This window comes from Colossoma macropomum, unplaced genomic scaffold, assembly GCF_904425465.1.
Source record: "Colossoma macropomum unplaced genomic scaffold, Colossoma_macropomum, whole genome shotgun sequence".
Taxonomy (NCBI): Eukaryota; Metazoa; Chordata; class Actinopteri; order Characiformes; family Serrasalmidae; genus Colossoma; species Colossoma macropomum.
This window is the reverse complement of record NW_023494805.1, coordinates 25425628-25497716: the sequence shown is the minus strand read 5'-3', so window position 1 is coordinate 25497716 and position 72089 is coordinate 25425628. Positions and strand designations below refer to the sequence as shown.

The 72089-nt window shown below is 38.9% G+C and overlaps 3 protein-coding genes across 3 annotated transcripts in view; 2 read left to right on the top strand and 1 right to left on the bottom strand.

The window, feature by feature from the left end:
* Positions 1-6467, bottom strand: part of plcb3 (phospholipase C, beta 3 (phosphatidylinositol-specific)) — a 67705-nt gene extending 61238 nt beyond the window's left edge. Inside the window, exon 1 of the mRNA XM_036596548.1 lies at positions 5729-6467. Coding sequence (XP_036452441.1) covers positions 5729-5827 — 99 coding nt within the window. The 5' untranslated portion in view covers positions 5828-6467. The remainder of the gene's footprint in view (positions 1-5728) is intronic.
* A 9731-nt stretch (positions 6468-16198) lies between these two features.
* On the top strand, positions 16199-44021 carry ppp1r14bb (protein phosphatase 1, regulatory (inhibitor) subunit 14Bb). Its single transcript, XM_036596549.1, has 4 exons — positions 16199-17188; positions 39892-39975; positions 40076-40108; positions 40986-44021. Exons 1-4 carry the CDS (start codon positions 16991-16993, stop codon positions 41052-41054), a joined length of 384 nt encoding a protein of 127 aa, XP_036452442.1. The 5' UTR covers positions 16199-16990; the 3' UTR covers positions 41055-44021.
* A 4245-nt stretch (positions 44022-48266) lies between these two features.
* On the top strand, positions 48267-61528 carry brms1 (BRMS1 transcriptional repressor and anoikis regulator). Its single transcript, XM_036597478.1, is given in 11 exon segments — positions 48267-48397; positions 48399-48502; positions 51121-51211; positions 51770-51897; positions 53064-53143; positions 53511-53607; positions 53982-54074; positions 54278-54342; positions 56420-56459; positions 58355-58463; positions 60389-61528. Coding segments are annotated over 11 exon segments (1035 nt in total). The 5' UTR covers positions 48267-48287; the 3' UTR covers positions 60507-61528.
* The last annotated feature ends 10561 nt before the right edge of the window (positions 61529-72089 follow it).

The window sequence follows — 72089 nt, the reverse complement described above, 5'->3', positions numbered from 1 at the left end:
GCTGAAGAGGATTTGTTTATGGTATTTTTCATGCTTTCTAAATGTTCACTACCGAAGCCAATGCTTCAGCAATAAATACTCCCTGGAAGTAAGTGTTCCTCATAGAGTTTCACTTTCCACCATTTTTAAGGTCAAATCTATATATTTGACTTCTGCAGAGAAAACACATCAATCTTTATTGACATAATGCATTCTTCTTTCAAAAAGCTTTTGTTTTGCCAATTTCTATCATGAACATAATGCTGATTTTTGATAGCGTCTCAATGGCAATCACTGTAATACGTTAGCACCAAGCTAACTGAGGTTTACATTCACCTCTTCAAACTGGATTTAATGCTTCTTATAGCAGTGCTACATAAATGAGAACATTTGAATATTGTAGGACATACATTTAACACATTCCTTATTCTGTTTGTAGCTTTTCAGTGAATTCTTCAGTAAATATTTTATCTTGAAGCTTTACCCTGAATATTGCTGAAGAGCCCTCAATCTGCCAAGATAGTCAGTTGAGAGCTAGTTTACTTTTCAGATGGCTATATGAATGTTCGGATACACATATTTGCATAGCTATATAAATTTCTATGAATAATGGACCAAATAGCCTAGGTTATTTTAGTCACAAAAAATAAATGAAAACCTACCCATGAATGTATATATGCCTTTTTGAGAATATGCTGACACTGCATCCAAAGACAAGCGTTCAATTTAAAGTGTAAGGAGAGAGTATTAATACAGCAGCCTAGTAGTTTCACTTTGCTGTGTAGGCTATGTAGCGATGTCGTCAACAAGCTACTTCTCTGTACATATACGTGGTGCTTCTGTGGGTGTTTTGATGAATCAAGCTGTTCATTTAATCTGACAAAAGTAAAACATTTTGGTCAAGGTAACCCAGGCCAATCTTTAACTATGTCACATGACTGCCTGACCATTGTATTTTTAACATATTAAAAGGCACATAACAATTACAGTAAGTAGCCATATAATTGCAATACCTGTATTTTGTCCATATAGTGCAGCCCTAATTTCTGCCCTACTCTTGATTTTTCTAACAATTTCTTTAATCTCTGCTCCTGAAACTGACTTAACTCCTCCAATCTTTCCTCAAATATCTCTCCTTATTTGCCCTCTGTGTGAAACCCCTCACACACACACTCCTTTTGCTCTGCTCACTTTCTTTTCCCTTCACATGCTACACACTTCCTCTGAGTGGTGGTCATCTCTCCATTCTCCATGGAGAAAAAGCCTCATGTTGTTTCTTGCAATTCACACAGTTAATCACAACCGTAAAACTTCCTGGGAATTCCCTTCAAGAGAGAGAGACAGATTATGGATTATGAAGTCATCATATCTCTCTCTCTCTCTCTCTCTCTCTCTCATCACAGCTCCTCAGATTGTTTGGACAGTGAAGTTCTCCAAGCTCTGAGACAACAGTGGACTTTACTATACACTGGAGACAACTCACAAAAACATTTACATTTACATGCCAACATGCACCAGAAAAAGTTATATAAGAGCAGGTCTGTGCTTTGACATGCTCAAACACACCACACACACACACAAACACCCAAAACTGAATCCATCAACTTGTATTATTCCATTCCATTAAATGTTCCAGCAGGATGAGGTGTCTGCGTGAGTTTGTGTGCATGTGTTTTAGGATCTTGCCACTTTCCCACTTCAGCAAACACCAGTGCTTACACTAATTCCAGTCATTTACTCGTCCGTAAAAAGCAGAATACGTTGGCGAGCTGATAGTGTTGACTGGGCCATGGCTACTGTACTGAGCTGCACTAGAACAGTGGGCTTAAACTATTAAGCTGACACCAATTAAATTGTGCTGTACCCAATTAACATGTGTTTAAAGGACATGTTCACAACTTAGATTTCTCTGTCCTGTGTGGACATGACCAGGGCTCAATCTGAGCGAGGAATGCAAAAGATGGCATAAACTGTCCACATATTTTTATCCTCTATTGATAAAAGATGCACACCAGCCAAAATGTAAAAATTAACGATCACTACATCTGTTGTAAACATGCCTACTCTCCTCTTGGTGCCACAGGAATCTCTAGAGTGGGATTTGTTATTTAAAGCCTAGGAAAACCCCCTTCTGACGATACATCTTGAACGTGGGAATAACTTTTGAAAAACTACACTGGCTTTGGAGCAGATCCTTGAGGGGAGGCTACTAGAATTTTTTTTCTCCACTAGCTGGCTAATGCAAAAGGAAGTCTGATAGCAAACGTTACTGCTAGGAAGTCAAAGTCAAACATCACTTCTGTTTTTATTTGTCACTACATCAGTGGTTATACTAGAAGTCTGGATTTCTTCATTGCCATGGCGGAGGGGGGTTCCAATGGTCCCAATGGTTGTTTGATGTATTTGCATAATGCATGCTAGGTACTGTATTGAGTGAACAATGATGAAAACACAAAACCAATATAAACTGAGTGAGGCAATACTGAGCTACACAATACTGCACAACAAGACAAATAACATTAACTACTAGTTTTAGGCCAAAATGCCCCCTTAGTATAATTTTGGGAAATTTTATGATGCAGAATTGAGAATTGCTTATATTTCACTATATAAACACATGGGTATTCTATTCCCAGTAAAAGATGAGAGACAGCTGAAAATTATATTTGTCCTATGCTAAAAAAGTACAAAATAAGTATAACAACTCTAGCCTCTTCACATTTATTTGGACCCCCCATCCCCTGATTTTTCTTTTTAACAATTTGACCACCGAACATGACCACAATATTTAGATCACTTGATCATCTCAGCCCAGTGCGTGAGCAGTGAGTGAGTGGGTGTGTAAGCTAAATGATAAAGGAGGAAGAAAGAGTGTGTTAATATTAGAAATGAAACAACAAGATGTCTAGGTCACAAGGAATCCAGTAGGACCTGAATTTATATGGCCAGCTATTCTGTCAGCGAGCTATCCTGCAGCTGCAGTGCACTTATGTGCATGCTGTGTGTAACAGAGGAACAGATGCACATATATCCAGTCATACCTAACACAGCGCCTGTGTGAGTAGTGATATTGTTAAAAATCAATATCGTGATATTTTCCTATATGAATTTATGTTGACGTCAAATAATATTTAAGTTTGCAAAGATACAGTTACAGAGAGCATGCTTCCTGAGTGTTGCTAAAAGTATAATATATAATCTTATAAACCAGACATAGCTTGATTTGATTGGACTATTTTGTTGTAAAGAAGTCCAACCAAAGGGAGAAATTTCCAAATCACAAGAGTTACAATTTTAAGTATAGCCTACACTATCAACAATGGAGTTGATATTGTCAATAAGTGGGGAAATTCAACCTAATAACACAGAGCTTGTGAACTGTCTGTCAGTGAATTAGACTAATCAGAAACAACCAAACAGCCATGTGCTGTAAGATCACAATCGCAACCAATTGCGTTCAAGCTTCAAGTCAGACAAAATAAATATGCTGGTCTTCATGGTTAAAAAAAAAACAGACCTGCACCTTAATTTATAAAAAATAGTTGCAACATAGACCACAGCTGCCATACTGTTCAGAAAAATGGCAATTAGATACTGCCCAAACGGCTCAGCCCTAATTTGAACTCTTCATTCACAAAACAAATTACATAGCTTCTATTATCTATCAAAACCATTGAAATTAAATAAGTATTGTTATGTGACACCAGTAACAATATCAGTATAGATGACAATAACGACAGAGAACATATCTTCAAGTGCTACAATATTTCACCCAGTACTATCTGAGTGTATGCCTTCAGGTGTAGTTGCTGCTGTTGAGGAAGGGAGAAGAAACAAACTTTCACCACAGATAACCGATATCTGATCTGTTATCAAACCAGAGATGGTGTACCTAGCAGTCATCCTGATTTATGAAGCCTTCTGATAACTCTGTATTATTTTCAATAGGTAAATGTTACACTACGTTACAGCCTGTTCTTATGGTCTCCCCCTGCCCCACACACTTACTGGAGCATGTCTCCTAAGAAGACCTGACACCATCTTTACAGGCCATGCAAGTACATTAACACGAGCCACTCAGCACTCGTGGGTTGCAAAGTTAATTATTAATGACACACTGCTCTTGTAAGACGCACAGCCTTTGCTAGCCAACCTCCTTGTGCTTACACAACAATGTGGTTGACAGTAGATGGGCTTACTTCACATGAACTGCCACAGCTGCAATGGCAGCAATTACTGCATTAGTCCATCACTCGGACAGCAGACGGTTAAAAGGTGAATACAAGCTCGACAGTGGCTAATTCTTAAGGCTTGGATACCTCCTTAACAATAAACCGTCTCTCAACATGACTGACACACACACACGCACAGACACTCCACTGCTGCCAGGAGAGCAGAGACTAGACGGAAGAATCCTGTGGAGATGGAAGGGGTGGGCAGTGTGAATATATTTCATCAAGACTGTGATTTAAATAAATTTATAGTGGAGTAAGCTTTTCTGAGCATACTCTGGATATGATCAGAGCTTAAAGAACGCTGACCAACTCCATGTCTCATTACAAAGAGAGCATAATTAGTCGTGTTTAAGTGGATTCAGTTCAGCATGGTATGTGAAGTGCTAAATATAAACTACTGCAGGCTATTCCTTTATTACAGTAAGTTTTTAAATGTGACACTGTTAGTAAGCTTTATCTGTTCCTTATCAAACTTCAGAAAAACTAAATATTGTGATGCACTTTGCAAATCATGAAAATGTCAAGTATTGTGATACTATACTGTGAATTTCTCCATTGTGGGACTAACAGAAGATCATCTTGTCTTATCTTATCTTATTATACTTCTGCTGTATTACCCAGCCCTCCACTCTTAGCATAAAGGGTTCTATACAGTGCTGAAAAAATGGTCTTTAACAATACCAAAAGCCTTTGTGGTGCTATATAAAACAATTTTAAGAGGCTTCCTACAATAAATCATAAACAACTGGTTTCTCATCATAGAAAAAACATCTGACCACACAAGGAACCATGTATGCATTCAAATGGTTTCTTTGAGTGTTCAAGGTTCTATACAGACCCATTACATTTACTAAAGAGCCCTTGAAGAACCATTTTTAAGAGTTGTAGGTGATGGTGTTTTCACGACAATAACCGATGGACTAACGTTGAGAAAGTCACAACAGATTTGTTTTCAGATATAACCCCGTGTGCTAAACCAGCTGACCTTCTGGACGGTTTAAAGTACCACAGTGTTGTGTTGACAGGACAGTAAAAGCACCAACTCTCCGTATCTGCTGCCAACTCTAACCTTCTCCTCGATTTTCTAACTTATCAAATGCACAACAAGTAAACAAACAGCTAGCGAGAGAGAGAGAGAGAGAGAGACAGAGAGAGAGAGAGAGACTGACTTGTCCAACGAAAACTTTTCTGAAAGCGGCCGTTAAAACCTGACAGTGAGAAAAACTTGTTTGACAAGAATGCAGTTGGCTCGGAGACACTAGAAACTAGAACGGCATTTAAGTTAACTTAGCTCGTTAGCAGTCGGCTCGGCTTTCTGCCTGTCAGCCGTGTTTTCACCAAAGCTTTTCCATTTTCCAAACCACTTCAGTGTTCAGCTACGGCTAGTTACACAGCTTCAGTCGGCTACGGTCGTGCCAAACCAGACGACAGAGCCCAACATGGTACTGCACTATCGGGAAACGAGCACCTTTTAGCGCTGCTCGGCTTAACTTACTCGAAGCAGTTCGGCTTACCTCGTCCCATTTGATAAACTTGCTTCCCCGTTTGAGAATTTCATGGACGGCCACAGGTTTGAGCTGGAGCGTGTGTACTCCCGGCTTGGCCCCGGCCATGGCTGCTCCAGCAGCGGGGTGGCTAAGGCGACCTGACCGGAGCCCTCAGTTCAACAGCGAGAGAGAGAGAGAGAGAGAGAGAGAGAGAGAGAGAGAGAGAGACAGGGAGAAAGGAGAGAACCTGACTGACGCGAAGGCTGCAACGCTGAGGGCTTAACTGGCTGCTCACAAACTTTGGAAACTGAGAGAGAGAGAGACAGAGAGAGAGAGAGAGAGAGAGAGAGAGAGAGAGAGAGACTATAACTTTGCCGACGTCGCTCGTCCCAGGTCACACATTAACCGTTGCTGGTCGATGGTGCTGTTTAGTATGACTTCTTCTTCTTCGCTACGCTGTTATTCATTTAGTCTGTTATCGTCTCTCCGAGCGGCTGAATGGGTCTTTTCCTTCCCGCCCTCCATCTCTCCGCCTGTTTAATGATGATGTCCTCCTCTCTTTCTTTCCTGTGCTTCGAGAGAAAAAGCTCCGGATAAACTTTCACTTCACTCAACTCGTCGTCGTCCCCGGTGGAAATAGCTCGTCCTTTTCCTTCATGTTCTCTCGAAATAAACAAGACGGAGAGAGAGAGGGAGAGGAGGGCAGGGAGCGAGAAAGACAGGGGGAGGTAAGGAAGTGAGGGGAAAAAAACGAACAGACGGGGGAGTGCTTGTCGTTTTTTTCCTCCTTTTCTTTCTTCCCTGTCTCAGACGAGCTGAGCGTTGTCATTCCTCTCTGCCATAGAGGCGTGTTTAGCTTTACATGGCGGAGCGGAGGAAGGTGAACAGATTGAAAACGTTCTGGTGGCCACACAGAAGTGAAGTCTTTCACTAACTTTTATTATTTCACTGCGCTATAAAACTGAAACAGCCTTCCGAGAAGTATGGCCAGCATGAATCATGTCTGACTGAGCCACATGTAGTCCAAGTTATTTCTGCAGATATAAAAAAAAGACAACAGAATTACTACAGGATTACTGTAAAAACCTTAGATTCACTCAGTTTGTATTCCCAGCAGGATGCTATAAAAGTATTATATGTGGCTGTGAGACAGCTACTTCAGAAATGTTATACAGAGGAGAAACATATTATAGGTTATTATGGAAGAAATACGCAGCACTCCAAAAATGTCATAGTATTACTACATCTTTTTGTAAGAAATGTGAGAACTCTTCTTTTAATCCACAGGTTAGAACATCCTCACATTGTCTTGGGTTCTGTATTGCTGTGAACATGCACATCAGCGTCTGTACCTCGAAACCAGATAGTGATCAGATGACTGTACTGTGGTGTAAGGACAGTCGAATTCTGAGAAAATGTAACCACCTATCAGCCATCATCTCTTGACCGTGGTCTCACCTGCCTGTTCCTTCCTCCTCTTTTTCTCAAGGTAGCTTCTCACTGACTGATAAAACATCACAGAGCCGTTTTCAAGAATTCAGCCGTTCTCAACACTGATAAGATGAAGCGACATGTTATCCGGAAGGTTTACATATAAGGTTGATGTTGCTTAGATAAGACCTTACAACTCATTCCTGTACAACAACTAATTGTATTATGATAAGCGAAAATGTCTCAGAATGCCTTGGTCTGAAGCAGGCATGTCAAACAGGGGACCTTCTGGGCCAAAGTCTTGCAGAGATTTACCCTCATCTAACTCTCTGAATTCAGTTGATGAAGGCCTTGCTAATTAGCTGATGAGCTGAATCAGGTGTGTTAAATGAGGCAGTGTACTGAAGTCTGCAGTGTTTTGGCCTGCGAGGACTGGAGCCTTACACAGAGTCTAAAGTAAGGAAAGTTTATGTAGTTTTGTTATAACTGAAGTTTGCGGGGAGGAACATGCCTGAAACCCCTCCTTCATCCAGTCTAATGCCCTATTAATTCACATCCTCACTTTCCATTCCTGTGACAAAGTGTTCGCAGTCCCCACCACCATCCCATCTCCTCCCTGTTCCTCAGTCCTACATCAGTCCTACTACAGCTATGAGGGGGGTCTGGCCTTCTAGTTACAGGCAGAAGCTGCCCAGAACTCCAGTCTAAGTTCTCAGAAGTCCCCCCCTTCCTCAATCAGTCTCCCCTCATACTAGCACATGTTGAAGGCATGGTCTGAACTCATAAAGTATAGTTATAACTGGGTAGAACATCTGTTTGAATTTTTGATTAACCTATGTGTCATTTTGATACTTTTATTCACAGTAAAACTTTCTATTTCATACTGTTCTGTTAAAAATCAGTAGCCCCCTGTGACCAAAATATCTAATTTAATAATATATCAATTGATAAAACACATGTTTTTAACCATGTGCTTTGATTGATTTGTGCTCATGCAGGCTCAGAGAACATATAGACCAAAGGAAATGGTCATTAGTGGGTTATTGTGGAATGAAAGTCTGTTAAATGTGTATGTCACCCAGTCCTTTCAGAATCAGTGCTTGAAATCCTTCATAGTATCTTTAATTACTAAAATCTTAGCATCTTTGCAAGCACTGTTGTAACTGGTTCACAGGCCTGAAAAACAGGTGACACCACAGTGTTTGTGCATGTGTGCTTCAGTTGTCAGGTTAGGTAAGTTCAAGTGTATGCTGTCAACAGGACTCTTGCTTGTCAGCAGCTGTGAATACTGGTCCCTTTTCTCCATATTTCCACAACAGGTGTTCTCTTCCCAGCTGAAAGTCTGCATTTATTCACCCAGGGGCTGAGCGACAAGTTAATCTGCAATGCTTTATTAGAGATTCACACGCTGATCCAAACTTTTCTTTCTGATTATGATCTTATAATCAGGGTATCAGCCAATACCGAGGACCAATCTGATACCAGTGCTCTGCGAACTCATTAATGTGCATATTAGAAATGTCAAATTTTCTTTCATTCATATGTTCTCTGAGCTTGCCTGAGCACAAATCTGAAGAAACAAATTGATCATGTGGCTACAAGGTAAGTTTTTAATCACTTAATTTATTGTACTAAATCAATTATTTTGGTCTAAATTACCTGGTGTGAAATGTAATGAAAATAATTCAGTTGGGTACTGTTAGATGTTTATCAAGAGTAAAACTATACAAAATGTCAGCACTTTAAACCAATCAGAACAAGGTTTGTGGCAGAAGGTTTCTAAAACTGCACTGTTACAGTTTCATGTTCATAAAATTATGCTGTTTTGACTAGGGGCCTTTTTACTATGTACAATACAGTATTGAATGTGGATCTGTTACATTTGACTGATCTCTCTTCGGTTTAATCATGTTTGCGCCACACTGATACCAAACCAATATATCGGATCAATGTAGCACTGTTCTTTTGTGTCCTTTGTGCTGTTGTCTGCTGTGTCATATTTCAGAGAGATACACACATATGCACACACAACTTGACAGGCACAGCTGTGCTTGTGTTCCTTGCTGCTCCCATTGTGTCTTCTTGCCCTTGTTTTAAAGAATGAAAGTTATGGACTGAAGAGGACACTGAACTTTGGGCAGCCAGGAATAGATACAAAGAGAGAAAAAAGTGGAAACGTTGGAGTGACAAAGAGTAATCAGCACCGCAGTGAGCTACACCCTTAAAAAGGGCTTCTTCATAAGTTCTTTTGTGAAGGACAACATTGTTACATATGCAACAATGACAACTCCGAGAACCTTGTAAATGCTTACGTTTGATATGCACTGAATGATTCTTCTCTATGATGTGCAGTTGTATGCAAAAGTATAAAAATATTTTAAAAAATACCCTGGCCCTGATTTTCTAAGTAAAAATAAATATCACTTCCGCTGCAGGGAGCACACTTTAACAACACACTTTTCTGCTCATTTCAGTGCACCTTTACATTTTATTTGCTTTTTTTGAGTTTAACATATTGGGGAAAATAAAATATAAAACATGCTGTAATTTTTGTACAAGCTAGATTTTAGGTTTTATTTTATTCTAATACATTAAATTCAGTAAATAAACAGTAATTGTCCAGTACAATGTACAGAAGGATGTGTTAACTTATTTCCACTTAGAAAATTAAATTTGGTGGGAACTTTTTTAGCTAAGAATGTACCAGCCACTGCACACATATACAGTATATCAGCTATACATGTTGCATATTGTCACTGTTGCAACAAAACCTTGTGTCTCTATTTTTATAAATATTTTTTCCTAATTTGAAAGTGTTGCTCTTCATATTGTGTGAAAATCACATGATGAATGGGCTAATAGCATCCATCCATCCATCCATCATCTAAACTGCTTAACCTTCTGGGTCGCGGTGGGGTGCTGGAGCCTATCCCAGCTGTCATTGGGCGGAAGGCAGGATACACCCTGGACAGGTGGACTAATAGCAGTAGTCAAAAATTACTTTGGATAAAATTTTGTTATATTAAGTGGAGTTATGGAAGTTACTGAAGTTTGGGAGGAGGAACATGTCTGAGACCCCTCCTCCTGCAATCTAGCACTATAAATTCACATCACCTTCTGTATCCTGTGACAAAGTTCTCGCAATCCCCACCACAAACCCCGTCTCCTTCCTGTGCATCAGTCCTATGACAGTCCTGCCTTACTTACAAGAGGGTCCGGCCTTCTAGCAACAGGCAGAAGCCGTCCAGAACTCCAGCCCTCGTTCTCTCCCGTCATTCAATCAGTCTTCCTTCACTGCCACCATTAATTTTCCCATTAAAAGTTAAGAACATTTTTGCTTCTCTTGAAAAGTAACAAATTAGGAGATAGAATCATTTGACCTGACAGCAGGGGCATTTACTTTGCTTTATAACTGTTTAAAACATTATTAGTAAATGTACTGTATACTTTATATGTGTGCATATATTTTATTCTAGTTATTATCAGAATTTTTGGACACCTGCAGGAGAAATTCATTAAACATCTTGAATATGGCAAATAAAAACAATTCTGATTTGGAATGGTAGAAAGAGAAACTGAGGAAGAGCATGAAGGAATACTTAGAGGTCATAAAAGGAGAGATGAGTGCAGTACAGATAATTAAGGGGGTTCACTCTCTCTCTCTCTCTCCACCATGTTACTCTAATCAGAGACTATTTCTGACTGCATGCCAAGGACTCACAAAGACACATTGTATCTGAGCACAGAGGCACATTAAGGGACTCCAGAAGACACACATACACGCAGTGAGTTAACCAGCTCCCACTGAAAAAATCAGCTAATAAGAAGAAGCATGCGCCGTTCAAAATCTGAACAAGCTCTTTCTCTCTGACTTTCTCCCTCAGTCGCTCTTTCTCTGCATTTCTTCCCTCACCATTTTCATTCCTTAATAAGAAAGCCCTGACTTACTCACAGTAGCCGTGAGAGGTTGATCACATTACTTTGTAGAAAGCAGAAATGCTGGCCAATCGTTCTGAACATGCTTCAAAAGAGTCATTGTTAAAGCCTCAGCATCAGCAAGGATTTGGCCGTAGGCCTTCCTAGCAGACAGAGAATGTGCTGTCGCCATCTAGTGAGCCAGTGTGGCATTTTGACTGTGTATCACTGCTGACTGATAATTATTCCTCCACTGTCTCTGAAAGCATGAGCGAATGAAAGGGTTATTTCTGGAAGAGTGTTCACTGGATGAATGGTGAAACATCTTTGAGATTATACCAACTGAGGCTTACTGTCTTACTGCTGCTAGATAACACACATAGCCTATATTAGGGTCAGTTTCCCAGACAGAGATTATAGCTAGTCCTGGACTCCACAGCATTCTGAAAGAAGGTTTTCCTGTCCAGGAAATTGATCATTAAGTTTATATTTTATATTGGTGTGAGTACAAAACCTTGCATCTACAAATCAGACTTTTACAGAAGGCAAAACATTCTTAACTTTTATTGTAAGTCAATGTAACAATTTTATTACGAAGTAAATTTGAATTTATTTTGGTCCATTCATCATGACATATATGGTTTATTATTCTAAGTTTGTTTTTATGTGATTATTAGTAGTAGTAATATTCCAGAACTATAACATGCATGTCCCATATGCTGCCCCATAAGTCCTGATGACATACACCACCTGAATTCATTCTACCAAACTACAGTGGGGCCTTTTGTGATGTAACCTACATGTGTTTCTAATGGTAGAAAGTCGAGTTAACTGTAGTGGTGTTGTTTTAAAGCTGTTTTGCCAGTCATCCAAGGCCTTTTTTTCAGTACTGCTTATCCTCATATCTCTTTCTGAGTCTTTTAAACCCCAGTTGCTTTGATTTACTTCTAGTAGACAGTTCAATAACCCAAATAACCAAAAACCATCACAAATATGCAGGCTACATGTGCTCTCTGCCCATTTAAGTGACATTCTTTTTGGTAAAGAGCCAATTAACTGTAATTACAATGTAATGAATGTGTATGGACAATGTAACAACTCATGAGACAGAGTAACCTGTCTCAAATTACTGTTACATTTGCTTGTAACATTGTTCACCAGGAGGAGTAATTATCAGGAAGCATCTGCAATTCACAGCTTACATGGTAAAACACCCCATAGTGTAATTACAATGTAATTAATGTATTTGAGTACAATTTAAACACATAAAGCAGAGTAACCTCTCTACATACTGTTCCAGCCTAGGAAAAACTGAAAACCTTCACGAACATCCTATTATGTACTTTTTAACTGCAGGTGACACTTTTTAAATAAATTGTAAGTATAATGTAATAAATGTTTCAGGAGAACTATTTATAATATTGTGATATTCTGAATATAATATATAATGTTTCTTTATATCTGTATTAAATGTATCTTTGTATCTGTATTAAATGTATCTAACCACTTAAACGAGAGTAACCTGTCTGTAATCACTGTTATTTACCCTCTCATTTCCAGACACTCTAAGACATAATTTAACTCAAAACAGAGTAACTTGCCTTTAATTATTGTTACACTCTCTTATTCACTTATACTTTCAGTTTGCCTCTGAATTCACAGTAATCCTCTCACTCAGAGAGCAACGAGGCTTATGGGGGTCCCGTAGTCTCCCGGCCACAGATGGCTGTGGCATCGGCGATAGCACCACTTGGGAGCATCCATAATTGAAGTTAACGACAGACAATCTGATGTGAAATATTCATAAATGCACACACACACAAAGATTTTGCATGGAGCTGTATGTTTCTGATGACACTCATGGATTCCTGCTCACTACTTGAGCCTCGCTCATTCTCCCCAGCTGTGGCCTAATCATGCTAATCTCATACTCATCAAAATAACAAACACTTCCTCTCCTCTGTCTGCTCAAACATCTTTATCTCTCTATCTAAATGATATTCTTATAAAAAGATCAGCTGTAATGATTCTGTTTGGTGAATATAGGCCATTTTCTTCACTGGAATCACTGTAAGTCAGCAGCTCTGAATTATTGTGTAGATCTCTACAACAATTACAATAACTAGATAGGGTTAATTACCTACAGCACAGATGCAACAGATGACCGTCATGTTAAATTCACTGAAAGAAAATGGTGAAAAATATTGTAAACCTTGTCTGTTTTAGCCCAAATGTGAAAAATGGTGTAATAATTATACATAATTGCATAATTAAGGATTTATTTTTAGTTTAAATGTTTATCATTTTATATAAAGTGTCCTGTGTTAGCATCAGTATCTGTCGTGTGACCATTTTCCTGACTTCATGTATGTAACTATTGACACAATTCTTAAAAATGAAAAGAAAAACAAAGCAGCCAGGAATCATAAGTGGCCCTCCAGTAAAACAGTTGTCTAATTAAACCTGTACTGTGTGAATCCAGCTACTTTAAGATGCACTCATTACTGACACTGGCATTCAACTGCACTCACACACAGCTTGTGTAATCTCCATAGAAAAACACTGGCAATTGAATGAGACGCTCTAGAGCAGCTGCACATGAGCCTAAGGCCAACATTCCCAATACCAAACACTGGCTAGAAGGGCCACCCCCACTCAGTATTGGGCTGTAGAGCAGTGGAACTGCGTTCTCTGGAGTGATGGAGCTCCATCCAATAGGTTTGGGATAAGCTAGAGTGACGTTTGTGATCCAGATCCAGAATCCAACATTAGTACCTGACCTCACTAATGCTGTTGTGACTGAATGCAATCAAATCCTCACAGCAGTGTTCCAACATCTAGAGCATTCAGCATCATCTGGATGAGCAGGTGTGTACAAATGTTTGGACATGTATTATCCATTCATAGGATTTTACTTACCTTTGGGTTTATATTTATGTTTTTGTTTGTATACTGATATTTTTCAGTGAATGAACTGAGCACCACCAACATTGACACCTACCACTATTTCAGCCAGGTGGCAGCATTAGCTCTAGATCCTCTGTGAAACATGCCCCTGTGGTTGACAACGTCACATCACACACCATTAGAGAAAGTGATAGTGCCAAGTTAAGTCTGGATTTCTTGTAAAATGGGTCAACATTTGCTCTTACTTGAAAGGAACTGATTCCATGTCAGTTGTTAGTGGTCTGGGGTCAAGCTGAAGTTTGCTTTGCTGGGTTTACTCTGCAGCCAGTTCAGAAGTTAGATTCCTCACAGATCACAGGCTGTTTGACACACAGATCGCCTTTATTTCTGTAATGCAACTGGTATAGAGTGCAGCTGAACTGTGACCTTTAGCAGAGGAACGAGTGACTGGCTACTGGCAGGATGAAGCAGAGGATCGTGGGTGGACAGATTAAAGAACAGATTTGTGTGTTTAACTCATCAGAAGGCAAGAGAGTGTATCTGAATGCCTACTCTCCTCTCTTACATGTGTGTGTTTGTTTGTGTATATATATATATATATATATATATATATATATATATATATATATATATATAGGCAGCTTTAAAGGGGAAGGCAAAAATGTGCTACATGTTCATTGTAAGTTAATGTGAAAACATTTTATTCCAAGCAATTTTGGAGCATTTTTATTAGTCAATTCACCATTTTCACTCATTGTAAAGGGCAGCAGTTGTGCTCAAATGAGATTAAAATATGAATTGAAAAAATGTAGATACTTCTTTTTTTTGGACACCCGTGATACACAAACAGTACATCCATGTATGTGTGTGTGTGTGTGTGTGTTTCCTCGATGATGGCCATGTCCCTTGACACAATTTATACTGCTTCGCTACCAGTGCTTAAGTTTTAACTACTTAATATTTCACCAGTTTACATTCTCTTTTAAAGCAGCTTAAAACAAGCTCACATATGTAGGCTAATGAAATACCCACAGACAATAAACAGTGCTGTGTGGACAAAACACACACACACACATTCCTAACACATGCTGTTAAAGACCTTATAATGCCACTCATGACTCCAGGAGACCAGAGAGTCACAAAGAGAATGTGCCCTTACCCACACAAACTCTTAGAGTTAATATTATATTAGTAGCCTTTGGCAGACCTAAAGGAAGCTGTCCATCAGCAACACACAATCAGAACAAACAGACTCCGCTGAATATATTAAATACTGGTGAAATGTGACATCTCTAAAGATGGTGATGGCTGCTTCATTGTCTCTGTGGTATGCTATCCATGTGTGTGTATGAGAGAGAGAAAGAGACAGGGCATGTACCATGAAAACTGTGTTAAAGCATGTATGTCTGGGTTCACTGGACTGTAAAATCCAGACACTGTATTAAATAATTCACATTCAGATCTTGCTGGCTGGTGGAAAATAGTTAGAAGGGTCGTCCTGGATTGCAGCTTTCAGAAATGGTCCCATTCACACAAATCTGAAACTAATTTAAGTTACCTCTGTGCTGAATCTTGAAGGCAGTTTAGGCCTAATAAAGCGCTTAAGGTCTGTGCAGCAGCCACAGCTCTTTAACTCGCCTCAGACAGTAATTAAAAGTAGTGCATGACACAGTAAAGTTACTGCTTCATTTAAACTTCAGTCCACTTTAAACTGCTCTTTCCTGTAGGTGCCTCACACCCTCACACAAACCTGTATAGCGAGTCGGGTCTAGGGTGCTGGAGCTGAAAAGGCTTCTTAACTCGTCTGCAGTTGAAGAAGCAGTAAAAAGACTAAATGGATTATAAAAGTAAAAGGAATGATTCTTTTGTTTTAGAATGAAACAGCCAAAATGTAACTTGACACACCTACAAATTCTAAGTTTAAGTCTGTTCACTTGTTTGAACAAGCCTGCGAGCACTGTCTGCTGTGAGATTTGTTGGCTGGGGAGAGGGAGAGAGAGAGAGAGAGAGAGAGAGTATAAGGATAAGGGAGTGAGAGCAGAGGTGATACAGAGAGAGGAGAGAGAAGGAGAGGCAGAAAGAGATAGAAAGACAGAGAAGGTAAAAGAGTGAGAGAGGCAGTAAGAGTGTGTGGATGTTGGGGGGTGAAACAGCCAGAGTGGTTGTTAGAGAGAGAGAGAGAGAGAGAGAGAGAGAGAGAGAGAGAGAGCTAAGTTGGAGTTATTTTGTGCTATAGATGAAGGGTGAGAGTGCGAGACAGGATGAGAGAGAGGAAGTGTTAAAGAAAAAGAGTTAAAGAAAGTGTTAAGAGTTTGGGTGCTGTAGAGAGAAGTGTGTGTGTGTGTGTGAGAGAGAGAGAGAGAGAGAGAGAGAGAGAGAGGCTGTTAGAGTGTGTATTGGGCTGTTGGGGGGGGGTGAAAGAGTGAGTGAGAGAGGCTGTTGGAAAGAGAGTCAGTCTGAGTGAGTGCGATAGAGAGGGGAGGGGGAAGTTTTACAGTGAGAGCTTGCATAGGAAGAGAGGAGGGGAAAAGGAAGGACAAAAACGACTGGGGAGAAGAAAAGAGGGAGCATAGTGGCCTGTTTGTTTTCTCTTTATGTCGCTTTGAATAGCGGTTACAAGAGGACTTTCTACCATAGAGCACTTTGATTTGAATATTTCACGGAGCGGTTCTGCGAGCGCTTTGCATGCTGTTTCAGTTTGAGCAGAGACAGACAGACGGAGCTCAGAGCTGAGCTTTACAGAGAGCAGCACACACTACTCACTCACACGGACACGTGTTGAGCGCTTTGTGCCTACTTCACTCTATTCTACCAGCAGCGGCGGTGATACCCAACTAAACGGCCTCCGTAAGTTACTTATACAGTGTTTCTGAATCCAGGGTGCCGCTAGATGCAGAGCTGTTTGGTCAGACGGAGACATTAGACACTAGCTAACAGATCTTCAGGTGGTGTTTTTAAATCACGTAGCACTGAGGAGCTCATCAAACACGGCGAGGAAAACCCAGCAGACGAGTTCAAACCTTTTCTCTGTGGACTATGGCGGCGGTAACTAGTCCAGAATCGAGCACCCAGCCTCGGGTTTACTTCCAAACACCTCCCGGTACCGAAGAAACCGAGACGCCGGTTAGAAAACAAGGACGAGTGACGGTTAAATACGACCGAAAGGAGCTGAGAAAGAGACTCAATCTGGAGGAGTGGATCATAGACCAGCTAACGGAGCTGTACGACTGCGAGGTAAGATCAGCCTAACCTGACTTTAGTGATCCATAACCGTCGTAAAGGTGGGCATAATGACGATGTTATGTCGTCATTGCGATAAGTTACGTCACGATATGTTTGTTGTTTATATCGTCATTTACTTCTAGAGCACAGAACAAATGCATATATTATTTGTTATTCATCCTTCATAGGCCAGTGCAGTAGGGAAACACTTTAGATAAAATTGGGCTCATAATGATTGATAGTCCTTGTTTTAAAACCTAAGAAAATAAAAAAAATCGTGTATCGGGAAAATGTTTTTAAGTATCTGGATATGTGTGTCTCTACTGGTGATTTTCATTGATAGTGGACAGGCAATGTGTGCTTTAGGTTGGTTGTCTAAATATTGAATTTTAAAGTGCAGGTAACATCTGCGCGTTCAGAATTGTTAGCCTGGTCATCGGATTTGCACATAACGCCATTACCTTACACAAGCTACTGTGTGGACATGTGTGAGTGTGTTTAAGCGAGCAATCTGGCGTTGACCCACATTCAATGAGGGACTTAAAGCCTTCTAGGACTACAGGCGAAAGAGAAAAAAGAGAAGCTGCTCTGGTTGCTCTTTAACTATTTACCTGATTAACCTTTCACCTCAGTCAATGTAGACCTGACATATCTGACTTTCAGTGTAGGAGTAACTTGTAGGTTGGGGGAAAAACTGCCCGAGCTACTACACTGACTTGTGGTTCACATGGTTTTTGGTCAGTATTAGATAGTGTTAGATTGTGGACCTGTTGTGCTTATCAGACACCCTCAAGCACTCAGGGAAGTGGGAAAAATTGCCTATTCATGTGGCTTCCTCAGCTAGCAGGCACTTCACTGATAGTGTAGCAGAGGTGAACGGGATCAGAGACAAACTTAACCAGTCTGGCTGCTCTTTGGAAAGATCTGAACATGTGGCCTGGCGTTAGTTCTCTTCCCTTCCTCCCGCTTTCCATCTCTCCTAATTTAACTGCTGCCCTTCCCCCCAGTCCCCCATTGCTACCAGCACGGAAATGACTCTTCTTCCTAACGTTTTCCACTAAGGATTCACTCTTCAGAATACTATAGACTCATCGTGTTCAGCACTAGGAATGGGTGGAATGATATTAATGTGACTTAATGTGCTTAATGTCACAAATGTAATGTGACTGTCAAAAGTATTGTAGGAGATAAATGTGACAGGAACTATTTTTTCTTCCACCCTTTCACTCTGCTTCTCATACATACACACACAGGCCCGAGTGGCCACGTGAAATGGAATAAATGCTCTATTATGGCTGGTATTATTTTACTCTTCTAATCTTTAACTATATGTAGCAGTTTATTTAATGCTAATGCAAAGCTTTCAGATAATTTTGATGTCCACATTAACTGACTTCTACTGTATACAAAAAGTAAATTATCTTTTTATGTGCACAAAAAGACTTTTAAAGTATCAGTACTGGTTTTGGTATCTACATATTAGCCTTGGGATTGCTTGGTATCAAATCTAACAGAAAATGGTCCATCTTTACTCAGCACAACCACAGCGTGGTTCGGCACTGTGGTGACGGTTGTAAATCTGTTAACATAAACCAATAAACCATTCAAATTTGTAGCATGCAGCACTGTTTGGCCAAGATGCAGGCGGAGCAAAAAATGGTCTGAGTTAACTGTTTCGTCCCTCAGGCATTCTCCTGCGCTGAGACAGGAAGAGTAATGTAAAAGTAGTGAATTTTAATTCAACAACAAATAGACATATAGATCAAGATAAATAGAAATAGGCAGATAGAACTGGCATGTGACGTGTGGCTGAGTTTTATCACATGCTTGATGGTAGACCAGATTTTCCTCTGTACACAGCACAGCAGTGTGAAGTCTACATTAATTTATGGAGGAAAAGTTATGATTCTTTTATGTTGTAAATGGATAGGTATTGAGAAATGTTACTGTGACTGTTATAATTATATATACATTATATTGTATTATATAGGTCAGGCATGTCAAAGGCATGTTCCTTCTGGCCCACAACTCTAAACTCTAAACTACTTCTAACCCTCCGAATTCAACTCATGAAGGATTTGCTAATTAGTTGTTAAGTTACATCAGGTTTGTTTAAAGAGGGAAAACATTGAAGTCTGCAGTGCTGTGGCCCATGATGATGGTTTTACTGTAATTGGTAAGGTTAAAGATTCTGGAATGATGATGATGATAATGATAGATGCCACAAAATTTTGAGTTGATTTATACTTACTGAACAGTTAACAAAGTGGTGATCTGTGTTACATTCTTCAAACATATTATTTAAGGCTCAATAAATTTAGAATTTGTCATCAGCCAGATTAACTTACTTACTATAAAGCAGACCACACTGGTCATGAATTACTGACATCTATGCCCAGACAGTGCCTATGCCCAGGCACTATGTGTATAAAAGGGAACAACCATGGTCCAGTCATGCAGAGAGGGAAACGTGATAGGGCAGTGATATAAAGATAACACAAGGAGGAAGAAACATGGAAGACAGGAGGACAACTCTGAAGGTGTGTAAACACATGGTTGAGTTTGCTTTGATACATGGTTGACAGTAGAATAGATTTCCCTCTGTACACAGTTGTTCAAGCATTGGTTTTATTTGCTTAAGAAAGCAAAGCAAATGTGGATGGAAAACCAGAGGCGTTGGAGATAGGAGGACAGAGAGAAAGGACAGGGAGAAATAAACAGATCATTACTGAGAGTCTAACAGCCAGAGAGAGAGAGATGGAAAAAGACAGCTGTGGTTTCACCCTTTGGCCAACAGCATAAGGACTACACTTCATGTTTTATTGTTTTTCCCGGGGAGCACACACACAGACCCCCCCCCACACACACACACACTCACACACTTTGACACTTTGGTTAAAGCTTGTCATGAACCATGTAGGGGTGAAAAAACTATCAGTGCATCACATCCCAGCTCTATCAGTTTTGATGCAGTTGGTGATTTGGCAATTCAACTGTATCAATTTTTGAATGAAATCAGTCATAATAAAAATCAAGTATGCACTCATTTTTTGGCCAAAATAAAATTCTTGGGCTTTGGACCTGTCTAACAAAACAGCTAATTTTAATCCTAGTTCAATCTAACCCTTGATTTTATGTCTCACAATATGATGACAATAATAGATAATTCATTTACATCCTCGGAAGACATGTCCGTCACCAAGTTTTGACAGAGTGCCCTTTGAATACTCTTTCAGCTCTTTCATCTTCAGATTCATCTGCCTGGGGAAGGGCAACCAATGCTACGTAAGATTCTTTGGCACATTATGTGCAATTACATGTTTCCATTAGAGAGGTCTCCAGGACTTACTTAATGTAGCTTTAATTTTGGGGCTATAGATCGTAAACAGTCCTTTTTTTGCAAATTACTGCAAATCAGCTATTAGTTTGTTTTATAGTACACATAAAATCAAGACAAAAAAATAAGAAGGGCACAACCAGCTACCTCTTTGTGATGTTTGTGGCCAATCCCACCAACATCCACACACAAATAAAGAGTTGTTTGCCCTGAAGACCGGAGTGATGTGCAATGTGATGTTTAATTGTTTGCATTCAGTGATTTCTGACCTCAGAAGGGTAGTTGGGTTCATCCAGCTCTTGCTCCCCTCCAGACTGAGTTCAGCATGAGTCAGCAAATTCCTGCCATAGTGACCCAAAGAAGAGGGAGAAGGAAAAGAGCGAGCAGCAGAGAGAGAGAGAGAGAGAGCGAGGGGGAGAGAGAGAGAGAGAGAGAGAGAGAGAGAGAGTGAGCGAGAGAGAGAGAGAGAGAGAGAGGCTGCCAGAACCACACATGCTTGGTTCTCTGTCCATCAAGTTAACGTGGTGTAGGTGTATGTAAGAAAGGAAGTGCCCAGGTCTGTGCACAGACATTTTTGGGGGGCAGGGGCTCAAGGGGAAAAAAGACAACATGAACATGAATTAAACTTAATTGAATTTACTGTGTATTGCAGTCACTGTTATCAAGAGAGAGAGTGCAATCATGTTTCAGATAAAACCAAACAGTGTGTCAGGAGGTTTCTGAAGGCAGCCAGAAGCTCTAATGTTACTGTGCACAGATATGAACCCCAGTCGTCAGCGTACAAATCTGTGGCATTATTCACTACGCTGTTTAATCACTATGTAGCATTTAGTTATAACTCCAGTTAAGAGCTCCACAGAGTCTTGTATGAATCCTTGTTTTTTAGAATTATGAAAAAATGGTGTAAGCAGTTAACACTCCTTATTGCCAACATTGTTGCTCAAAATAATCACATTGAAATGTGATGCTTTCTTAAAGAGATTATCACCGAATAATGGTTGGATTTCCAGCACTGTGGTGATGAGTGATAGGTCGGCGTTACTGAGGAGAACCACAGGTGTTTGGTTCTGCACCAGAGAGCAGATGAATCTCGTAGAACCCTCGTTGACCCACAAGCTCTATTCCTTGTGCAAGCCTAACACCCATTTCACTGAAGCGGATCTTGAAAAATGACAGAGGCAATATAAAATACAGTTATTATACACACCAACCATTAGGGCACTTATACAGGTTAAAGGGGCAGGGGTTTAAACCTCGCCCTGGAGTCTATGTGCCTGGAAATTATCACACATATAAAATTTGACATTAAAATATTCATCAAATATGATTAAAAGAAAAACAAAGGGCACAACTGAATGTAAAAAATTACCATACCAATGTTTAAAGCTACCTCTGCTGTGGCTCCTAAGTTTAGGCTAATTAGTAACATTATCACACACAACGGCTTCCAATCAGAGGGAAGAACCTGCCACTGCTGACCATAAACATACAAATCAATGATTTATTTTTGTCTTTAATTAGAGCTTTAAATTGTATGGGGATATTTGAAATCGTCATTCAGCTTTTTAGCAACTCAGTCGTTCTGAACAAAGCGGTGTGTTTACCTTATTAAATTAATATCGCTAAAAGGCAGAAATATGTTTTCATCTGCACTAAACGGCAGACTTTAGCCACATCACACTGAATGCAAGTACAATTTGCTTGGTGATAAAAACAATTCATTCGAATGGGAAAGGATGTGGGAATACAAAGCAGAACTTGCTTGTTAGTGGTTAACTTTGCTTTACACACAGTTCATTTAGGTAAAGTGTAACCCTGCAAATTCAGGAATCTCGGATATGTAAAACGAGGGCGAGATGTGATGTGTTATTTCTGAAAGAAACCTAATAGAGAAAATGTTTTTCAGTCAACATAATGCCATTTGTGCTCACAGTTGCAAAAAAACAAACTAGTTAACCAGCTAGCTTTAGCTGTTCAACAGACTATACAGACTATGCATTCCCTTCAAAGCCATATCGCATCTGTACCACTCACCTGATTTTTGATTCCCTCAAAATAATATGGTTTAATAAGTTGAAACAGGCAAAAATAAAACCTGTAGTACCACAATTAGAAAATACTCTCAATAACCACGAGCCCAGATGATGTTAATTCAACATTTTACACACTGCATGGCACTAAATCCAGTTAAGGACTCATCATACTCTCTTTGAAATGAAACAGTTAGTGTTCTTTCATTGTTGGTAACATTAACGTGTATGGCTGAACTATTCCTTTTAAAGTCGAGACTACAAGAAGATGAAACAGCTTTCAGCATGAGATAAAAGTGCTGTTCATGAGTCAACATCCTGGCCATTTTGGTCAATGAACACACACACACACACATACACACAGAGGTCATAAGACTGCTGTGCCTTCTGAGGGCTTCTGAAAACATTGCAGTACACGTACACACACCCCTGCGTAATAGAGCAGGTTTAGACCTGTCTTTTCCCTACGCGCTATAGTCAGCACAGTGAGTGTAGTTAAGGGCCTGTGAACTTGCAGATCAGGTTCAGATTCTCATGGTAACATATGCAGAAATACAACACAATGAGGGGATGAATATTCACTCTCATTCACTCACATGAATCGAAACAAGTTCGCCTTTAAATGACTCTTTTATTTACTCTTACATAAAAGAGATGCCGCTCCATTACTGCATCATTGGCGCTGCAGCACTTGTCTAATTGTCATTGTCTCTCATACTTCCTCTTCAGTCAAAACAGCCCCTTAAAAAGGAAACAGCTAACCTAGTTTTTTTATTATTGGGGGGAGGGGGAGGGGGAGGGGGCTTGACGCTCAATTTGATGCTTGCTAGCTTGCTGCCTCCAGCAGTGGCATGGAATAGTGAAATAATTTCCAACTGAAGTCAAATGTAGCCATTCGGATGAACTTGGACTTTACTGTAACTCACTTGAAACAAACTGACTTTACTGAGAGATCACATTACTGACAAATGAACGGCTAAAATAAAGTAGTCTCATGCTGATGTATACAGTTTTTTTTTCACTTTTTCCACAAAATCAGCTGGGGAGTTCTGGGGGTAGGGTTTCTTAGCCCTTAAAGAGACACACACCACTTTCTCACTTCCTAACATACCTATTAAATAACTTAAAAGAACACGGTCGATGTTTCAAAACACACCATTCACTACCCAGTCTGTACAGCCTACGTGTGGAAACCGAGCTGCAAAATCATCCCGTTTTGAATTCACTGTCTTAGTGATGTCACAAGAACCAGCTCATTTACACATGTCCACCTATTGAGTCCATAGCAGTGTAGCTCCACCCCTTCACACTGAAGTTATAAGCAGTGTTTCAGCTCTGAGTGCTTTTCAGTGAGGTGTGATGCTGATACATAAACATATAAAATATAGAAAATTGGACTAAATCCATGTGGACTGACAGTTTGTAGAAATATATTACTTTTTGTTAAGGGCTAAAATGCAAAAAAATGAATAAAATGCAGATATTTTAGCACAGTAGCCATGAGTTACCTAAACACTCTACTCTTCTGGAGTACAGTAAATACATTATCAAATATCAGTTTGAAATATCGGTCCAATCTAAACATCTGGACAATGCTGTTTTTTTTTTAAAGCAAATATCTGCTGATACCTTTGTGATTTCAATGTCACTATGCATCTCTAATTTTCTTTTGGCAAAATGTCATAATTGCTAGGAGATACTGAGCTCTTGTTCATCATATTGCTTTCAGTCACCTGGAGCTTCCAGCTCATGCACTGTCTGTCAAGATATCAGTGTCAGTCATTAGGTTTTAAAGGCCAAGTACATGTGTGGCAAAGTACATGTGTCAGTCATTAGGTTTTAAAGGCAAAGTGATCATTGGTACAACCTACAATTTTTCTACCAGACTTCTTCATTTATTGTGAAGCATTTACAGTGACCTCAGATCAGTAGCTGCTTGCATAATACGTAATAATAGTAAGTACTTGCTCTGCGAGTTACAGTCAAATACGTAACGCTTTTATTAACTATAAACTAAAAATAAATGATCTTTAGATCTGAATAACAGCATGTCAGTGCATGACAGTGCATTCAGATGCAATAAGAGCATAGTCTGAAAGACCTAATCCACCCCAGCATCTACTTGTATATACTTAAGTGAGGCAGGAAGGATAATTGCAGGGGCTTATTACGTATGGCCATTATGTAATTTATCCCACCGAAGTTAGAATGTGATAAACCCTTTGGATGACATGACAAGGTCAAACGGAAACCTTGCTCCAACTTAATTACTAACCACATGCATATTGAAAATGACCTCCAAGCTTGTTTTTCTCCTCTTTTAAATATATGCTGTTGTCAGCTATGTGTCAGTGGTTTAACAAAATGGTCACACAGTTAATTCAGAGTCTCTTCTCAGGGCTGCAGCTAATTGCATGTTCATGTAACAGCTATATGAATGTTAAGCAGAGACGTGGCTATTTGATTTGTGATGAACAGAACACCCAGCTGGACTACAGATTTCAAACTCAGGAGTCTACAGGCTATAGTCTGAAGCCTGCTGCCTGCTTCTGTCTTTTCTCAGAATAAATCAGGAAGATTAAAAAGCTCTGTGAGGTGGCGGGCCCTCCGGAGGCCAGCGAGCCTTATGTAAAGGAAAGCTGCTGAAAATAGCTGCTCTCTCCAACCAAATGCTTTATTGAGCGAACCAAGTTAAGTACAGCAGACAGACACGCTGTCTGGGTCTCTTTTTCTGTGTTAAGTGTATTATGGCTCCTGTGGTGACTATGCAAAGCTACTTTAGCCAAGGTAAGGTCATGTTTGTGAATGTTGTGGATGAAATGTGGTTTAGGTCCGCTAAATGAGGTATTGTGGAATGTTTTTGAATTGTGCTAGCTTAGTGCAAACATTGCACTTAGGGATGCACAATGATACCGGAATCATGTCGGTATTGGCAGATAATACCTTAAAAAATGATCAGCGTGGGTTGTAAGAGTAGAACGTTTAAGCAGTACTGCTTTTGTGCTAAAATGTCTGTGTTTTATTCATTTTACTGTATTTGTAAGCCTGTAGAAATAAGTACTATATTTCTTTTTAATGCTAATCCAGGTAGATGTAATCCCAATTTCTAGTTTTTAATTATTGCATGAGCTAAGATGTACATCGAAAAATACAAATACCTAATGATATTGGAATTATATCGGTACTGACAGATAATTGCTTAAAACAAAAATCTGCATCGGATAGATGATGGATTTGGCTGGTCTTTTACAATGATATTTGATGATGTATTTACTTAGCAGACTGATTAGGTGATGATGGGCTACTGTGCTAAAATGTCTGCATTTTATAAACTCTCCTGCATTTTTGTAGCATGGTTTATTTCTCTGTAATGCTAATGTAGGTGGATGCAGTTCCAGTTTTCACATTTTAGAAATGTCCATATGTTGGTATCGGCCCATTCCCATATTGGTGCATCCCTATAGAAAAATATTCAATATCGACATCTGTATCAGTTCATTCTTATTTGTGAGTGTGCTTGTTTTGAACTACTAATTGTATCTTGCTGTTTGCCATACAGCAAGTAGTACGGTGACTTCTGAAAGGTCTATCTGATGTATATTTGTATGCTAAGATGGCCACAACTATGGGAATTCTGTCAGTTAGACTTTGCCCTGCGGCATGTGCAGGCTTCCATGCATCAGGTTTTATTAGTCCAGTAGGTACCAAACTTCTTCATCAAGCTAAATGCTAGCCATTAGCAAACCGGTGCTTGCTTTACACACCATGACAACAATGAGCCTTTCAGAACAAGATCTAGTCGCTGGACTGAAAAAGAAAACATGAAGTTCACATAACATCTTTAAAACTTTAAAAAGTTTTCTTTAGGGCATTTAATAGCCAGGAAACAATGGCAGTGGGCATAGGGCATTGTTTCAAGTGGGTGTGTTTGTGTTGTAGCACTGCATGGCACTCCTATACATCATATAGTAACAAGTTTGTGGTTGGTTGGTTGGTTGCATGTTGGCCTCTCTCCGCAGGTGGTTCTTGGCCATGCTGAGGATTTAAACCTCCCCGAATCTGTGTTGCAGTCAGAAACCTAGAGAGACTAGAAGTCTGCAGTCAAAGGTCTCACAAGGACACAGCAGGAATTAAACCTTGAATGCATCACTCATTCCTTTTCCCAATCCTCTTCTCTCTTCACTTCGTCTTGAAACCCGTCTAGACAAATCCATCCCTGTGTACTCATCAACTAGTCAAAATCCGAGAGTCTGGAGCATAACCTGTGACATCATCAAGCTCAGTAGGTCAAAGGCCGCTAGTGCACTCCCTCACTGCCTTTAGCCAAAGTCAACTGCTTTCATTAGCATAAAGAGCTTTGAGGTAATTACTGTTAGAAACCTGTAATTAGTGAAAGTGGAGCAGAGAAGGACAGCGGCCATTTTCCATTTGGACTCCAGCATGGAGGAAGAATGGACAAAAACCTCCTAGATTAGATTGAACAATGTGTTTATTCATACAGAAGTTATTGTAGTTTTGATAAGTCATGTTTCATGTTCTTTAATAATCATTTAAAATGAGACTGCACTATTATGGCATTTGGCTGTGGAATTGTGAGTAATACAAGGAGCAGCATATTCCCGCTTTAATAAACATTCATTGAACATGAGCATATATACACACACACTTACACGGACTGTCAGACTGAATATGCTAAAATGCTCCGATCCAGGGAATATGATGAACACTCAGTGGGTTTATTCCGCTCCAGAAACGACAGACTGTAAAGAGAGAGAGGGAGAGAGAGAGAGAGAGAGAGAGAGAGAGATTAAGGGCTAAGTAGGGGAGATTGGAGGCAGACTGGCAGGGTATACCCTGGCAGATTTTTTTCTCTCGCTTCCTTACACACACAAACACTGGCTGGTTAGCGGGAGTCATAGTGGGGAATACATTTGGCAGCGAAGCATGATAAATTAAAGAAAGAGGGATTTCCTCTTAGTCATTATTGACTGAGCATGCCTTCCCACCTCATTCCTCAGACAGCAGTATTGGCCAGACAAGTCAAGCTACATATCACACATTGATTGACCTAACTTGCCTTGTTATCCAACAGCACATTTACACTTGACTGAAAATGTTTTTCCATTCATCAGACTGATAAACATTCCGCTTTCACTCTTTCAAACTAAAGTTTTTTAAACTAAAGTTTAGAAGACCTATACAGAACAAATGAACTGATTTCCTCACATTTTTGAAGTAGGACATTGATGTAGTATATAAACATTCACATATATCCGCATATTCGGCCTACAGCAGTTTAGCTTCGCCCATTCGTATTAAGTTATAAGAAGTGTTTCAGCCTGGGCTGCTTTCTGAATAAAGCCAAGCACAGGGCAGCCAATCAGAACATATACCTGTCTTAATGTCACAGTTACAAAACAAAAATACATTTCTATTTTGACACATAAACCCACACAAGTTATAAGTGGGGTTTACAAGAAAAGTGGATATGACCCATTTAACCTGTTAACACTCCAGGCATATTTCATACAAATGCTTATTATTCAGTAGCCACAGGGACTTCAACTATTGCTGGTCACGTTTAGCCAAACTTAACTTCTGTATGGATTCATTATTGGAATTGTAACTAATTTCATTTGTCCTCACAGAGGGTATAAATTCCAGAGCATGAGTCAGATTAAGCAAGCCGGGGTGGGTTTTTTCTTTTCAGGCTAAGCATTGACTAGCCGTCCGGGAAGGGAGCACACCAGGCTGTTTAACCGATTTTTGCTCTGATGAAAAGCCTCTCTTTGAGATGAGCTAAATCCATGGCTCAATTTATCGCTCGCTCTCATGCATAAATCACTGAGAATGGGGTAGAGTTAGCTTTAGTATATTCTGCTCATTGACTGGCGTGACGGGCCCTGTGGACCCCGAGATCCAGTGTGATTTGTCATGTGAGGTCATCATCACTTATCTTAATTAAGCCTCCCTGTGTATTACAGACAGCCCTCCACTCATCCCTCTGTTTGATTCATCCCTCCCTCTGCTGCTCTTTTCTCTTTTTTCTACCACTATTTACTGTTATTTTACTCCTACGGCTTTGGCGAGCAGGAAGTGGGGTGTTAACCCAGTAGTGACCTGCTGACGGAGTGTGTGTGTGTGTGTGTGTGTGTGTGTGTGTGTGTGTGTGTGTGTGTGCGCTGACTGTCTGTAGCTGTGGGAACTCACTATTTATGAGGTGTGTACTCCCTCCCAGCAGACTGAGGGTTTGTTTTTGTAATCTGAACAGTCACAGACTAGGCTGAAGTGGTTGAATTAGGCTAAACTGTGGTTGTTACTATTACTCTATTAAATGTAAATATGTGAATAAAAATAATAAATAAATATGATGTAGGTTCTTAATGAATCACCTATAATTAGTTGTCAGTTTACTCCTACTGTAAGAAATAGCCTGATAGACCCAAACATTTGTATTACCCTGTTTTATGTATATTCTCTTTTTTTGCCAACTTTTTCTCCCTTATTTATTCATCACCTATTCCACCTATTTCTCCTCCTACTTAGTTCTCATCAGACATTCAACCTATTTCCTTAGCTAATAGCTAATGGCATCGTCAGGATCATACTGGCAATCTACTGATGATAAGGTGAATGCTTGGGCGGTTGCAGAGTTGATTAAATCTTTTTAAAAGCTTCCTTGTTTATATTATCCAATTAAAGTATTTTAGAATCTCTAAAGGGCTTTGCACACACATGGTTTGTTATTGTTTAGCTTAGTCTGTTTTTAAAACTGTAATTACTCATTAACTGTCATTATAATGGGTAAATTTCTCCGTTAATATATTGATAGTGAGAGCTCTAGTTCAAGTAGACTAGTTCAAACACTTTGAAACTAAAATACGAACAATTTGTAGATGCAGATGTAGGAAAGACGAAAAGTTGAAGGGAAAACTTCATCTTTTGTACTCCTATCAACACTACAACGCTGTCTTATCTCATACAAAGTTAAAGCCTATCCATCTTTGCCATCTCTCTGCAACACGGTTCAAATAAAAACAACAATGTACCCAGCTCTCTGTCTCTCTCTCGATTGCTCTTTTTCTCTCACACTCTTCTCATTTCACATGTTCTCCCTCTGACCCACTCATTCTTTCTTTTTTATTTCTCTATCTCACCCCCCTCCCTCTCAGGTTAACAGGGCAAACAGTCTCTCTCTACTGTGTGTGTGTGTGTGTGTGTGTTATTGTTCAATGTGCTAAAGGCTGATAAGAGTGTGTGTGATGAGAGACAGCAGGCAGTCAGATACAATCCCCCTTCACACACACACACACACACACACACACACACACACACTCCAGTCTGACCAGAGTGCCTGCACCTCAGCCCACTGTGTCCCCCTCTGGCTCTAAAGACCACCACACACCAGCAGCTTCTTGTAGATTTCATCCATAAAGTTGTTGAAATTGAAGTGCTTTGTTATTCACATGTGTATTTCCTGTGTTTGCATCGAAACAACCCAAAAAAAGCCAAATCTGATCTTAAACTAAACAGAACTAATTTGTATTTAAACACAACTTTGACAAGTTTTAACTAATTCAAATAGAGAAAACCTTTAAACTTAAACTGTTTTAGGAGTGAGTAAAATTATTTAGTAGCAATTTGAGTAATTAGTAAGAAAAATTGCAAGAGTTTCTGGCCATGACTATATATCAAACTCATCAAAGCATTTGTGTACTTATTTAGGTATTCGAATAATGCATCAAACACGTAAATCTTAAATGTTTTTGGATGTAAACACCTCAAAGAGAAGGTTTAGGTCATCAAAATGACCACAGGAAAAAAGAGTGATGCCTTGCATCAGTGACACTGCCTGCCCATGTTAATGTGTAACAATATACTATAATGTTTTTTTTTTGGAATTTGTTAAAATAGGACAAAATGATTTTGAGTGTCTGTCAGTATACTTTGTTGGGGTGGTTGTAGCCTATGCGTGGGAAACGCTGCAGTCTCTTCACCACTTCATATGAGGACACATTCCTCTCATGCACCCCTTATCGCACTCTCCACCCCCTGTCAGGGGTACTTCTAGCATGCTTGATTAAAAAACATACCTATCTGCTGTTTGTCTACATCACAATGCTTTTGAGTCCAACAACGAAGGTGAAAAAATATGTCAGCTATGTTCACCACTCTGGTTTAGTTCTCAGCTTAGAAAGTTTCTCATGTACCAGAGTCTCTCTCAGGTTGAGACTCTCAGCTGCCTCCTCTCTGCTGTATTAGTGACACTCATAAGTCATCTGCACCATGTGTAATCATGCTTTACTCATACACTCCTTTAAATGGGAACTGACGTGTATGAAGTTCATGTTTTGAGTTGAAAGCACTGACTGAGACAGATTGTGTTTCAGGTTTTGTGTTGACTTGTGAGTTTGTTCCTGAAGATCTAAAAAGGTTTGGAGATGAAGCAACTAGTGCTGTTAAGCAATTCTGTACACAGTGTTATAGTGTGAGTGTGAAGCTAAAGAGGAAGACAGAGCAAAGAGAGAGAGAGATAATCAAAGACCTACCACTAATGCAGGCCTGGATTTCTCCCTCTGACCTTTATCATCCCACTTCCTACTTCCTGTCTGTACATATTTGTTCTCCATTTCTCTCTCTCTCTCTCTCTCTCTCTCTCTCTCTCTCTCTCTCTCTCTCTCTCTCTCTTTCTCTCTTTCTCACCCTTATCTCAGTACCAGCAATCGTGCCACCTGCACTTATGCCACACTGAGCTCAAAACCACTGATCTTTTGGTTCAGATAATTCATTTGAAATTTTACTCAGACACAGAAATGACTCGTTAGCATTATCAGAAGCAGAGATGTTCCATTCACTCTGTATACACCAAACCAAGTCAAGTTCAACAATACAAGAAAATTCCTACTCAAAATTATGCTAAATTGTCGTTTATAAAAAAGACAGGTCCGGATCTAAACTCTGATTGGCTGAGCCACGTTCAGAGCAGGTGGAAAATACTTAATATATGTACATATGGCCGCACACGTTATCAAAACCATTGTACTTTTGATGGAATAATCTTTGACTGTTGTGTTGCTTAGCATCTATAACCTGCTAACAAACTACACTGCATTTTGGTCCAATAATTATTTATTGTAATTATTATTAATGATGCATTAAATTATTTATTGATCATTGTTTGATTATATCATATTGTATGTTGCCACTGTTTTATAAAAGCAATGAGCCACTCAAGGCAATGTGTTAAAGTGATTTAAGCTCAGATAAGGGGGCTTACAACCCTAACCATTGTGTCTAACAGCCCTAAGATTGCACTGCCTCTGTCTATTACTCTATGTAAAGGGATGGCATTGGATAAGACTGTGATCACGATGTTTTAGTTGGGACCATCAGCACTTTAGTTTTAGTAATGGCGTAAACGGTCTCTGCACTTCTCTGACATAAAGAAAGTCGTGAGTTGAGGAAGGTCATTTTAAATAGGGATTCCACTAATATTTCAAGCTTCCTGCATAAATCAATGGTTGAGCTGTAAACAAAGTCATTCAAAGTGCTTTGATATGAAATGTTGCATTGTAGAGAAACTTACCAATCAGTTCTTTACACTGGTGGTGATGGAAACTGGGGGTCATGATGTGTACAACATAGACATATAGCCATTTTATGTACTATACAAAACCACCATTGAACCTACTTGCATCTTAGAGTTTTTATATGTAATGTTGATAATGGTACAGTAGTGGAAGACATTTTTTGGAGCACTTTTTTTGCCCTGTAATACCTCACATGTACCTTTCCACCATGAACGGATTTAATAATATGTTTTAGGCCAAAACTGGTATAAATGTTATAAAAGTGTTTCAGACATGCGATTTTTAACAATTTGGAAGTTATTTGACAGAAAAACCGCAAGAGTGCAAATATTTCTGGCCATTACTTTATACCCAAACTCAGCATTTGTGTCTTTGTTTTGGGGAATTTGAATAAGGAATTAATATAATTGAATATTAAATGTCTTCAGATGTGAAGAACCGCATAGAACTGCAGGAAATGACCACAGAAAAAAGGCGGATGCTTTGCATCAATGACACTGTGTGCACTTGTTCATAACATTCTATAGTAATTTCTCTTTGAAATTTGTTAAAATGGGACAACATTTACTTCAGTTTCCTTCAACATATTTTTAACTATGGTATGGTAACAATGGTATATTACATGTATATCACATGTATATTACATGTAATAACTTTGAGGGAGCTTTTAGAGGCTTTGAACTCTTTGAACATCTAGTTTATTTCACCACTGCTGTAAACAGTTCTGCTTTAGTTTTTCTGTAGCAGAGCATCTCACTTCAAACCACTCCAAATGACTTTGTTTACATCTTAACGATTGAATTATGCAGAAATCTAATGGTGCAATTCCCCTTTAGAATTTGAGGCTGTTAATGGGTCCAAGCTGCCCTCCTCTTGATCTGGTGAGCAGCCTTCTCATGTGCTGCCTCTGGGAGGACCTCGACTGCTGTATAAATGCTCTTGTCACACTGAGAAGCTTCTTCTATAATATTGCAGTATAGAATCTCTTGCATGTTTCTGTAACATTATACACTGGCTCTGGTTCCATGTTAGTGTTTGGTAGAGAGTTGCCTAGCAGCAGAAGGCCCTTAGGGGTCTAGTTAGGAGCGTATTTGTGTGTGTGTGAGAGAGTTTGGTGGGGGTGGCCTTGGGCGGAGCCTGCACGGATTCCGTCTTGTTCTTCATCTCAGCTTCCCTCCTCTTCCTCAGTGATGAAGGCAGTCATGTGTTATGTGGGTCAGATGAATACTGAAGCCAAGACTGACCTGCTCTCATATTGTCACATCACATTCATACCGACCACACTCTGCCTGGAGCATGCATGCGCGCGCACACACACACACACACACACACATAAAGTATGCATGCAGACCTACAGCCAAAAGTTCTGCATGTTTTAATCCACAATTACAGCATATTTGCTGAATGTAATGTATTGTAAAAATAAGTAAAACATGGCCTGTGCAAAATGTCTGACACATTTACAGTTAATATTTTTCTCAAACTCAAATAAATCAAATAAATAGAGACTATGCATGAAAATTTGCAGAAAAATGCCATATTGAAATGGGTTCCCTGTCGAGGACACATTAACTTACTTTCACCTAGAAAATCAACAAAATGTGATTTGACCAGGGGTCAAACTTTTGCATACAACTGTAATGTTCTTGTGGGTGCACTTTGTAGTTCTATGGGTATAAGTACAGAGTGTAGTTTATCAGTGGTCAGGACCCTCAAAGGACCACCACAGAGCAGGTGTTATTTGGGTAGTGGGTCGTTCTCAGCACTGACATTGTACTGGCATGTCAGTGTGTGTGTGTTTGTGTGTTCGTGCCGCACAGAGTGGATCACACACAGCAGTGTCACCAACACCAACCAAAAAGCGTCCTGTGGCCAGAAACTGACCACTGATGAAGGACTAGAGGACGATTAACACAAACTGTGCAGCAACAGATGAGCTAACTGTAACTGTAAACACTCATAGAAAAGAAAAAAAAAGATCTCATTAATATCTTAGCAGGTTCTAAACAATGGGATAAGATGGAAAGATAATTGATGAGTTTTCAGTTTCTTCTGAGCAAAAAAGTTTTAGATTTACTGAGATAATAATGCTCATTTTCTGGAACTGTGCCAGCCAGAGACTTTTTTGCTTACCTCAGGGTGCTCTCGCCTTAACTGACCCGCCAATCTCTGTTTTACTTGGATAGATTGATGTGTAAATGACATAATATTGTAAAGATGAGGTGAACACTGTAAAAAGCCAAACAAAGCTGTTTATATGCCGTTTTAAATAAAAGGTACGCAGACTGTACTAAGCTTGAACTTACAAAACAACTGACCTGCGGCCATAAAAAGCACCCCACCCAAATTATCTTGCAACTCCTGGATTGAGAGCTGCTTACACATAGATAAATCATCAGCAGTGTGTAGATATCACACGTTTCCTCTGAAATAATCACTGAAATAAACACCCTCAAAATCCAACCTGACACCTCTGACCATTTTTATTACACCAAAAAAATCCTGCATAGTGCAGCTTAAAGCATGTTGTTTTGGAATCTCCTTTCTTGCAATAAACATGACTGAAGTAATTTGACTGATGCAGTTTTTTTAGTTCATTATGTTATATCTGTACTTTTAATTCATTATAATAACTCTTAATAGTGCTTGAAACACAGAATTGAATAAATGTTCAGTATATCAAATCATTCTTAATTCACAAAAATCATTTCTGAATTGACTCAAAAACCAAAGAATTGTGAATTGAATTGATTCCCTGTGAACTTGAAGATTCACACAGCTAAAAAAAACAAAACACACGTACAGTGTATGCAGCAGTGTATGGCACTGTAATATAACACAGACACAATACACACACACATGCTCACAAAGACACACAGAATACTTTAACAGGCTCTGAACTCATCAACACACACACACACACATGCATATGCATGCTAGCACACCCTACACTGACAAATACTTCCAATTATTCACAGTGATTCACACAAAATAGCCACTGAATCACACAGGATGGAACACACACATGAAGACTGACTCATAATGTGTGCCAGGCTCACACTCACTGTATCACTCACACGCTTAGTAAATGTTTAGGTAAGGATTGTGTTTGTGTGTGTGTGTGAGTGTAAACACAGGGATTATCTCAGATGTTTCGCTGGATTAAATGAAGATCAGTTTAAGTGTATGTTTTAACATTCGTTATATTTACTGGAGGTGATTATCCCATTAACCTGCTGTCTAATCTGTACCATTAACTCACTTCCACTGATTTCCTGTTCTCTCTTTGTCTCTCTCTCTCTCTCCTCTTTCTTTCTATCTAAGTTTTTCATGCTCTCTGTCTCTCTTTCTTCTTTTGTACATTTCATTCTCTCATTCTCTCACATGCACACTCGATTTCTCTTTTTTCTCTGTCTGTCTGTCTCTCTGTCTATCTGTCTGTCTGTCTGTCTCTCTGTCTCTCTCTCTCTCTCTCTCTCTCTCTGAGTGATTGGTGGCACGTGGTGTCCACATGTTCAAAACATTTTTCTCTGCAGTTTGTCCGTCCATCATTCTAAGAGCTCAGCTCATGTTCTTGAATACCTCTGTCTGGTTCTGCTACTTAAGTTTCTTTAACCCCCGTTATACCCTTAGTGTACACATGCTCGGTCTCTCTCACACACACGCACATACAGACACACATTCTTTCTCATTGAGAAACCTTTACTAATCATTACTATTGGTTTAGCGCTTTTGCTCTTATTTTCTTTGTGCAAGTACAGTATTTCTGTATTCGAGTAAAAGTAGAAATAGTCTTCATAAAACATTACATCAGTAAAAGTATAAGCATTCTTTCTATATTTCAACTCAAGCAAAAGTACAAAAGTACTTGCTTGTGAATGTACTTAAGTATCAAAAGTAAAAGTAAAAGTTCTGTACTGTAGTAGTTGTTAATGTCTGTGGCCACACAGGCCTCCTGAATCAGATATGTATATGCTTAAGTGTGTGTTGAAATTTTCATCAAAATAACAAATATAGTATATAAAATCTAAAAGAACTCAAAGTACTTTTACATCTGATACTTAAGTACATTCACAAACAGGTACTTTTGTACCTTTACTCAAGTACAATACTCACTGTAGTTTGTCCATGTCTGATTCTTTTATATATAAATATATACACAGTGGTATACAAAGGTGTGAACACCAAATTACTGTTTTGCTGATTTTCAAAGTGATAATATGTTAACACTTTCCCTGCAGAGAGCACTCTTAAAATGTGCCATAACTTTTGCACAGGCTACATTTTATGTTTTATTTTTTTTTCAGCAAATAACAAACAGTGATTGTGTATTAAAATGTGTAGAAGTGTGCTCTCTGTAGAGGGTGTGTCCTTATTTTCACTTAGAAAATCAACAAAAAGTGTAATTTAAACAGGGACACACAAATTTTTACATACAATGTGTGTGTGTGTGTGTGTGTGTGTGTGTGCACGTCTGTGTGTGTGTGTGTTGTGTGAGAAGGAACAGAGAGATACTATGGCAGCAGTATCAGTGTACTACTCTGTTCACTCTGAGTGAAAGGTCGCCTGTGTGAAGAGTGCTTGCCAGAGTGAATGTGTGAGATTTGGGCAGGGGGCAGTTGGGCAGGTGCAGTGACAGCTGGTCTGGGCAGCTCAAACCAAGGGGGAGGAAGAGAGGAGTGAAAAAGAGGAAAGAGTGAGAGTGGCAGTGGAAAAGAGAGCCCTTTAAACCATTTTCATTCTCTGCTGTTTGATTTTCCGCTGCAGAACACGGCCTGCTCACGCTTTAGAACGTTTTAATGTACGGCAGAACAGTGGAGCCTTTAAAAAGCACCGCTCATTTTCTTAGCCTGGATATATTTTACTCTTCTAGCACTTCAGTGAGTCACTGTTCTCAAACCACAATGAGAGAGAGAGAGAGAGAGAGAGGAGAGAGAGTCTTGCAGAGAGAGAGAGAGCAAGAGAGAGAGAGAGAAGGTGGGGGAGGGAGTGCAAGAAAAAAGAGTGAAAGAGAGAGAAAAGAAGATGACTAAAAAAAGGAGAAAGAAACAAAGTAAAAGAAAGAGAGAGAAAGAGAGAGAGAGAGAGAGAGAGAGAAAGAGAAGGGGAGAAAACAAGGACAGAGCGTGAGAGAGAGAAGTGGTGGGCTGAAGAAAGAGTAGGACTATTAACCAGGCCTCACAGAGAGAGAGACTTTATGGGAGAGGAAAGAATATGAGGACTGGAGGGAGGAGAGGAGAAGAGAAATAGTGCAGCATGTAATTTAGGCCCCGCTTTTCCAGCCACTGGTTGGAGGTCTATTTTTATACTCGACTGAAGCAGAAATCTAAACTACATGTTTAACAGGCAGATTATAACACAGTGTAACAAGTAGGACAAATGAAACGTAAGTGGAATGGAAGGAAGAGAAAAAAAGTAGAACGTTAGGAAAGCTGAGTGTAGATATAGAAAGCACGTAGACAGAGAGAGTAGCCCTGAGAGCCAACTGAGAGAAAAGGAAAACAAATCTGCAGCCAGTGACTTTTGACAGTTATTTCCAAACCCTTCTGTTTCATGTCCAGCTTTTCCCAAAAGGCAGTTAGCTGCGTATGCAAACTTTACTGATAAAAATACCCAAACGCTGCAGTAGATCAGAACTAAATATGCCTTACAAAAGCATAAAATCACATTTGGGCAAAAGTATCTTAAAATTTGCTCTGTTGGCTGGAGGGTAACAGCAGAGCTATAAAGCTATCTGAGACAGATAAAGTCGAAGCCCCACTCACACACATTAGTCATTCTGAAGCCTGTCAGTTCTGCTTTTTAATCTATTCTCATATTGTGCCTTGAGGAGGGTTTTGATTCTATTTGATGTCACGTTACTTTCTGTGCTTGGGTCAAGAGGCGTGATTGTCCTGCATGTACTGCCTAATGCTGAGGTCTGGAGACAGCCTGACTGGAGCTGACCGATACCACTGACCAACATTCATCATGGTGTTTTTTAAATCCAGATTACCGACTTGTTTAGACTTGCATTCGTGTAATGTATTGGGGTTCCCTTTGTCTTATAGTTTATAATGGACTCTGAAGTCGTGGTCATTTTGTATATTTTTTTTTATTTATTTCATTTTTGTTTACCACGGAGTACAACAGCAACTATTTTTCCTATAAAGAAAGCAGTTTAGACTCACCATTCCTTATGTGGGTATGATGCCTGCTGTAACTTCAGAGGTCTATATTGCTGTTATTTCATTTAGACCAAGGTACTTCATCTTTCTAGTGTTTTGTCTTCCTGAGCAAAGCAAAGTGGTAAATACATTAAGGTTGTTGTTGTTGTCATCGTTGCTGTCGCTGTGGTTGAGGTTGTGGTTGTGTAGCTCGTATTGTCATTTCTAAAGGTCCTCCTTGTCTTTGTCAGTTTCATAAAAAGGAGGCAAACACAGAAAAAAGAAGCTTGCTAGGACACAGTTTTCCAAACAACACTGTAGCTTAGCTGTTAAGAGAAAATGCGAGAGGTGATTCTATGTTCTGCCATGTTATGATGCATCCTGTGCCTCTTTGCAGAGAACTCAACCCAGATTGCGGTTGTAGCACCACACATATACCATTTAGGTAACTTTTTAAACTGTTTTTCGGTCATGGCTTCTGTAACCTGGACTGACAGTCAGAAAGGTTTCTTGCTGGTTTTGTGTGACTAAGAGCTATGTATGAACTCTGGTTGTTATGCTTTTTAGTGTTTACATAATAAGGTCTGTATTTTTCATAGCTGAACCTATTTGTTCATTTATATAATAGTGTTTCATTCTCAATACCATCCAATGTTTTCAGATTTCAGATGTAATTTCTCAGACTGTTTTCCTTGCATTTTCAGTTCCTGTAAAGCCAAATTAGAGAAGGAATTTGATTCATGCGTGTAAATTTCAGTCAGTAAGTTCATCTGAATGTGTTTCACTCAGTAAGCTCATTTGAATGTGCGTATAGGGAGGCAAGCTGTGCTACAAGAATAATAGAAGGCTGGTGTTCCATTTCAGCTCTTTAATAAGAGAGCCCCCCAGTGGTGAGCTGATGCTACTGCACCGGCCTTCTGGTTAAAGGGGATTTCCAGCTTCAAAATCTCTGCATTGGTTGAGATGTAAACAAAGTCATTCAGTGTGGTTTGATGTGAAATGCTTTGTTCTAGAGAAAGTCAGAATAGAGGTGATAGGAACCAGACGTCTGCCCCAAGCATTTAATATCTCTAAAAGATACCTCACAAAGTTATTTCATGAAATGGATGAGGTCTGACAAATGGTTTTAGAGTACATTTGTGATAAAGTTTTGGCCTAAACATGGCTGGAAACATCGCCACCACTGTAAATAAATCAGAGTCAGTTTCTCTACCATGCACCATTTCACCCCAAACCATTCTGAATGACTTTGTTTATGTTGTAACAAGGGAATTATGCAGAAAATCAGCGCAATTCTCCTTTAAGGTGATATAAAAGTCTTAAACTCCATTTAAACCAGCCACACATACAAAACAGATGTAACTGTGGAACTTGTGTGCACACATACACACACACATACACACTTTTCAAACAACAGTGACACTGTGTTTCCATTGTTTACACCTACTTCTTTTGATTAGCCATTTGTGGGGATTACAAACACCGAAAAGTATTGCAAAAAGTCACATATGGTGCAAGCATTTATATCTTGTCTGACCTAAAATGCCTCTTAAAAATGCAGGGCCCTTACCACTGTCCCTCTCTTATGTGTGTGTGCGTGTGTCTGTGGCAGGAGGAGGCCATTCCTGAGCTGGAGATTGATGTTGATGAGTTATTGGACATGCAGAATGATGTAGATCGTGCTGCACGTGTTAAGGTACTGTGTTTCACACTCTCTTTGGAACTGGTCATATCATTTTGGAGTATTTTAAGAGAGCTTTTTTCATTAACCACATTGTTTGTCTTTTTCTTCACAGGAACTGCTGGTAGATTGTTACAAACCTACTGAAGTAAGTGCTCTTTATATAGAATAACACTATAGAATGAAACAAAAACACACAAACTTATCTGCACATCTGTATCTGCACATCTGTTCAACTCTACAGGTTCCAAATCATTTATAGGAAGATGACAAAATTGAAGACATTTTAGAAGTGTGAGCTGTACTTAAGTCCATATTATTGTGTTAGAATAAAATGAATACTCAGAATGCTTCGTATTAGAAAAGCGGTGATCAAATCTCATGGCAGATAACATAGAAGTACAAATAAAGACAGTATATAAAGCATAATTTTATGACTTAAAGGCATCTAAAATACATTTTATTGTTTAGTTAATACATTTTAAAACATATAATAATTGTTGAATAAAGTAATATGCTTCCAAATTTCTATAAGAGTTCATGAACAGATATCCAGTTAACTGCGGGGAAAGAAAAATAGGGGAAAAAAGGACTTTGGCCGAAAATAATGTAGGGCTGTAGGCTTACCTACACAAAATAGGTAATACTTATGTGTGTGTGTGTGTGTATATATATATATATAAATATAAATATACATATATATATATATATACACACACACGTACATGTACTACTTCGGCAAACTGGGGGGTTATCTAAAGCCACCAGTCTTTCACTGACAGTAACTGTAAACACCATGTAACTTCACATACCAGCGCTACATAACGAATGACGATCAGAATAGCACTCTGACTAACAGCAAACACTTTTGTAACTAGTGTAACTAAACAATGGCATCAGGCGCTCCAGATTTACGGGCAGACACAGGGGCTTACAAATGAACTGAACACATTCATGTTTGGTTTCTTAGTTATGCTGAGGCTCTTTGGTGAAGCTGTTATGTCTGTTCTCTTCTCCTCCTGTAGGACTTTGTGTCTGAGTTGCTGGATAAAATTCGCGGGATGCAGAAGCTCAGCACTCCTCAGAAGAAATAAAGCTCCTCCAGCGCAGCCCCTCCTAAGACATCTCCCCAACTCCTCCTACACCTCCTCTCCCACTGTGGCCATCCACCTGCCAACAGGTGCTCAACCAACCATAGGCCTGCATCTCCATCTCACGGGGAGGAGGAAGAGAAGGAAGTGGGGTCATGGGAGGCTCTAGCCAATCAGATTCTTATAAGCAGGGCTTATTTTTTTCTTTATTTTGTTAATTGTATGGTATTTTATTTTTATTTTTTTGTAAAAGGGGGAAAGACTTTGTAGTGTTTTTAAGCATTTGTAGAAATGCATTGTTTCTACACGTATAACTATTTCAGGTGTTAGGAAATTGTGTTGAATTTTGATTTTTTTTTTCTCTGATGCAATACTGCGTATGTGTCCCTAATGGCCACACTCACCATAAACTTGCTGTGTGTAGGTGACAGACTATGCTATGACCATTACTGCGCTATAGTAAGTTTGGAAGAGATGAGAAAGAAGCGGCCTTGTCCTTTTTTTAAACGTGTTCCTCCTATTTCTTTGATCTTGTATGTGTCACACTGTGTGCAAGGGCTTTGCTAGAGAATGTTGATGTAGACTTTTTATTTGTAATGGAAACAATGCAGAGATGGGAGAGGAGAGGGGGTCTGTGGTGAAGTGGTGCTGGAAAATTGATTTTTTTTTTTAACTGAACTTCCCTTTAGACATATACACATATAATATAAACACACATTTTCACACACACATGGGCATCCCAACCCTCAGGGATCAGTGAATATACACATCATCTACCACAGCTGTGGTTATCAGTCCACACACATGCAAAGCGGCTCATATTCAAATACATATATTTTTAAAATGTGTGTCAATTTAGAAATATTAAACATTGGCAATATTGATTGTTATTATAAATGTACATCTGATTCAAAATATGCACATATATGAAAATATTGGCATATATTTTAATAGAATATGGCATATGTTTCAATAAACCAGGCAAATTTAAATAAATTTAACCCATAGTGACATATTTTGCACATACATGTTTAATATGGGAAAATGTATGTACATATATTTTTGTTCCATATGTGGCGAGAGAGTTAGTCAAGTGTAAGTCAGTAAGGTGGAGATTTATGGAGAAGAGGTCTAAAACACTGCCAGTTCATCCTCACACAATTAATCCTTTCAAGTAATTCTGCGAATCATCTTCACCACAAAGCCATCTGTGCCCTCCCTCACAGCCAATCAAATACAACAGAGGGCTAATGGGGCTAATTTGCATATTCTGTGCTTTTGCATTCACATAATTTACACATTTATTACATTCACGTTTTACAATCTGTCTGTGTGTGTGTAAGTTGACTGAAGATGCTTCACCCATTACCCTTTAACATAAATAAAGTCTCATACACAAATGAGCACCAAATCTAGAAGGCAGGGCTGGGCAATATGGCAGAAATTACTTGGAGACATTTTCATGATGCCTTCATACGCATCACAATATTTTGTTTATCTAGGGCTTGAAAAGTTGGAAGAGGCATAATGCACCAGCAGTACCACACTCAAAACGGCACCATGGATGTTTTGTTCAAATTGAAAGCAATAGCATTACTGAGGCTAAAATATGGTTCCCATGTGCTGCTGCGAGTCCCTCTGCAAAGCGTGAAATCATGTCATAAATCTCTGCGTATTAACATCGACCCATACAGCCTCAAAAGGAGGGTCCGGCTCAATGTTTAGGCCTCAGGTGCAAAATCAACATTATGCTGATGAAGATCTGATGACATAGTAGATAATCAAAACCTACATTGTTGGAGACATGTCCTTCACCAAGTTTTGCCTGAGCTACTCAGTCAATTACTCCTTAAACAAGCTTACAAGCATCAGATTCATCCCCTAGCGGAAGGGGTCCGAAGCACAACTGATGTTGCAAAATGCTCTTCCGCATGTTGTGTGCAATTACACATTTCCACCAGAGAGGTCTCAAAATCCCCAAACCTTACAGCTTTAAAGCTGCTATTAAAACAGCAAAAATAAGTTTCACATATTGTCAAGTTTCAAATCACCCGACAGTCGAGCTGAACCTTGGACAGCTGTGCAACGTGGAACATGCAGTTGTTCAGTTTTACTGCTGATATCCACAATATACACAGAAAAAATTATTGTGGTATAATTTATCATGACAACAAAATCATATTGGCTGTCCCTGCTGACAAGGTCCAACATGCTCTCTAGTAGTGAAGACAGCTGATTGTAGTGATTGCAGGCTGATCTGGAGTCAGACTCTGGAGTCAGATACAGTGTAAGAAGAACAAGAGAGATGGTCACTTCAACCACACAGCTCTATCTCTCCTTCCCTCCCTCTCATTGTTAATCCCACTTGCTCTATCTCTTCTTTAGGGCACCAACAGTGTCCCTCCTCCTATAGTTTCTCTCTCTTTACAGCACTAATCTTTTCCAGAAAGAATCACTCCCTTTTTCCCCTTTTTATATCAGATGTTGCCTTAGGTCATATATGTGTTACAGAAACCAAAAAAATTGAGGCATTCATTTTGAAGAGCATATAAACATGTAAAAAATGGAAACCTTTGGGCTTCAGGATTCAAAACATCCTTGTTGTACTTTCTTACTCTCTTTTCAATTATTCTGTTTTATAGAAAATAAAGTTGACTAGATTTAACAGACCAATTGTCTAGATGCAGATATTAAGGTGATTTTTTATTACTGTGTGTACTGTATCTGACAATGCTGTTGATTTCTCTTCTTTCTTACACAGAAGATCATAAAAAAATATAACATTAACTGAATTTAATAAGAAGACACAGGATGTATTAGAAAACGTAGGCACCTGATATTAGTCTGTGGTTGAATGTCATCTTTGGAAAAGGAAAAAGAATTAGAAGAAGATGTAGCAATACTAAATGTCCTGTTCTCCCAGTTTTGTTACACTTTTATGCAACTTTAATAAAAACATCTTAAATACCAGTGACCGTGTTGGCTTATTTAATATTTTTTACTTATTTTTTTAAAAGAAATATTTTCATAGTTATAGCACATGTAGGTGTTTTATTTTATAGTAGGCTGCAACATTGCCTTTTCTCTATGCTATTAAAACAGTTACAGTTTGATGTTATGACCGTTTAGACATGAAAACCCGTTTTGCTCTTTACAGTCTGACATATGTGCCATCATATCAACCAGATTAAAAAGTCATATATGATGTGTTGCAGTGCGTTATTCGCGTTTATCACATTCAGATCTGTACGGTCAGTATAAATAAATGAAGAAGGCTGCATCTCAGATATATCTGCCTTCTGCTGTATTCTGTACGTGACAAATAGAGTTAATGGTCACTTGCTTAAATGTATTTAAGAATGGTGTTCTAACAATTTGTCCTACCCATCGAGTGGTCCTATTGAGCATGCGCATATCAATACTATAGTGTAGTAGTAGTAGCTTAATGTTTCACACGTTTTATTGTGGTTATTCAGTACAGACTCAGCTTAACATTATTACTTGCCCCCTGATAAGATGATGTACGATCAAAATGCCAGAATTATTCTGATACTTTTAACATTTTCTGATAAGGAGATGTAGGCTATCAAATGATCCTACCTATAGATTTCAGTGCTGGTAGCATTTTCTGATAGGGTTCTTTAGGCCATCAAAATGTACTACCTACAGTTTTATGTACAGCGCTACCTTAAAGTATTCGGTACGGTAGGACATTTCGAGAAGGTAGCACAACTGATCAGAACACCGAATCAATGTAGATACCGTGTCCTGTTCTCCGTTGCTCGCTGTGTATTGGCGAAAGGGCAGTTCAGGAACTCAATTCCAGTTACATCAGTTGGACCTGTTCGTCTACACCCCTATTGGTCAACTCGAGGTTTCTTTTATCAGCGATGACTCACCAATGTGTGCTTTCTTTTCTTCTATTGGACCACCGGATTCTGAGGAGTCTGCTGATTGGCTAGCGCCAAAAGTGCAACGTGCGGAGATAAAATCCTGAGGAAGTAGAAGTTGTCCCACTTGACTCGGTTTAGATATTCCGACGTGTATATTTATGTTTCATCTGTTGCATGACCTGAACACAAACTAAGCGCGAGGTAAGGATGTCGGATAGTGTTCATTTATGATTTAAGTCGCTGACGAAAGTGTGTGTCTCTTACTTTTTGTTTCTCTTGTTGGCCGCATCACTCGGCTAATCCCTAAGAGCCCACTAACGGCTGTGAGCCCACAGTGAGGTTTCTGAAGGACAGCAGCGCTAGCCCTGCAGTAATAACGGCTTTATTACTTGTTTGTAATGCTCACATTGTTCTTAGACTCGGACTGGTGCAGAATTGACTGTTTCGTTAATGAATAAAACGCTGCGCTATCCGCTGTAAAGCTGTTAGTTTAGATGTAACTTTGTGTGTTCACAGACGCTGCTAAGATGCTAACTAGCGCTTCTGAACAAAGTCAGAAATGATGAAGTAGCCACAAGGCTGGGTCCAGTTCAGAACCAAAACGGGTTCACCTTAAAAATAGTTTAAGTTCTTGCTGTGAGGCCTTTCGTGGATATAGTCTGGAAGACGACGAAGTCGCAAATGTAGCTAACGTTATTTAACCTAGCATTACTTAGACTTGCCGTAACTTTGGGAACAGCCCTCTGTAGTGGGGTTATCAGGTCGATGGGGGCAAGTTTAGGGTTGATGTAACGTTACACCCTCGAAAACGATTCTTCAGGGTTTCTTTAGAAGAGGCAGTGGTTCTATTTAGAACCATGAGTTCTGTATAGAACTATTTACATGGTGAAATGGTTCTTCAGATTGATGGAGTGTGTGCTGTGTATGGGTCTATATAGCTTGTGGCCACGTAGTGCAACACTGTCCACAACCTGCTCATAAAACATTTCTTATGAAATCAAGGGTATTAGAAGGGCATTTACTCCCCCTTTGTTGCAGCAACAGCCTCTAATGTTAGCCTCATGTGCAGCTGCTCCAGAGCATCCCATTATAATTGGAAATGCTTTTCTATGGAGATCATACAAGCTGTATGCTTCTCTAATTAGAAGGGGTGTCTGGATACCTTTGGGACATTTCCAGATTTCAGTGAACACCCTAATTTGTGAGGGATGTCTGATATGGTGCAATTTAGGGAGTAGAAGTTTACAGTAAGAGTTTGTGGGTTGTGTTTGTGTCTTGCTCATTTGGAACCGAATTAGTAGAACATTCCTCTTTAAATACAGATTAGTTATAATCAGCAGGAGTATGATCCTTAGCATTATTTTTCCTGAAGGTCCAACTCAGTTCCTCAGTATATCCTTTTTATTATTATAAGAATGGATCCACAAACCAAGTTCCAAAAACACTGGGACGGTATGTGAAATGCAAACAAAAACAGAAAACAGTTAGTAAATCTATTTTGACCTGTTTTTAAATGAAAGCAGTACAAAGACAAGATATTTAATATTTACTGTTTTGTCTTAACAACTTCATTGATTTCTATAAATACATTCCCATTCTAAAACTGATGCTGCAACACCTTCCAAAAAGTTGAGACAGGTTCAATTTAAGTCTAGAAACATTGTGAAATGATCAAAAATATTTCAAACAGGCGGTGTAATCATGCTTGGATATATATAAGGAGCATCCCAGAGAGGCCTAGTACAGGGGTGTCCAATCTTATCCACAAAGGGCTGGTGTGGCTGCAGGTTTTCATTCCAACAAAGCAGGAGATCACCTGATTAGCAGTTTGAAGACTGAAACCAACTGATTAAACAAGTGGAATCAAGTGTGCTCCAGCTTGTTTTGAGTGAAAACCTGCAGCCACACAGGCCCTTTGTGGATAAGATTGGACACCCTTGGCCTAGTACTTCATGAACAAGGATGGGTCAAGGCTCGCCACTTGGCCAAAAACATGCATTAGCAAAACATCCAACAGTTTATAACAATCTTTGCTGAACTGTTGCAAAGATTTTAGGTATTTCACCCTCCACGGTACATAATATTATTAAAAGATGTAGGGAATCCGGAACAGTCTCTGTAGGGTGAAAAACCACACTTAAATGCATGTGATTTTTGATCCCTCAGTCAGCAGTGCATTAAAGGTTGGTATGCTTCTATGATAGATATCACCACATGGGTTTAGGAATACTTTGACAAACCAGTGTCACTGAGCACTGTTTGCCACTGCATCCACGAATGCAAGTTAAGACTCTTCGATACAGAGTGTGTCTATTTCCAGAAACACTACCGACTTCTCTCAGAACTCATCTGTAATGGACTGATGCACAGTGGAAATGTGTATTGTGGTCTGAGGAGTCAACCTCAAGATTACTGGTGGAAATAATGGATGTTGTGTTCTCCAGAATGAAGAAGAAAAGGACATTCCAGATTGTTACTAGCATAAATTTCAAAAACCAGGATTTGTCATGGTATGCGAGGTATTAGTGGGTAACTTGCACATCTGTGAAAGCACCATTACACAGAAAGATACGAACACTTTTGTAACATATGCTGTCTTTCGGATGATCTTTTTTCAGAAACAGCCATGCTCCTGGTTTGCAGTGTGACCAGAAGTCATTTAACGCTACTATTTATGCTTCTAAATTAACACACACAGAAGTGTGAGAATGGTCTGTTAAAACCATGTGGCACATTATGAAGTGCAAAAACCCAACAGCGAAGGCCCTGTGCAGTTGGGCAGCTGAAGTCTTGTATAACTGAAGAACAGCAGAAAAAAATACACTTTCAAAACTGAATCATTCAGGGTCTTCAAATGATTATTAAGTGCTTTTAAAAAGAAAGGTGATGTAATACAGTGGTAAACATGCTCCTGTCACAACTTTTTTGGTGTTTATGTTGCAGGCATCAAATTTGGAATGAGCATATATTTACAAAAAGTTCATAGAGTAAAACTTCAAATATTGTGTTCTGTTTTCAATTGAATACAGGTCAAGCAGAAATTACCAACTATTGCTCTCTGTTTTTATTAGCATTTTCACTTACTGTCTCTACTTTTCTGGAATTATGAAGAAGTGTGTTCCGTGTAGAGGATGTGTACTTATTTTCACTGAAATTTCAACCAAACATGACCACATGGTGCCTGCATATGACTGTATGTGTGCTCATATTTTATACAGTGTACTGATCTGCATGGGCCTTTTGCCTAAAATATCACTGTGACACCTGCTATTAGCAGTGGCATATAAAAACAGCATGTGTACCTGTCGTTACACACAGTAAATAGAGGGCTTGTACAGCAGCGATGCCAGCCCAGCCTGCTCCCAGAGAACCGGAGGAGGAGATGGAAACGGAGGCAGATTCTGAAATGCCTCATGCTAATGGAGAGGTGGAGGAAGAGAGGGAAAGGCAGGGAGGGAGAGGCAGAAGAGACGATGGAGGAGAGCGGAGAGGAGCGAGACAGTGACCTGGAGGAGAGTGAAGCAGAAGAAGATGAAGAGGAAGACGAGGAGAGTTCAGGTGTGTGTAATGTATATTAGTTTGTTATCAAATATACTTATATTTTTTATAATATTATAAATTCACTAGACTTGAGAGCTCACCTGAATTAAGTGATTTCTGTGTAAAGGCCTTTTGCTGATTAGGGATGGGACAGTATAAAGATAAACACTGACCAAAATGATCACATTTCAATATTATTGTGATATTGTTAGAACTGGGCTATGTAACAATTTTTGCTAGAATTTGAAGAAGTAACATTTCTGAGTCAGGAGACAAAAACATGCCAGAAATGGTGTCACCCTGTAAAGCCTGGAATAATCATTCAAAAAGAAAGAATGTGGGGTCAGACTTTGCATAAGTTTTCGGACTGCATCACACATATTAACGTCACACTCACAGCCTCAAAAAGAAGGTCCAGCTCGAAGATCTGATCACAATAGTAGATATTTCACTTGTATCTTACAAGTTTTTACTGATTCTTCTTCTAATACTCTTTCAACGTGCTCACAATCATCAAATTCATCCGCTCAGGGAAGGGGTCCTGAGCACAGCCAGTAAAATATGATACATGATAAAATACTGCTACTTCTTTATAACACCTAATAATATATATATATATATATATATATATATATATATATATATATATATATATATATATATATATATATTATTAGTTGTTATAAAGAAGTAGCAGTGGAAAACAGAGGCTTTATAAAAGCTGTCAGTACTGGTGAAATGATTTCAGTGTGTATTATCACGGTTTAAAATATTTTCAGTATATTTAAATTTACATTATGTACATTTTGGGGGTTGGAGACCTCTCTGGTGGAAATGTATAATTGCACACAATGTGCAGAAGAACATTTTACTGGCTGTGCTCTGGACCCCTTCCCTGAGCGGATGAATTTGATGATTGTAAGCACGTTGAAAGAGTATTAGAAGAAAAATCAGTAATGCAACAAACGACTAATTTGTTAGTGAAATTTATTGATTACTGAAACGAATAATCGATTATTCGGATTATGAATCACTACAAAATACAAAAGATAAAAAATAAAACTCCAATATATTTTTCCTGTCAAAATATATAACCAAGGATGTGCAAAGTAGCAGCAATAAAATATAACACAACTGAATCCGTTTCCCTTTAATCAAGTAAATAAAAAAATAAATCTAAATTTAAATGTTATATTTAAACAGTGTTTTGTACATTCTGCTGTCTGTCTACACTCTGCTGAAACTAAACTCTACAATCACAGGTCTTTATTGTAGGTCTTTATTGTATCTCTCCGTGCTCCTGTGAGAGACTCGCTCTCCTCTGAGAGCGGATACTCCCCACTGCAGAGGAGACGCGCTCTGATGGAGCGGATGGGAAAGCGGCCAATGTTTGTGGCGAACTTCCCTACGAACAGTTAAATATGAACGATTTTTTGTAAACGCTTAACTTCAATGGCAACCCTTTGTCCAGCTACCCTGTGTGTTTACAGAGAACTACCTCCTTAAACTCTTAGCAGATGGAACCAAACATTCACGGAGAACAGAGACCTGTTTGTAAACTCTCTCCTGTGTTCGCCCGATTTGACCGCACCGGCGGCCTCAGCGTTAAGACGACGATGCAGTGTTTAAAACTGTAAACGTTATCTGGAAAGTGAACAGAGTCGCTGTGAATAATAGTAACTTGCTTTTCCGTTTCAGCTCCATTAACGATACCAGAGAACAGAATCTCCAAATAGAAAATGTAACAGCTCAGCTCAGAACATGAAGTAGGACGGAATTTAACACTAGCGCGCTAGCACGACTATCGCCGCGTCCCAAACTACACACTTCTGTACTTCACACACTACACTGATGAGTGCACTTCTAATGGTATATGCGCTATTTTTATACACTATTTAGTGAGCTAGTATGCGGTTTGGGACGCGGCGTATCTTACCGAGATGAATCTAATTCACCCAGTGAGCCGACAGGTTTTCTCTTCAGATGCTCCAACATGGAGGATGTGCTCCGTGTCAGCCAAGCTTTACAAATAACACAACCTTTTTTTGAGTTCAGCTCCCACACTTTTGAGGAATTTGTTCTTCAGGCTGCCATCGCGCTGTTGTTATCTCTGCAGGGAGCGGTAAAGTCAAAACGTTCCTAGTGAGCGCGAGAAAGACGTGTAATGACGCCACCAGCTAATCGATTACTAAATTACTTGTCAACTAATTTGGTCAACAATTTTAGTCGAATAAGTCGAATAATCGTTGCACCCCTAACATATATATATATATATATATATATATATATATATATATATATATATACACACACACACACACACATATATATAAATACCCATAACTGTGTATACATATATTGTTTAGGGTGTGCTTTGCATGACAGCTGTACCAGTAAGATATTTACCATGACTACAATTTAAGATATTAATCATGCACAGTTTTAGATTTCCAGCTCTCCTTGTGCAAGTCATGATCTTAACTATTACAAGACAAAGTGAGCTCGATAAAACTGATCTCAATGTAAAAGGGCAGTCTTTTCCAATTTACTGTTAGAGCTTATTAATCTAGTGAGGATGGAATGATGGAAAGAGCAAAGATGGATAGAAAATGAGTATTCATGCAATTTTCTCTCAGAGATGGATGATGAAGATTGTGAGAGGAGGAGGATGGAGTGTTTGGATGAGATGTCTGACCTGGAAAAGCAGTTTCTGGAACTTAAAGACAAGTAAGAACGCTCTTCTTTGATTGGATCTACTGGATCACATGACACGGTTTAATTCAGACCAAAACAATGAAATAAATAATCAAAGGGATATTATAGTGCAATGTAATTATGGCAATACAGCAATAAAGGGCTACTGATGCTTCCCTGGATTTTAATACAAAACACCAAATCTAATGGCACACAGGATAGAGTCTGGCAGTGATGAGATCCGTCACTCTCTTTCTGACACTCCAAAGTGAAATAAACTTTGTATCTATTAAGCCACATTTTATTTTAAAGTTAAATTACAGTAACAAAAAATGTTATGTTTTGTACTAATTAAGTACATAGAACATCATGTTCCAATTAAGCCCATGTCAGGCTTTAATATTAATTTAATAATATACTTTTATGTTACATTTAAAAATGTTTATGAATTCTCAGTGAATTTTTAATGATTAAAACTTTAAATCTTTCAATTTACTAATTGATTTTTTAATATCAGGAAAATATATCCTAAATGTGTGTTGTAGGCTGCATTCAGTAGGGCACCTTTTTGTCCTGTGCTGTTGTGTGTAGACTGTTTCGAGAAAGGCTGGACCAGGTGAAAGTGAAGCTGGACGAGGTGCTGACAGGAAAAGCAGGAGAGTACCGAGAGCCGCTGGCCACCCTTCAACACAACATGCAGCTACGCACACAAGTAGCAGGTAACACTAAAATATTGGTAACTTCAATGTGAAAAATGCATTTTAAATCACTTATACTTTAAAATAAACTAAGTGAACTTGATTCACTTAATTCTTTAAATGACCAGGACCTGCCTGTGGGTACAGACTTCTATTCCTCACTCCTGTAACTGAAGATTAAATGCCAGTTTGCATTGATTTATATGTTGTTACTGAAAATAAGCCTTAGAATGCAATAAGCCTGGGATTTTAAGAGGTTAAATATATACCTAAAATCATAAAGCTAATCTAAAATATTTTAGCTGTAACAAACTGAAGAAATATTTATAGTTGATTCACCTTGTGTTTTTGGTGCAGTGCAGAAATCCCCACTGCAGCCCAATCAGCTCTGTACAGCTGAACTGCTGAACTTAATTTTAAATGGAAAGTTTGAGCATCCTCAATCAAATTACACATTTTGTTGATTTTTTAAGTCAACAAACTTTTTTTTTGCAGTGTACAACTTCTATTGGGAATATTGTGAAAAAACATAAAATGTGCCATAACTTTGTGTTTGTTTGTTTTTTTCTGCATGCAATTAGACTAGGAGCACCCAAACTTTTGCATTTCACTGTGTCTGTGCTTTCATGCAGCATCGATGAGTACGTTGCTAAGCCGTAGTCTGCTGTACTTCTGTTGTTCATTATTTAGCAAGTTACCTTTACAACAATATATAGCTGGTCTTAAATCACATTTTAACCCTTTAGAGGGCTAGAGTTATTATTATTATTTTGTTGTACTCTTTAAAGTGTAATTGCTTAATTAGCTGCATGCTTATAAAACAAATTACATTTACATTCTATTTCCATTCTGTATTGACAGAATTGAAGCTTCACATCTGACTTTTTGTTTGTTTAGATGCCAATGAATGACAAAGCATGGCAAAAATCTTTCTGCGAACTAATACTGAAGGCACAGCATCATCGTATATCATCTCATTTTCAGCTTACAAACACAAAAGTATCAGTCAGAAGTTTAGAATCTGTACCTTTGACAGGATTTTACATTTCTAACACTGAGCTTACAGTGATGAATAATTATTCTAAAATTACAACATGCTTTTGTTATTGCCAATTGTGACTTCTAAGGGAAAAGTTACTGCACTGGGGGGAAGCGTTTAAAGACTGTGTTTCTGTTGTTATGTGTAGGTGTGTACAGAGAATTGTGTCTTCAGGTGATCAGACACAAATACGAGTGTGAGATACAGGGAGCAAAACAACATCTGGAGGTAACACTGTTCAGCATGTGTAGAACACACAATTAAGCTGGCAGTAAACTTCAAACAAAGAAAGAAGTAAGTGAAACCAAGCTACTGCCAAACCCTCTGCTATATTTAAATAGAACTCAGCACTGCTAGGAGCCCACTTCGTGCAGTGGACCAGTCACAGTGAGGGGAGGTGTCAGAACAAACAAGGCAGTGATTTGGATTTCTGTTCAGTAAGCAGTGCACACTGCACAATACAAATTGAAGAAATATTATTTTATGCTTCAGAATGTTGTTTTTGTTTGAAGTGTACTGCCAGCTGTAGGTGTCAAGTGTGAAGAGTGATTTTTTGTGGAAAGTGTTTGCCTAAAGTGTGCATTTGGATGTGCAGAGTGAGAGAACCCTGTTGTTTGATGCCATGAAGACAGAACTGTTGGAGAAGATCCGCAGACTAGAGGAGGACAAACAGAGTGTAGACATCACCTCAGGTACATGCTTTTACACACTGCCACACCAAACGTGCAGATTCATGCAGAAAAAGATGTCTTAAAAAAAATTGTTTTTCTAAAACAGTAACTTTATAAGAGAAGGAAAAATATTTGACTTAATGTAAGTTGATGTAATGAGATTTTATTCCTAGTAATTTTGGAGCATTTCTGTTTGGTCCATTCTTCATGAAATATACACACAATGTAAAGAGCTGCTGGTGTTTTTAAATGGTGTAGAAGATAAAAAAAGGTTTTGATATGACATTGACGTGCAAACTCTCATGCACACACACACACACACACACACACACACATGCAGAGATATGAATCGCCCTTTCTCTCTCTCTCTCTCTCTCTCTCTCTCTCTCTTTCAGAGTGGTGGAGTGATGAAGTGAGGATGAAGAAGTGTAAGAGAAGAAGTCACCTTACCCGTCAAGAGAGAAAAAAAAAGCCTGCGCTCGTATCAGGTAATCCATTCCCACTTCCACAGAAGTCCATCCTTCTCTCTCTTTCTCTGCATGCACCTGTACCTGTCCTGCCTTTAGGGCTTCCAGTTTGTCCACCACCATCCCTCTTTCATTGGAGTTATGTCGGCATTACATTTTTCATCCCTCTTACACTCTACATGGCCATTTCTCTCTCTTTCTCTTCCTCTCTCTATCTATCTCAGGTCCTTACATAGTGTACATGCTGAGGGACATTGATATACTGGAGGACTGGACGGCCATCAAGAAGGTACTCACCTGTCATCCCCCACCCAGTCATCCATTATCAGAATTTAACTGCTTATTTCTGTCTGGTGTGTGTTTGTGTGTGTGTGTGTGTGTGTGTGTGTGTATTAGGGTTGTTATGATAAGATATTAGTAGTCTTTTTTTGTCTTTAATATAGTTGGGTTGAGAGACTGTACACACTGTGAATTGAATACAGTTATATTTTGTGTTGTATAACGTATTTGTTATGTAAAACATATTGACATAAATTGAAAAGTGTTCTTTTATTCTAAAACACTCATGAAATGCCTTAAAAGACCAAAAAATTGCACTTTTGCACTGCAACTGAAATTATTAACACTTTATAGGGCAGATTTATGAACATTTTGCACCACTACAAACCTTAATTTAAACTGCTTTTCCGAATATTTTGGGGTAGAGATGTAAACGATCAATCGATATTCGATTCATTTTATCAGGTATGTTATGAAACCCAAAAATTTTCAGTCTTCCATTGGGCAAATTTAAATAGTTCTTTGCTAAATCTACAGTGGGTGCTATGTAATTGCTGGTCATGCAATGCAGCAAAACAGTGAGACATGAAGCTGTGCAGCAGAGTCATGTGTGGAAGCATTTTACAAGAAAAGAAAAATAAAAGTATGCACTGCTGATACTGTGACGCCTTAATTCTGTCATGAGTTTATTAATGTACAACAGCCAGGAATAGACACTTTACAAAAAGAGTTGCAAAATGACTGAAAAAGGCATGATACTAATAAGCACCGTCAGCATTGAGAGATCTCAGGAGCTCATTAACTTCTTCTAGCCTGAAGCATGGAGGCACACTCCAGGGAGAAGAGTGAATAAAACACAGTTAGCTTCGGTCACTACCACAGCTCTCATCGACTGCTTGACCGCATTGACCACAGCAAACTATACCACAGTACATGCTACTACACTGAGCAAAACCAGCAAGTGAAATCATAAACTCTGCACACAGAGAGCGTGTTAGACAAACAGCTGATTTAAAAGTATGTTTGAGAAAAATATGCGTTTTATATTTTCTGTGTTATAGGACATGCTTATTTATCATTTGTCGATGATTAATCGATAACTGTTGTCAATGTTAGCAGTAATCGATCGGAAATTTGTTACATTTTGCAACCCCTATTTGGATATATTTTAAATACTCATCAAAATGTCTTCAAAGCAGCCTTTGTCTAAATATTGATTTCATAGGTTTCTGTTTTAAAATGTGTTTTCCCGTGGAATCTCTGCATTACCAAAGCTTCTCTAGATATACTGGTTTGCCTGTTCAACCTTAAAAAACAGTAATTGAACTAAATGTATGATTACAGCAAATGTTCATACAAATTATATATTTAGGTTGAATTAAACTAGTTCATTTACTTGTTACCACATTAACTATTTTTTTAGGTTGAACTTACAAACTATTTTTTGCCGTGTACATTATTTTGTAACTTTGTGCACGCTGTGGGTTCTGTAGCAGAAATGTCACAGCCATTCTTTGATGAAACTTTCTTCTCATTTTACATCATTTGACTTACTATGTCACAGAGTTGCAAAAATAAGTTATTATTTTGACTTGATGAGCCATAAACAGAATCATAAACAGAAAAGGATAAAAAGAACTGTTATTACCTCTTACCTGGCAAAAACAGACATCCATACAAAAAGCATGTGAGCCAAGCAGGGGTTTATATTGTGCAAGTTACATGTTAATTATGAAGTTGCACAGATGTTTATTTGCATGAAAGTTCTTAGTACATAACCTGCGAAATTAGTCACCCCTGATGGCCTGAGGAATGAGTAATTAGCCCCTCTTTTAGTAAATCTGTCTCAGTGTGTATTAAAATGTTTTTCTCTTCTAAGAAAATTAATTCTTTGGCTTAATTGTGCTTTCACTGGATGCTGTGGTCTTAGGCAATTAGACTGCGAGCCAAAAATAAAAACAATTATTGTATTGTAGGGCAAAAACTACAACACGTGGCATGGTAGAAAACACCCTTAGTGTGTGTGGATGTGCGTGCTGGTATGGGAAATGGAATTTTGATTGCTGTATCTTTGTCTTTATCTTTAGGCTAAAGCTGCACTCATGCCCTTGAAGAAGAAGTCAGAAAGTAAGTCTCAGCACAGCGCTCAGCAGTTAATCGATGTGTGCGTGTGTGTCTGTGCGTGATGTGTGTATCCGGCATCCTGTGCCGTCTTGCCTTCTAATCCCTAGAAGTCCCTCTCTGTCTCCTCAGGCAGCTGTTTCTTTCCTACTGTAGAGGTCAGAGGTCACCCAAGAGGCACGCCTGTAAAAAGCCATAATAATCTGTCTCAGCACAAACTAACACTTTGAACTGCACCATGGCTCTGACTGCCTTTAATTCATTACATGCGGATAAATTCACTCCCTATCAAAGCTCTAGCCACGAGCCAAGCATATTTCAGCCATAATTTGCCTCTCCAGAAAGTCTCAATGGATATTATGGCTAAAATTAAGACTCTTTCTTTCTCGTTCTCTCTCACTTGCTCTCAGAGAAAGCCCCGACTAACTACAATGCCTTCAGCCGATAAGAGAGAATCCATATCATGTTTAATTCAAATATCTCATTATCGTTCGCAATTACCTCAGAGGAAAGAGAGTGTGTGAATGCGTGTGAGTTTATGCATCCATTACGGGATGCATCCTCCAAAGCAAATACGGTGTTTATGTGTGCGCAATTAGCGAGGGGTACGTCTGTTGATGAGGTCTGAGACACTGTGTTTGACAAGCCTGGGGCAACTGTAGGAAATACACACAGTCTTTTAGTTAGGGATGCACAGCAGTTGGCCAATTTATTATTTTGATTTTTGGCCGATCTGTGATGCAGTTTCATAAGGTAAATAACAGGAGTCAAGTAGGTGCTCTCGCACTGCATTTCAGTGCTGCTGCTACACCTACAGTACTGTGCAAAAGTCAGAGACCACCCTTCATTTATTTAATTTCTAGTCAAAAAGGCCTTTAAGTACAAGTTTTTTCTGAAGAGATTTGATATAAGAAGCTTCTTAGCACAGAGTTCCCTAACAATGGACTGACCACTCCAGACTTCAGCATCATTGGATGTGTTTGGGACTGTAAGAAAATGCAACCAACGTTTAAGACTGAACTTTGGAAGTGTGATAAAAAACCCTGCAGATTTCATTGAAAACCTGAAAGCAAGTCACCTGAAAAGAGATTTAGTAGATATATATTATGATATATTTATTGAGGATTTTGTGTAATTTTCTGTCAAATGCTTTCTGCTTTTTTTCTTGACACTGAAAAATGAATAACTTAATCGCTGTTTTGACTTAAATAAATGAAGGGTAGTCTCTAGCTTTTGCACAGTGCTGTAGACTGAAATGTGGCATAACTGTATGACCCATTGTACTAAATAGCCTTTTGCCACTTACTTTCGATGTAGCACTTTATTTGACATATGGTAATTAAATAGGCAACTGAATTTTCATTTAAGAATTTATGTTTAGTCCATTAAAGAACAAATAGTGTAATTTATATTGCTACTTTGGCATTGTTCATATAGCCCACAAAGTGTGAACAGTTTAAAAAGGCTAATAAAAACAGCCATTAGCCATTTTGACCATAAAGAAGTTGGAATCCATGAGCAATACATCCTTGCATTTAGGTCATAACTCCTAGTTTGAATGTAAAGTAGAACTAGCATGACTACATACAGTCACTACAGCCAATGCAGGTTTGCACATCGTAGCTGTCAAAGACTTTCAGAAGAGGAGAAAAACTTTAGTGGTTTACACTGTTTTGACCCATCCAGTTTAAAACTTCAAGGTGTTTCACTCTCTTTGTTATCTCTAAAAGCTGCAAAAATGCCCAACAGGCATGTTAGCTTTCAATTTAAGTTATAAAAAGCTCAAGCTGTCAAAAATGAAGCTGTTCTTATGACAGAGTCTGCTTATGATGGCGCATTTCATTATACAGTTAATTTCTTTTCTTAAACACCCCTACCTCTTATCTCACTCTCTCTGGCAGGTCGTCAGTTGTCAGTGCGGTGTGAAGGAGGCACGCTGTTCTATGAGGGAGAGCGATTCTCTAAGGGGAACAGCGTTCTACTGGAAGTCTCTGATGACAGCCCGGCACAGTCAGTATCTCATCTACCCCCTACATCTCTCTCTCTCTCTCTCTGTTATTTTCAGTGCAAGGTCTATTTAATCTGCAGTAAAACAATGCTGTGACACTGATGTGAAATCATCAGAGTTAAATGAACTACCACACTTATAAGCTGAATTAAATCTGACACTGTGTGGGTAAATGTACCTCTGCAGGAAGCAGTTTAACATCCTTAAAGGACCCATATAATGAGAAGCCACATTTTCCTCACTCTTTGAAAATTAGTTTGATGTAGTATGTAAACATTGTTAAAGTTTCCTACTCCCCAGTTCCTGTAGTCCATATATGAAAACTAAGCTCATAAAACAGCCTGTTTTGGATGTAATGTTTTGTGATGTTACAAAAACCAACACATCTACATATATCCGTCTATTCAGCCAACAGCAGTTCAAGGCTGGCCATTCACATAAGGAGTGTTTCAGGCACAATACAGGGCCAGTACTGCCAGTCAGACTAGAGGTCATTTACATATATGGGTCTTAAAGGCACAGTTCCACAAAGTTGTTTAATTCTAATGCTGTGCTTATATTATGACTAGGGATGTGAATGTTGGCAAATTCTTTTGACCAATAACCGTCTGTTATTAGTCAGTGATTAACCATTAACCATCAAACCTAAAATCACAAAAATACAGCCTAACGTAACAGATATGAGGGTAATGCAATCTAACCTACTCACCTACATTTCGCTGCTGTCGGAAGAAAACCTTGTATTTTTCAGTTTTTGACATAATTTGAAAACGTCTGTTGTCCTTTACATTGTGTGTAAATTTCATGAAGAATGCAAGGTTTTCTTCCGACAACAGCGATGAACCACATATTATTAGCCCAAGTAAATGACCATATATGGCCTGAACAGGGATAACTTGAAGTTCATATGCATAGTTTAAACAAAAATCAACATAAAGTTGGTGGCTCGCAAACTTTTATGTCATGTCATTAACTACGCAGGCTAACCGTTAGCTAACGAAGACATTTGTCGGCTATAGTTTAAGGCTACACTCAACATGTTGTTTAAATAGAGTCAGTTCTAGCCCACCTTAGCACTGAATCATGTGAGTAAATATCCTAGTTTTGATAGTGCTGTAAACTATACTGAGGATGGTTTCATCTCCGCTATATCCCTTTATCAATGGCTCTGGCACTATTGGTTATAATTAACTGGAGTCAACTTCAGCAGCAGGACTTGGGAGTTGGAATGAACTCCAGAAACCCCGGAGCGGTGCATCACTAAGTAGGGCTAATGGAACAAGCTGCACTCGTATGCTGTCATATGTGCAATTCAGAAACTGTCATCAGGTTGAATAAAAATCCTGTCTGTTCAAATATCACTTTTTTAGGAAATTAAATCAACTTTTTATCAGGAAACATTAGTCAAACGTTTATGTATGTCTGTTAACAGTTAATTGGTTAACTATTGACATCATTAATTATGACAGTAGATGGTTAACAGTCGATGGCAAACCAGATATTCAGTTTTTCCAACTTCTCAGCTCAGACATGGCGGTGTAACAAATGGGATTGTATTTTTTTGGGTGCCATGGATGCTTAATGTCTCAGTGTTAATGTCCAGGTGCTCCTGGTATTATACAATAAAAAAATAGAAGAGTACAGAGCATTCTTAAATTCTTTTTTAATCTTAAATAAACAATCGAAACCTCTAAAGCTTCCACCGGTAACAGTGTTACTGCTATTTGGCATGTTTTTTTCAATGCTAACATGTAAAGGCGTCATCAGGGAGAGGTAAAAAAATGTTCATGTAAAAATAAACTGTGACTGTTTTTGGTATATAAAGCCACAATAATCCCCCAAAAAGTAAGAGGTATGTCTTGTGATATCAAATGCTATTATTATTCTTAACTCATGTCCTCTCTCTCTCTCTCTCTATCTCTCTCAGGGCAGTAATAACAGCCATCAGTGCAGGCGAAGTCTGGTTCAAAAGAACAGATGGTAGCAAAACCAAAATCTACGTCTCCCAGCTTCAGAAAGGCAAATACACCATACGGAGAGCCTAGAACGCTCTCACACACTCACAACACATTCGGAAAGTGTGCAGAGTTACCTGCCATGCTCCGCAGGTGTGTAAATGTGTTGTTAATACAACTATATCATCCAAACATCCTGTCAGCTACTTACACAGCAATACACTGTTATTCACTGTTATTTAATTCCTAATGGACTTAAAGCAAGCCAGTCAGCAGAGTTAGTGCCTAATGCATAAACACAATATGTCGCTTTGATAGACTGGACTGAATGGCTCACTAGCACGCTTTGCAGAGGCGTTCAAATGAGCAGACAGCGTAACAGCAGCTTCTGTTCTTCAGGACACACAGCGTATGGCACAACAACAGAAACTGCTGAATCACAGAATCCCACTACAAACAAACACACACACAATTCAGAAACCGTAAACTGTAGACCAAACAGAGTTTTGTGATCATAGAAATGCTCACAGACCATAATTTTAGCTTTCACTCCTATTACGATGCTTAAAAAAGAATGGGTTCCCTAAAATGAAAACCTAGAGTACACTTCCTGTAAACTTTACCACACGTGACATACACTGTATCCATAATGTAGTTTTAAAGGTTTTCATTGAAAGTACACTAAAGAATTAGCATTGGCTTCAATGACTGCATTCACACACAACAATTATTGCTTTATAATGCAGACTCTTGGTGTAAGTTGCCCCTTTTCTGTAATATGAGGTCAGTTTTGCAGTGTCTCTCTGAACAGTTTAGGATAATTAGGAATAAGCAGAGGTAGTCTTCAATTGAGCAGCTTCTACTGGCGGCACGAAACAACCCACGTGCCTCTTTAATAACGATTGCACTTCAGAAGAAGGAGAATATTTGTTATGAATCTGATTTTGTTGAGCTTATTTTAATAAGAGTTATTAAGTGCAAAGAGTATTTATACACGTTTGTACACTGATTTGGAATCAGAGGGTGCTTTTACAACTTATTTAAAAAGGTGTTTAATATAATCATGTATTTATAACAACAAAAATTTATTAAAATCTGTTCTTTTATTAAAATGACTCTGTCCATAATTTCTGATGATGATTGGTGATAAAGAAGAAGAAAGAGGCTTACACTCAAGACAACATCAATCTATTTAGCACCTGTTATTGAATGGTTAGTCTCGGCCTCAGACGCTCCACCCACACAAAGATGGAGCGTCTGATATCTTTTGCACATTAAAGGGGCTTTCAAGTACTGCCTTTTCAAATGCTCTAAAACGCGCTGCTTTTGTTTGTTTGTGAAGCACCACGACTGAAAAGCACTCTTCTAGCCTGAACAACACTTTTGTTACACCACGCATTTAAATTGAAAAACTCAACTTTTATGCTGAGCGCCCACAAACAGTACCATACATCATCCATAGCTGACCAGGGTGGAAAGCATTGAGTGTGCTTTCTCTGCACTCGCTAGTTTTGCAAAAGCTAGTTTTTGCAAAATTAACTATAGTTTTGATTTTTTTCTTTCATTTGCTGTTTTGTTTAGAAATATTATGCAGGTTTTCTATTTACTATACATGCCAGTTTCAAAATGCTTTTGATAGTTTCAGTTGTTCACGTTCTCTCAGATCACTGGGCCTGTTCGAGATGAACTGTGCCTCACCTTGGCAGTTGGAGGAGGAGTTGAGAAGAGAACCGTCAAGATGAACAGTTTTGCCAGCAGTTCTTGTGGAGTTAACAAATCAGATATAACATTTCTTTGAAGAATACAATTTTGAATTACACTTTGAACACTATTACACTATTGAAAACAATAACCACAAACACCACATAACAGTTAATGGACTGTGAACTACAGTTTGTGTCTACATTGTTGTCGGCTGAGCTTCTAGTCAGTTAGAATTAAGCTCTTTTGTCATAAGGCTGTGTCTCAGCTTATGCAGCCAGGTGGTGAGCAACTATGGCGATTGGCTCTGAAAAACTGCAGCACTGCGGGAAGTCAAACAAGTCTACTGACTCGTCTTTATCTATTTGTCAATCGGGTGCATTAAACTGCCTCCTATGAGGTGCGTCCTGTTGTTTTACGCAGGAGACGTGGCACGTCTCATGTTTACAAAGCGCCATCTGAATGCCCCTAACCTGGCCACGACTATCAGGATTTTGTCAATTGCATTCTGATCGGCCATATGCACAGTCTTCTGTGCTCCAGGTTGCATCTGTCCCACGGGAAATAGATAACTGCAAGCCTTCACCTGCTCTGTGTGCACTGTGTCTGAGCCTTTTGGAGCGAGACTAGGACTGAAAACAAAGTTTGCAGCATTCTTAGCATTACTTCTTTAAGTTATTCAAGACTTTTCCTTGAACCATTTAGTAGCTTTTAAGTGGGTTTGTTTTGGTTGCTGGGAGGGCTGGAAGTCAATCCCAAAAAGATTTAATTAGTTGATTCCAGGCATCCGATAATCAAGAGTTGACTCCAAAGCTTCGGACTTGATGCAACACAGTGATGTTCAGGTTTGCACACACCCATGTGCACACAGAGTGTGAAGTATTCTGTTGTCACTTCTCAGACAGTCTGTATGAAAAATGCAACCTTACGCATTGAGAGTCCAGCACTATTTTACTTAAGACAAAGTGGAAAACAAAGTACAGTAAAAAAAATTCGCAACAAAAAGTTGGCTTACAATCAAACAACATTGTCAGTGCCAAAACACCTGAAGGAGTTGAAACAGAAAAATCAGGTACAACCTAGCCAGCCACTGTTAGTCAGCGAAGTTCATTTAGCGAAATGTTACTGCTGAGGTCAAATATAATGGATATTGTACTTTGCCAGATGCTCTTCTATATTGCTTCATTTTTGGAAATGAGATTGCTGTATAGAATTTTCCAGTCAATTAGAATTGGAGTTGGCATCGACTGCAAAATTTCTAAAATTGAAAGCTATTTGCAGAACCGTTTAGGAAAAAAGTTGTCTGTGGTTGGTCATTTTGCATGTTAGGCAAAATGCACCACACTGTGAGGTAGAAGTCTGGCTTGTGAGACAATTAAAATAATTGACCCCAAAGTGAAGCTTGTGGGCATAATGTTTGTAGTTGTGCTTAATGTCCAGTAGGTGGCGAAATGGCCGTACAGTTTAACTGCATGTCTTCATTTAGCCAGTAGATGACGCTAGACTTATTACAGGACTGTAAGCACTATATTTAGTCTGTGGAGGTAGAATACGTGAGAATTTTTTCCCTTTATGCCAGACAGGCTTTCTCAGCATACAGACTAGATCCACCCTCAATAGGCTTAAATAAATCTGCACAGTTTTTTAATAGTAGTTTACAAATGTGTAAATTAAAAACTCCAGTCTTGGCATGCATCCAGCAGCCTCTCAGCACGTTTAATTTACTGGGGCAGTGGGGTTTAATGAATCTAATGATTCCGCTGGGTGGGTGTGCATGTACATGTGTGAAATTTCTGATTAATCAGGTTGGAGGACGTTTCATCATATTACTGACAGTAAACTAGAGCGATATGAGGAGTTTCCCCCGGGAGCCTTGCCTGGGTTGGATATGTCAGACTTGGCAATATATGAGCACACATACAGGACTGGTTTGGACTAGAAATGCCCCCTGTGAGAGCCTATCAATTTAAAGAAGTCCACACACACACTTAATTAAGACCTGACTGTACACACCCTCATCATTCTCTCTCCTATTGAGGAAGAAATCTCCCGCCGAGGCTCCTCTCTCCTCCTAGCCTCTAATACACACACACAAACCTCCCTCATTCCTTTATCTATCCTCCATCTCCAACTAACACTCTGCAGACCCCCCTCTGTTCTCACTCTAGAGACCCTGCTCTCCCAGAGCATAGCAGAGAAGTGGAAGATGGATGGATGCACTATCATTCTCTACCCTTCTATACCCCGCTCCTCTGGCCTACTTTACTCTCGTTTTCTGACCTCTCTACCACACTCACACAGGCACTGGGATGGAGAGAGGGATGAGATGCCCTGGTGAGTAAGAGAGAGAGAGGGAGAGAAGGTGGGGGCAGTGAAAACTGATCACGGTCAATGAGAATAGCAACGCTGCAAAAAGGAGCAACACTCACTCCTTATTAAGGCTGGACGACACTACATATATACTCCTCATCTTCACAATACATGATATGCATCAATATATTTTGTATTTCTGAGGTTTGTGATGTTGAAATGTATTAAAATGTACCAGCAAAATAGCAGTGCCACATTTTAAAAAGACAGAAAAACTATTAGTACAATGAATTTCTTTTAATTACACTTCTGCCAAAAAAAACTAAAAATAAACCATAATCCATAAAATCCATAAAATAAATGAATAAAGAGAGTAACATAATAGTGTATTCGTACTACACAGGCCACTTGTACTACATTCCTAAAAATAAAGTTTCATAAATAGTTCTTGGACGTGTGGTGCAAGGAAAAACTTTTGTATAGGAAAAAATGTATAGAACCTTTACATTATGTATGGATTCTGTAGGTTCTTCACACTCTGATCTCTTTTACAAAAATATCTCTTTAAAGAACAGTTTATTCACAGGTTCTTTAGGGAAGTGAAAGAGGTTCTTCTGTGGCATCTCTCCAAAGAACCTAGCTCATGTCCTTGATCATATTATCATTTATCATGTTACATCACTTAAAAAACAAAATTCTTGTTTTCTTATAATCTTTCATTAAAATGTAGTGACTTTTGTCCACCTCTAAAACACACTCTAAGTTTTATGACATCACCTTGCATCAGTGTCTGTTAATATTATTATTACTATCATTAAATGGCGTCAAGTCAATTCCAACTCCTGACAGCCATATGGAGTGTTTCTCCAGAATATCCAGTCTTCTGTTTGGGTATTTAACTTCCTGAATGGCTGGGTCATGATTCCTCTGATTGTATCCATCCATCTTGTTGCTGGTCGTCTTCTTTTGCCTTCAACTCTTCCAAGCATAATGGTCTATTCCAATGAGTTGGTTCTTCTGAGAAAATATGTCCAACATAAGAAATGAGGCATTATTTGGTCGAGGATCCATTTGTTTATTTTCTTTGCCAGAAGTCTTCACCCACACCAAAGTTCAGCGGTATCAGTATTTTTTCTGTCTCGCTTGTTTATTGTCCAGCTTTCACATCCAAAGCGAACCACAGAGAAGATCTTAGCCAGGAATTTTGGTCTTTGTAAAGAGACTAATTGTTATATTTGAAGATATTTGCTAGTTCCTTCATCCTTGTTCTGTTGAGTGAAGGATGCTTTAGTGGTTAAAAATTGCTCGAAATAAGCAAAAGCTGTCCATTACCATTTCCACATCATCTCCATCAACGGTAAAGTAAGCTGTCCTTCCTGTCGTCATAACCTTAGTCTTCTTCATACTGAGCTGCAGCCCCATCAAAATAACATTAACCAGTAATATCATGCTTGACCATGGCCTTCATCCATCCCTCTTCCATTTATCATTTAGTGAAAATGCCCAGCTAGCTCAGAGACCCTCTATGATACTGTGTTTCATCTAAGCACCAGACCACAAGAGGAAGTGTTTTATCATGAATGAGATGATTTTGCATGATGTTATTCACAAAAGCACACAACCTTGAGTGTTCTGTTGCTTTTACACAACAGTTCTGCAAATCAAAGAAAAACTGAACCATGTCTCAGATGTATTCAGTAGGCTTTGGTATTGGCATTTCCTTCCACTAACAAGAATAGTAATAACTTCTGCAGTGTCTGGTTCAGTGTCAATATTTGCCAGTATAACCTGAATGTCATTTTGTTCCAGTTAGTCTGTAAAGCATTTCAGCCCATTTTGTCTGCTGAATTGTATTGTGTTTGTTTCTGTCTAATTCCAGTATGTTTAGTTGTTCTTGGAAATACATTAAAGAACAAAATTGCGTCACTTTATATATTACACATTGATTTTAAGAGTGTGTGTTGTGTGCGCAGTGGCCAGCATGGCTTTCATCAGAAGCAAGTCTAAGGAGAACGGCTGCCCATACCATACAATTTTTAAATAAAAAAGTCTCTCTATGACAGCCTTACACTCTTCTCTATTATTTTTAAATTAATTGGCTTTTATTGGCTCTTATTATTTAGCTATTAAACTTAAGACTTGTAATTCAGTGACTACAGTAAATTATTTAGGAACTATTATGAAAGTAACATTAAAGTTATGTAGTTATTAAAGGAACAGAAATGTGTTTTAAGAGTATAATGATTGATGTGTGCAAGGGCTCATCTGAATGAACGCATATTGGTTTTACTCATGTTTTTTCTGCATTGTGTTTAATAATAATGGAGTATCTGCAGCCCCACCTACTTATATGCTCTGCTTCTATTTAAAGGCTTTTTCCCTGTTGGCTCTCGATCCACATCTTTGACCTCCTCTTTTTCTCCTCCAGTCCATGCTTGGCTAAATATCACGAGCCTTTTTTTTCACCCCTCTCTTTCTCTCTCTCTCCGCCCCTTTCATCACTCGTTTCCTCTCTCAGTCTGGCAGAGCCCAGCCTGAGACTTGCAGATGGGGCGCTATTATCCAGCTAGTAGGTGTGAAGTTGGAGTGTATGTGTGCATGTGTCAGTGAGACAGATTGTGTGTGTGCAGACACATTTTAATACATTAATCCGGCGACACTCTGATGAGAGGTGTTCCTACAGAAAGAGAGAGATGGGGGTGAAAGACTGGAGGAGACATTACAATATGAAGGATGATGAAAAGTATAAGAGACAGACTGCAAGAGAGTGAGAGTGAAGGAGAGCATTATATTTCACACAGTTTCTGCCGAGACAGACACAGAAAAAGAAAGTAAGAGGAAAAGTACATTGTAATCCAGGCAGGTCTCTGAGGAGAAGTGCTGAGGAGTGTGTGTGTGTGTGTGTGTGTGTGTTTGTGTGTGTGTGCGCGTGCCAGGGCTACACTGGTGACTCAGACAATCTAAGAGGTCATAGCCTCTGGGAGGACTAAACTGAAATGTCTCTATTTCTTTTTCTCTCTCAGTGTCAGTAATACTAATCTCACATAAAGATTCATCTCTTGTCATGTATTCTAATATACTAGGCCAGGCATTGTACACAAAGGAAGTATGAATGTATGTATGTATCTATCTGTTTATCTATCAATCTGCATAGTGCAGTGCAAAAGTTTTAAGCAGTCCTGAAAATAGTTTAAAACAGTTAAACTTGACAGTGTTTTTGCCAGTAGAAGATTCCAGTCAAATGCAAAAGTTCTGTGTAGAGGATGTGTTTAATTATTTTTGCTTAGAAAATCTCTGAAACTTTTGCAAAAAAAAACAAACGTAAATACAGTAAACATAAAAAATAAAATAATTCCTGACATCTTGCTGCACTCCAGTCATTGTATGGATTTGTTAAATTCCATCAGCAGCACAAATATAATTTTCCCTGATGGACTAAGACTTTCGCACAGTTCTGTATAAAATACACATCTAAAATATATGAGTTAATGTAAATTCCATTTACATTAAGTTAATCTGGACCATTCCAGACCATTTGTGATGAAATTTTCACACAGTGTACAGGGAACCAAGTAAAAATGGAAAAATGTTACAAGGTTTTGATCTGACAATGACGATACATGTACACTGCCTGTCAGAAGTTTGGGGACACCTCTTATTAACATTATCATGATCAGTTTGCAAAATACCCCCTGGTATTCAGGGGGTCCCATGTTGGCTGGCTAATCCGGTTGTAGCGAATTTGGCTAATTTTTAATTCTTAAACTGGTTAAAACTTTTTTGGACAAAGCAGAATCTTTGACTTAGGACCAAGAGCCAATCCTCAAGGCATCAAATTGTCTGGAGAAGATCCAGTTTATGTCCCCAAGTCTCTGAGGATCAACACTATCCCCACTCCCTCATCTGCACACACACCACACACACCTCTTCATATAGAGGAAGACCCCTGGCCATAAAAACAGAGATAAGAAAGGCCAAGACAGCACCACCGATCACCCTGAGTTGAGATGTTAATGAACCACCTCCCAAATTCCTTTCACAAACACTATTAAGTGCCACATTGTCAGGAGTGTACAAAATAAGATACCCTACAGTTGATGGTTACTTCATGATTTTTCAATTGTAACCCAATTTCATTATTCAAGATTATCATGGAGTTGAGCTTCGATCATTTAGAATGTTTTCATTTAATCATTTTCCTAAAAATATTATAAATTAGACAAATCCATATGTTCCTTTGAATAATATTTGTAGTTTGAATAATGAGATGTTAGTGATGATTAATACTAACTTTGGAATTATGTTCTTTTGGAAATCTCATTTATTTTCCTTAGTAATCATGTTCCTTCCAGGTAGCTTTATGTATGTAGTGTGAAATTAGAATACTTTTAGATATAATAATCTGTAAGCTCAACAGTGTTCTTGTAATAGTTACTACCGAAACAGTAATAATGTATATATATATATATGAAATTGCAAGCTTATGATGTTCTTTTACTTAAGCCATAACCACGCTCAGAAATCTCTTGTTATTTTGTGATGAAACCTGAGCAGACATGCAGACACAGAAATTGCATATTCATTAGAAATTGAGCATGAAAACCTTTTTTTCCCTGCCTTAGCTCCGCCCACTAGAGTTCTACCCTCATAAGCACAGACCCACAGTCAGAGACAGGAGAGAGAACAACCATGTAACGCTAAGATTTTTCATCATGTCTTTGTTCAGATCTTTTTTTTTTACTCACTCTGTAATCTTGCAAAAGTGTTGTACTTAAACTGTTAAGCTTACTGCATCCGCATATTAAATTGCCTACCCTAGATGTGTCTGTTTTTAAGGTTTGTCAATTCATTTTGAAAGTTTGATAGGTCATTGCAAAATCTACAAGCATAGTTTAAGAACTGGGGACAGAATTGACTCAGCGCTGACTGCAAGCCATACCAAGAGTCCACTTCAGCGCCCAGTGTAAGACTGTTGCCTGACTTCACCAGCCAACCTTTGCAAGCCAACTGAAGAGCCGACACTTCCTCACCAGAGGCTGACACTCGTAGCCTGCTTCTCCCACTCAAGGTCCGGTCAGATGCAACGCTTCCGAAGTTCACCTCTTCAGCTGCATCACCCTTTTGACCCACGGACCCTCTCCAGCCCATGCATACAGGCCGCTGGTCCTTCTCAACTTCAGGGCTTTAAGGTCACACTCTCACTTCTTTGACTATATGGATTACTCTTGGCTCTGTTACTCTGTCCCCAGCTTTCTATCTAAACTTAGACCAGTTGTTACCCTAGCATTAATATTCTGTCCTGTGTACTGCTCAAACACCATAAAATGACTATATCTGAGTCTCAGCTAATTACAGTATGTTAGTCCGGTAAATCTCTAGTTTTCTCTGCACACCCAGTACTCTAGCATTAGTACTTATATATTCTTGTATCAATAAATTACCCTGTATTAAAGCTATCACTTGTGGTTCTGAATGTAATTACCACAATTCAATCGATAGATCACTGTCCACAGGAAAACCCTAACCTCAGATAAGCCTAAGTAGCTGTGTTTTATGGAAAGTAGTCTTGTTCGGCTACACAGTGTTAGCTGGCTGCTAGCTTCAGAGGCAGCAAAATGTTTGATTTAGCAAACCTTCTTTTGGAAATGCTCTTTTCTAGGTTGGTAACGCGCTCTTCCACACACTGAGATCTTATACATCTCTTTTTCGGTCTTCAGATTGAGAAATGAGTCCACTCTTTCTACCGATCTTTTGGGAAACTGGCTGGGTTTTCAGATTTACAAATATGCAAGGTTGATTGTGGGTGAAGCAGTAAATCATTGACCTTCTCCTTGAATGTGTATTTCAGCATCTATTGTAATCTAATGAAAAGCATAACATCATAATGTTTATTTTCAGGGACCGGCCATGAAGTTTGATTTTGAGACATTCAGAAGGTCCAAGAGGTTAATTAAGGGGTCCTGGACCCCTTGTATTTTGCATCTTGAGTATAATACAAATGGCCAGGTTTAATTTAGAGTAAAATCAGGTATAAACATTTATATCTGAATATATCACGTGTAAATAGTTTTGGCTGTATTTGTGACAGTACTATCTTGGGTATAATGCCAAACCTCGTATTTAATCCCTTTGTTGAAGTCACTCATCAGCCTTCAAACCATTCAGCTATTTAAACCACCTCTTGGGCCAAAAGATGTTACAAAAAACGTGCTGAAAAGACTAAACCCACTCTTCATACAAAGTAATGCTGCTTTTGACTTGGGAAGTCGGAGCTCTGAATTGCATAATTTTCTACAAAGTAGGGAAAACACGAAAACCTCCATAAAAGCGAGTATTGTTAGTAACAAGCTGGCCAGCTAACATCAGTGATATAAGTGATAACTTTAATGTTCATGTATTTACCCTCTCAAAACAGCAGACTTTATGGTCAGTGTTATAGATTTAACCTGTTACGACTCTGTGTTACCAAAACATTTGCTGTTTTTTTCTTTATTAATGGAAAAGTAACCACAAGAGAATTCTAAACTCAAAGGTGTTGCCAAATTTTTGTCGGGCAGGATATCTACAGTTTTTGGCACCCTTGGTAAATGCGATAAAAAAAGCTATGAAAACGTGTTCGAAAACTTCATCAGCTTCAACGTACATCAGCTTTTGTCTCATTTCATTTTATGGATTCTGTGATCTTTCCCATGTTGATGGATGACTAAGTGTGTTTGGCCTGCATGTCAGTTCATATTTATACTCCAGTTAGATAGGACGCTAAGAGTGACGACTTAAGAGTCAGATGTGCTTAAAAGAATAAATCCTGTATAATAAAAAATGAATTCGAATAAATGACCTTGTATTCATAAGAATTTCTAGGGGTGCGAATCATGGCGCTTTTTCAGAAAAATGTTCTATTTTCTCTTTAAATAATTCTCGGCCTTGCTAAAAGAGTAGATTGTTCTCATATTTTTTCAAGCTGATAAACAGATTTTTTCACAGCTTTTTTTGCTCATATTTAACCAGGAACCAGTAATTCTGGAGGTCACTCTATGTAGCCTGCATGCTCATGATGTTTGTTAAAATACCTACCCTATCACTCTCTTTAGAGCTCAGTAACACAGCTGTGTTGTGAGTCCTGCACTTGCCCAGACCAGCATCTCCTACACACTCAGCTGGGATGCAAACCTCATACATATGTTCTCTCTGCGTCAACTGAGGACCTCAACATTGGCCAGCCACTGAACTGGAACAATAGGACAAGGCCATTGCTGAATGCATCCCCACACGTCTGTCATCATCTGCGGTGGCCGTACAGTAGCTGACTCCAAGGCCAAACTGCAGTGTACTCTGTAGGAAGTCACCCACTGTGCCCTCATCTCCACTCAAAGCAAGGTTCAAGACTAGCTGTGACCCCACTGTAGCCCTGCTGCTTTCGTCCAACCAGAGGTAGGAAGAGTAGCGTATACTCTACCTAGAATCATGTACTGTTATTCAAGTATTGCTACATCATTGAAATAATGTCACAGCCAGAAACAAAAGTAGCCAAATTAACAACAGCTTGAGTCGAACACCTCAAGTACTGAGCAAGTAGAACTGCAGTGGAGCTTTAGTACATTCAGCATCTAATCTGCACATGAACTGAGGTTTGTTAGGTGATTTACTTTTCTTTTTGGATCC

What these genes read in the sequence shown, in the direction of transcription:
- ppp1r14bb (XM_036596549.1), top strand. Translation starts at nt 16,991, where the DNA reads ATGGCGGCGGTAACTAGTCCAGAATCGAGCACCCAGCCTCGGGTTTAC. An exon ending in ATCGTGCTGCACGTGTTAAG is followed by an intron (nt 39,976 to 40,075) that starts GTACTGTGTTTC and finishes TTTTCTTCACAG; the next exon opens with GAACTGCTGGTAGATTGTTA. An exon ending in ATTGTTACAAACCTACTGAA is followed by an intron (nt 40,109 to 40,985) that starts GTAAGTGCTCTT and finishes CTCCTCCTGTAG; the next exon opens with GACTTTGTGTCTGAGTTGCT.